This window comes from Pleurodeles waltl, chromosome 4_1 (genome assembly GCF_031143425.1).
Source record: "Pleurodeles waltl isolate 20211129_DDA chromosome 4_1, aPleWal1.hap1.20221129, whole genome shotgun sequence".
Lineage (NCBI taxonomy): Eukaryota > Metazoa > Chordata > Amphibia > Caudata > Salamandridae > Pleurodeles > Pleurodeles waltl.
This window is the reverse complement of record NC_090442.1, coordinates 124,402,529-124,474,617: the sequence shown is the minus strand read 5'-3', so window position 1 is coordinate 124,474,617 and position 72,089 is coordinate 124,402,529.

Here is a 72,089-nt window from a genome sequence, read left to right as displayed (position 1 = left end):
CAAAGGACTTGAGCTTCTCAAGCAACAGGAGGGCAAAAACCTGTCTGTTAGGTGGCAGCAGCTGGGGCTGCCTGGAAACCTCAGAAGGCTAAAATGGCAATACTGGGGGTACTCTAAGGAGCCCCCAGAGTGCCTGGAATCATACAACCAATGCTTACAAAAGCATGAGGGTATGTTTCCTACATGTTTGATACCAATCATGCCTCTATTTGGAGTTACCATATGTAGCTTGACATAGGTAGTGACCTATGTCCAGTAAACACACAAAATGTTGTCCCCGCTCTCACAAAGTCTGGGAAAATAGTCCGGGAGGTCATGGGGGCACCTCTGTTAGTGCAGGGGTGCCCTCACACACAGGTACTTTGCACTCTGACCTCAGGGCTGGAGATCCTGCTATAGGGGTGACTTATAAGTGACCTGGTGCAGTGTAAATGACAGTGAAAGGGTGCTTGCACCTTTTCATGCAGGCTGCAATGGTAGTCCTGCAGAAGCCGTTGCATGGGCTCCCCATGGGTGGCAAAATATATGCTGCAGACCTTAGGGATCCCCTGGAACCACAATGCCCTGGGTACCTAGGTACCATATACTAGGGACTTATAAGAGGGTGCCAGTATGCCAGTTGTGGATGAAATACTGTGTTAACAGTATCCAACAACCATTTTGAAGGGAGAGAGCATAACGACTGGGGTCCTGATTGGCAGGATCCCAGTAGACACAAACACTCTGACAAACAGGCCAAAAGTGGGGGTAACCAAGCAAGAAAGAGGCTACTTTCCTACAGCATGTGTGAGTGGGAGATGACTCATGGACCTACATGAGTGTATTGTGAGCTGTGTGAATACAAGATAATGTATCCCTAGATATTCTAAGTAATTCACCTTCTCCCTGGTAGTTAGCAAGTGGGGATTCAGGTGTCATTTGCACTATGTTTATCAAAGCTTATCTTGCAACAAAAAGCCAGACTTTTAGACATGTAGAAATTTACTTTTCTAGAGACGGACAAGTTATTTCACACCAGATGGTGAGCTCTGGCATTGGAAAAATTCATTCACAAGATGAAGTGTAGATATTTATTATAAGTGCAGGTAGAAAGTAGAAATCTCAATCAAAAGACTGCTTTGTACAAAATGACCATGGGGGTCATTCTGACCTCGGCGGTAAAAGCCGCTTACCGCCGGTCAGAAGGCCGCCACAATACCGCCGCGGCCGCGGTCAGCCGCCACCGACATTCTGACCCACAACTGCAAAACCTCCAAAAATCCGCCCTCCACTGCAGTCCGCCACATCAGCGGCCAGCGGTAAACTGGAGAAGACCAAACCTCCACCGCCACGCCAACAGAAATACGCCCATCCCATTATGACCCGCAAATCCACGCGGCGGCCATTCAACCGCGGTATTCCATTGGCGGTACACACCGCCGCGGTCAAAATACACACACCTTTACAAACCCCTACCACATTGGACAATTTGAAAGGCACACACCTGAAACACATACACACACCACACCCACACATCCAATACCATATAAAACACACACCCACATCACCCACAAACCCCTACCAACAAAAACCAGAGACGAAGGAGAGAGAGACACATCAGAGAATAGATAGCCCGACACACAGAGGCACACCACAACATCACACACACCACATAGAAGCACAAAGCACCACACACCAACACACACATCATCACATACACCACCCCACACCTCATACACACCACCCCATGGCACCACAAAGGCACCCACGCTTTTCGGACCAAGAACTCCGGGTCATGGTGGAGGAGATCATAAGAGTGGAACCCCAGCTCTTCGGCTCACAGGTTCAGCACACCACCATAGCAAGGAAGGCGGAGCTCTGGCAGCGGATCGTGGACAGGGTCAATGCGGTGGGACAGCATCCCAGAAATCGAGAGGACATCCGCAAACGATGGAACGACCTACGGGGGAAGGTGCGCTCGATGGTCTCGCGACACAACATCGCAGTGCAGAAGACTGGCGGGGGACCCCCACCCACTCCACCCGAATTCACAACATGGGAGCAAGAGGTACTAAACATCCTGCATCCTGATGGCCTCGCTGGAGTACACGGAGGAATGGACTTTGGTAAGTACAAGGCCAACCACTTCCCCCCCCCCACCAGCATGCTAACCCCCACCCTCACCCCCAACCCCCCAGCACACATCCTCCCTGAGAATGTCTCTCCAGCACAACCCACCCAACACCAACCCCTGCATGCCATCCCCAAACTATGGACACCCATCACCTAAGCATGACCACTGCACATACCCATCCCCCCCCACAAAACACCCTCACAACACCTCCCCCAAGGGAATGCCAGCACTGGGGGACAAGGGCACCCATAAAACGCAAGCTAATGCACACACAGAAACAATAACCATACCCTCTTACCCCATGCAGGACCCGAACGACAACACACCGGTCAGGAGGGACCAGAAATGTCCATCCCACCTCCGGAACAGGCCCCTAGTGATGACAGCAGCTCTGTCGACCTGGAACCTGACGACCAGCCCGGACCATCGGGGACCTCTGGGCAGTCGGTTCCCCTCACCCAGACACAGGCCACTGCAGACCCAACCCCCTCTGGGAACAACAGCACAGCTCCCACCCAGCGGGCCCATGCCTCTGTCTCTAGGACAGGTCAAGCAGCGGTGTGTCTACCACTACAGGGCCCCCAGGGTAACCCACCAACCCAACAACAACAGGGACCTGGGGGCAGTGGGAGTGGGCACACCATCCAGGGGACAGAGGCCCAGGGAAACAGGGCAACTCGGAGGGCTGCTGTGCGACAGGGGGGGGAGGGGAGGCCCAGGGAACCCACTCTCCAAGAGGCCCTCACCACCATCATGGCAGCCTACCACCACTCACAAGAGACGATGGCGACGGTACTGGCCAGGTTCCAGGAGATCCAGGCACAGCAGGAGCAACGCTACATGGGGTTCAGCGACCAACTCACCAACATCTCAACCGCTATGGGGAGCATAGTCCAGGCCCTGAACCATATAGAGGACACGTTTCGGGACCATGTGGCATCACACAGGGCCCCTGTCACTAGCCAGGAACAGGAACAGCCTACCACCTCCGCCGGCGCTAGTGGACAGGAGGCCCCACCACAAGACAGCCCACCAGAACCCCACCTCCTGCTGAACAACAACCGCCCCGCAAAAGGAGCCTGAGATCAAAAAAACCGACAGAGTAGGATGTCAAGACCCCCGCCAGCATCACATACCCCCTGAAGTCCTCCCACTGTTCCACATTGCCACCCTGTCAAACCTTGAACGGCCCCTGCTCCATCCTGCCACAGGCATATGGACAATGCACCTGTGAGACTGAGAACTGGACTCCGCCATGGACATTACTCCACCCCCACCCATCACTGTTTCACTATCATGTACCAATATCTATGCACTAATAATAAATCACACATTGCACTGAAATCAATCAGGACTCAGCCTGTCTTATTTACAAATGTATGACACATTACATATCAATTACGTATTATTAACATTGTGAATTACACATACCGAGGTAACTTAGCATTAGTCCATGGGCCAACCAAGCCGAGGTCACGCAGTGGCTCATACAGCACAGAAAAGGGAAGGGAAAATCAAACATCATGTTTATAGTTCTGGGGGGAAATCGACAAAGTTGAGATGCAGGAGGCTTTTAGGAAATGTAAAATGGCATGGGTGATTATTACCTGTGTGCTACTGGAAATACTGTTCTATTACTCTGTCCCTGTTGTCTGTGTCGTCCTCTGAGTCTTCCTCCTCTTCACTCTCCGCAGGCTCCACAGCTGCTTCAACACCACCATCTGCACCATCCTCCTGCAGGAAAGGAACCTGACGTCGCAATGCCAGATTGTGAAGCATACAGCAGGCCACGATGATGTGGCACACCTTCTTTGGTGAGTACATCAGAGATCCCCCAGTCATATGCAGGCACCTAAACCTGGCCTTCAGGAGGCCAAAGGTCCTTTCGATGATCCTCCTAGTTCGCCCATGGGCCTCATTGTACCGTTCCTCTGCCCTGGTCCGGGGATTCCTCACTGGGGTCAGTAGCCAAGGCAGGTTGGGGTAACCAGAGTCACCTATTAGCCACACACGTTGTCTCTGTAGCTGCTCCATCACATGGGGGATGCTGCTATTTCGCATCACATACGCGTCATGCACTGACCCTGGGAACTTGGCATTTACATGGGAGATGTACTGGTCAGCCAAACAGACCACCTGGACATTCATCGAATGATAACTTTTTCTGTTTCTGTACACCTGCTCATCGTCTTTTGGGGGTACCAAAGCCACATGGGTCCCATCAATGGCACCAATGATGTTGGGGATATGTCCAAGGGCATAGAAATCACCCTTCACTGTAGGCAAGTCACCCTCCTCTGGGAAAATGATTTAGCTCCGCATGAGTTTCATCAGGGCAGACAACACTCTGCTCAAAATCTTTGAAAACATAGGCTGAGACATTCCAGATGACATGGCCACTGTTGTCTGGAATGACCCAGTTGCCAAAAAATGGAGGACTGACAAAACCTGCACCAGAGGGGGAATCCCTGTGGGTTGGCGGATGGGGGACATCAGGGCTGGCTCCAGCTGGGCACACAGTTCATGGATAGTGGCACGGTCAAGTCTGTATCGAAGTATTATATGGCGTTCTTCCATTGTCGACAGGTCCACCAACGGTCGGTACACGCGAGAATTCGTCCTTCTCCTCGCAAGTCCCAGCGGACGGTGCCTAGGAAGGACAACATGGAGCACAGAGTCAGGCAAACCACAGGTACGTACAGACAGCTTGCACAGTTAAAGAATGGCAATGGGTTGAAAGGCGTGTATGTGTGGCAATGCAAGGCCTAGGTGTTGGAAAATGGGTTATTGGTAGGGCAGGTAGGTACCTACACCTAGCAACAAGCCACCAACCTCCACATAGGTACAGTTAGGTCTCAGTAAATTAATCCCAGCTCAACCCTTGGTAGCTTGACAACGAGCGTCAAGGCTTAACTTAGGAGACAAAGTGTAAAGCATTCAAATATCACAAAACAGTATTTAAATAAACCACAGGAAACAGTTTAAAAATCCAAAACCAATTTATAAAAATAGTTTATATTTTTATCTTTAAAATGACACAAAAATGATTAAAATCGGTTCAGGGGAACCGGAGATATGAATTTTTAAAGAATTATTACTTTTCTAGCGCTTAGAAACAAAAAGCGCCAATCGGGTCATCTGGTTGCACCTCGACCGGGGCAAAGTCAAACTTTCAGGCCGACCGCGATGGAGCCCTGCTCGGCTACAGGTCGCGGGAGGCCTCGGTTAAAAAGTTACCTTCTGACTTAGTCTTTATTTTGAAGTTTTTCTTCACCGGGACGAACCTGCCAGTTGAATCTGACCTCCTGGAGCCCTTGTCCGGATACGCGATGTGGGTTTCCTCGGTGGAGACTTTTACCTTCGGACTTAGTCGTTTTTTCGAGATGAAAATCCTTCAACCGGGGTAAACCTGGATCTTGATCTGACGTCCCTGGAGCCCTTCTCGGATACGATGGCTGGGAGGTCCCGGTCAACTTTTTACGTTCGGACTTAGTCTCTTTTTTGGATGTTTTTCTTTACCGGGACGAACCACGAAGTCAGGCCGGGTCGCGGTTGAGGCAAGCCGGCTAGAATTTCCGCGGCGGGTCGGTCCCTCTCTGGAGCTTTTTTACAAAATTTGTCAAATCTTCTCCAAACTTCTGGGGCTTCACCCAGATGTTCTTTTTAGGTTCTTTTGGGGTCCACAGCTCACCCCAAGGGTCCAGAAGTTCTGTGATGGTCCTTGGGGGGTGCGGACTTCAACTCCCAGAATGCACCTGGCGCAAACTCCTTTTTGGCCACTGGACAGTGGTCAGCTGGTCACTTTTTCAGGAGTTGGTGTAGGGGACTCTGGATAGCAATTTTTCACCTGTAGCAAACAGGGAGTCCCTCCTTGAACCAGTTGAAGCCAGGCAAAGTCCTTCTTGTGGTGAAGCCCAAGTGTGCAGCTGGTGCAGTCCTTCTGAGTGCAGGTTCCAGGTGCAGGCCAGGGGTCCAGCAGGGCAGTCCTTCTTCTCCTTAAGTTCTTTCTTCTTGAAATTTGGTGGGGATGTGAGGTGTGGGTGCAGGTCTGCCAGTTTTATCCTTGCTCCTGGGTGAAAAGCAGGGGGGCCCTGGTTCTCCAATCAGGGACAGGGTCGTCCCCCTGTGATGACCACTTCCTGGGAAGTGTGGCAAAAATCCATCCCAGAAGGCAACAGTCTCTAAAAATCCAACATGGATGAATCTGATTTTTGGAGGTTACATCTGGCTGAGCCCACCCACTGGTGTGGCTAAAAATCATAAACACACCCCTCTCCTGACCTCTCCTAATCTAATCAAGGGGGCACCTAATTGTCTGGGGTTGCAGGATGTGGGGGTGTTCCTGGTTGCTCCAAATGTCCTTCTCTGCCTTTGAAGACCAGTTTGGCAGCCCTCCCCCTTCCTGCCTCACCATCTGCTGAGGGGAGATTCTCTCCCCCAAGCACATTCCTTTGTGTGAAGCCTGGCCACTTCACACCTCATCAAGGCAGCCTGGCAGAAGCTGCTGCAGGCTGGCCAATCAGAGCACAGCAGCAAAAACAATGCAGAGCTGAAATTGGCAACTTTTTAGGTAAAGTCTAAACTTTTTACCTGGACAAGTTATATTAAATCCAACAACTGGAAGTTGTGGGATTTATTACAACAATAAATTTGATACCAAATTCTTGGTATGTAACATTTAAGGAGACTTTAAAATTTAAAATAAAGTCTGCCCATTCTAGCCTATGAAGGCCATTTACTTCAATGAGGGAAAAACGAATTTGGCTGTCTTTACCTCACCAGGGCTTATAAATCTATTTTTATAAAGTCCCTGCTTATAGTTACATGGCACCCAGCCCTAGGGGCACATAGGGCACACCTTAGGGGTGACTTATATGTAAAAATAAGGTAGTTTAAGACTTTGGAAGTACCTTTAATTCCAAAGTCGAATTTGCATATAACTTTAATTTAAAAGCAGCCAGCAAGGCAGGCTTGCTTTTAAAATGACACTGGGCACCTCAGCAGTGCACCTAGGTGTGCACCACCTATGCTGTGGTCCCTAAACCTACATGCCCTACCATATACTAGGGACTTATAGGTAGGTTAACTTAGCCAATTATAATTAGCCTAATTTGCATATCCATTTTACACAGAGCACAGGCCCTGGGACTGGTTAGCAGTACCCAGGGCACCATCAAAATCAGGAAAACACCAGCAAAAAGAGGAAAATGGGGGCAAAAAGTTATAGGGCCTCTGCAATCAGCCCTGTTTTCTCACACAACCCCCCCCCAGCCCACACGCCCAGGAGACTCAGCCCAACCCTGGGAGAGTCTTCCTGGCTTGTTAGGCGAGGAAGACAGTGAAGAAAACTGGCTGTCCCTTTGCAGGCCTACTCTGCCTTATATCCTCCTGTCAGGGTCACTCCCTATGGGTAGTGAAGCCATCCCAACAGTAAATGGACCCAACTCAAACTGAAACTTCCCTCTAGGGGGGTCTTCCTCCTTTCTCTCTGCCAACTTGGGTAGTGAGGTGCCCACCTCCCCTACTCCAAACTTTGCTAGGGCAACACCTAGCTTACCCAAAGAGGTCACCCAACACTTGAGCAACCCCACCATGACCAATAGGGTCAGGGGGCCTACTTTGTTATTGGCCCTGGGGTCTGCCTCCCAGGCCAGGTACAGTGCTGCCAGGAAGGCTAGCACCCAGCAGAGGCTACTGACAGCTGTCAGTACCCAGAACCACACCCTAAGCTCTCCACTGACAGGTGGCTGAGCTGCTTTAGGGGCAACTTTGGGGTCCTGGCACCCCTCTTGCTGTCTAGAGTGGGGGGCTACCACCTCCTGTGGCAGACACCCTCCTTCCACTCTCCCTTCTGTCAGTGCAGGGGCAACACCCTGCATCTGGACAGCTGCCTGACTACTCAGGACTTCCTTAGGGTCAGGTGAGGCCTCACCAGTGCCAACTCGGGGCTCCCCCCCTACTGGGGCAGAAGGCCTTTGGCTCCCTGGAACTCTCTTTAAGAGTGGCCTACCCTTCCTTTTCTTCTTTCCTTTTCTTGGGGACCCCTGTCTCCTAACTGTAGGGACTGACTCCCCAGGACTTTGGGTTGGGGGGGCGCCCTGGGCGATCACCCCATCTGTGACCAGACTCACCTCTGGGAGGTCATTGCCCAGGATACAATCTAGGGGAAGGTCAGCACTGACTACCACCCTAATCCAGTCAAGGATACCCTCCCTCTCTAGGGGCACTATGGCTACAGGTTTGGAGGTGACCTCCCCTGTGGCTATCCTGACTTTCTTTGTCTTTCCTGGGACATACATGTCTGGGGTCACTAACCGGTCACTCACTATAGTGTGACTGGCACAGGTGTCTCTCAGGCCAGTGGTAGGGATCCCATTCACTTGAATGTGGTGGAAGTGCCTACTCCCACCCTCAGGGATCACCAGCTTACCATCTGGTCCTGTCTCCCAGCACAATGCTAGGAGAACTTCATCATCTGAGGAATCCTCCTCTATGGCTACACTGGACAGCCCAGTGCTAACCACCTTCTTTGGACAGGCTGCATCTCCTCTGAAGTGACCTGTCTGCTGACAGTCAAAGCAAGCCCTACTGTCCAAGAGCTTTTTTAACCCTGGGTCTAACTGTCTCTGCTGGACAGAGTGGGATTTACTCTCCTCCTTCTTAGGGTTCTGGTGTACAGAGGGAGTCTCTGTGGTGGGCTTACCACCTCCCTCCTTAGGTTTTTGGGGACCTGTCCCCCCCTTCTTGGAGTCTCCCCCCTGGGACTTGACAACCACCCTGGTTCTCAACCACTCATCAGCTGCCTCCCCTAGCTCTCTAGGGTTGGTCTGCTTAGAGTCCACTAGATGCTGGCGTAACCTTTCTTGGATACAATTGGTCAAGATGTGCTCTCTCATGATCAGATTGTATAACCCCTCATAAGTATCTACTTTGTTACCAATAATCCAGCCCTCTAGTGCCTTTAGTGAAATGTCCACAAAGTCAACCCAAGACTGGGTACTGACCTTCTGGGTGTCCCTGAACTTCATTCTATATTGTTCTGGGGTCAGACCAAACTTCTTGGCTAAGCACCTCTTCATACTAGGGTATGAATCTGCCTCCTCCCCCCTTAAGGTCAGAAGCCTATCCCTCCCTGAGTTGGGGACCAACTCCCACAAAAGGGAACCCCAGTATTGAGGCCTAACCCTTCTCATTTGGAGTGCCCTCTCAAAGGCCCCCAGCCACTTATCTATGTCATCCCCCTCTACATAAGCAGGAACTACCCCCTTGGGTAATCTGGGGCAAACTCCCCCACCCATGGACACCTCAGCTTCTTTATCGCTGCTTCCATCTCTTTTCTCTTTGTATGCCCACTTTTTCTTTTCTAGGGCCAGCTTCTCTGCTTCCAAAGCTATGTATGCTAGCTGGGCTTCCAGCTCTCTTTCTCTGATGGATGGGTTCTCTCCTCCTGAAAGGACCCCCTTCCCACCACTAGCTTTGGATCTGCCCCTAGTGACTGTATTTACTGAGGACCGTTCTTCCTCGTCCTCACTTAGGGTCAGATGCCTTCCCTCCCCTGAGTGGTTAGAGCTTGCATCCTCCCTTCTTTCTCCCTCCTCTGGAGCTTCTTCTGACTCTACCTCTTGGGCCACAGCCCATGCTGTCAGGGATGTGATCAGGATTTGCTTCCTGGGATCAGTGGTTGCAGGCAACCCTCTTTCAATACACAACCCCCTAAGCTGGACTACTGTCAGTGTGGGTAGGCTAGCCAGATCAAGCTCCATGGTTCCCTAGTTTTGTGTCAACAAAAACTTTTTGCAAAAATTGGAAACAAGAATTTAGAAAAATTACAAAAATTCAATAATTGAAATTAATCCAAATTAAAAATTAAAAACAATTTTTGCACTAGGACAATTTAAAGGATTTAAAATTTAATTTACCTAAAACTGTAACGTGATATTGAACACAAGTACAGGATCCCGTCGCTGCTTTCAATTATGTTGGAAAATGGGTTATTGGTAGGGCAGGTAGGTACCTACACCTAGCAACAAGCCACCAACCTCCACATAGGTACAGTTAGGTCTCAGTAAATTAATCCCAGCTCAACCCTTGGTAGCTTGGCAACGAGCGTCAAGGCTTAACTTAGGAGACAAAGTGTAAAGCATTCAAATATCACAAAACAGTATTTAAATAAAACACAGGAAACAGTTTAAAAATCCAAAACCAATTTATAAAAATAGTTTATATTTTTATCTTTAAAATGACACAAAAACGATTAAAATCGGTTCAGGGGAACCGGAGATATGAATTTTTAAAGAATTATTACTTTTCTAGCGCTTAGAAACAAAAAGCGCCAATCGGGTCATCTGGTTGCACCTCGACCGGGGCAAAGTCAAACTTTCAGGCCGACCGCGATGGAGCCCTGCTCGGCTACAGGTCGCGGGAGGCCTCGGTTAAAAAGTTACCTTCTGACTTAGTCTTTATTTTGAAGTTTTTCTTCACCGGGACGAACCTGCCAGTTGAATCCGACCTCCTGGAGCCCTTGTCCGGATACGCGATGTGGGTTTCCTCGGTGGAGACTTTTACCTTCGGACTTAGTCGTTTTTTCGAGATGAAAATCCTTCGACCGGGGTAAACCTGGATCTTGATCCGACGTCCATAGAGCCCTTCTCGGATACGATGGCTGGGAGGTCCCGGTCAACTTTTTACGTTCGGACTTAGTCTCTTTTTTGGATGTTTTTCTTTACCGGGACGAACCACGAAGTCAGGCCGGGTCGCGGTTGAGGCAAGCCGGCTAGAATTTCCGCGGCGGGTCGGTCCCTCTCTGGAGCTTTTTTACAAAATTTCTCAAATCTTCTCCAAACTTCTGGGGCTTCACCCAGATGTTCTTTTTAGGTTCTTTTGGGGTCCACAGCTCACCCCAAGGGTCCAGAAGTTCTGTGATGGTCCTTGGGGAGTGCGGACTTCAACTCCCAGAATGCACCTGGCGCAAACTCCTTTTTGGCCACTGGACAGTGGTCAGCTGGTCACTTTTTCAGGAGTTGGTGCAGGGGACTCTGGATAGCAATTTTTCACCTGTAGCAAACAGGGAGTCCCTCCTTGAACCAGTTGAAGCCAGGCAAAGTCCTTCTTGTGGTGAAGCCCAAGTGTGCAGCTGGTGCAGTCCTTCTGAGTGCAGGTTCCAGGTGCAGGCCAGGGGTCCAGCAGGGCAGTCCTTCTTCTCCTTAAGTTCTTTCTTCTTGAAATTTGGTGGGGATGTGAGGTGTGGGTGCAGGTCTGCCAGTTTTATCCTTGCTCCTGGGTGAAAAGCAGGGGGGCCCTGGTTCTCCAATCAGGGACAGGGTCGTCCCCCTGTGATGACCACTTCCTGGGAAGTGTGGCAAAAATCCATCCCAGAAGGCAACAGTCTCTAAAAATCCAACATGGATGAATCTGATTTTTGGAGGTTACATCTGGCTGAGCCCACCCACTGGTGTGGCTAAAAATCATAAACACACCCCTCTCCTGCCCTCTCCTAATCTAATCAAGGGGGCACCTAATTGTCTGGGGTTGCAGGATGTGGGGGTGTTGCTGGGTGCTCCAAATGTCCTTCTCTGCCTTTGAAGACCAGTTTGGCAGCCCTCCCCCTTCCTGCCTCACCATCTGCTGAGGGGAGATTCTCTCCCCCAAGCACATTCCTTTGTGTGAAGCCTGGCCACTTCACACCTCATCAAGGCAGCCTGGCAGAAGCTGCTGCAGGCTGGCCAATCAGAGCACAGCAGCAAAAACAATGCAGAGCTGAAATTGGCAACTTTTTAGGTAAAGTCTAAACTTTTTACCTGGACAAGTTATATTAAATCCAACAACTGGAAGTTGTGGGATTTATTACAACAATCAATTTGATACCAAATTCTTGGTATGTAATATTTAAGGAGACTTAACAATTTAAAATAAAGTCTGCCCATTCTAGCCTATGAAGGCCATTTACTTCAATGAGGGAAAAACGAATTTGGCTGTTTTTACCTCACCAGGGCTTATAAATCTATTTTTTTAAAGTCCCTGCTTATAGTTACATGGCACCCAGCCCTAGGGGCACATAAGGCACACCTTAGGGGTGACTTATATGTAAAAATAAGGTAGTTTAAGACTTTGGAAATACCTTTAATTCCAAAGTCGAATTTGCATATAACTTTAATTTAAAAGCAGCCAGCAAGGCAGGCTTGCTTTTAAAATGACACTGGGCACCTCAGCAGGTGTGCACCACCTATGCTGTGGTCCCTAAACCTACATGCCCTACCATATACTAGGGACTTATAGGTAGGTTAACGTAGCCAATTATAATTAGCCTAATTTGCATATCCATTTTACACAGAGCACAGGCCCTGGGACTGGTTAGCAGTACCCAGGGCACCATCAAAGTCAGGAAAACACCAGCAAAAAGAGGAAAATGGGGGCAAAAAGTTATGGGGCCTCTGCAATCAGCCCTGTTTTCTCACACTAGGCCTGTGTGTCGCAGTCAAAATTAAGCCATGTAGGCCCTTGAAATGGCGGCTGCCTGACCTGTGAAGTGGGACAATGGGATGTGAGGTCAATGCGCTGGCGGGGCACACCGTGGCGGTAGGCGGTGGAAGACCGCGGCGCAAAGCCGCATTGGTTAACATTGAACCCTATGGGTTTCAGGAGCCAATGACGATGTGCGCCGGCGGTCGCGGTACGCACCGCCGCAGGCGTGACCGCCATTTCCTAGCTGATTGATCACTCGAGACCTGATCATCCACAGGAGAGGACCTATACTGCAAGTGCTGCTGTGACCTCGGTCTGGAAGTGACAATGGCTGCTGCGACTGGGGAAAGGGCCCCTGCCTTCACGTCTGAAGAGTTGGAGAAGCTCGTGGATGGGGTCCTCCCCCAGTATGCGCTACTCTACGGTCCTCCAGACCAATAAGTGAGTACACCGGGTGCACATGGAATGGGCTATGCCTGTGTGGATTGGGGTGGATGTAAGTTGGTGGGGTGGGGGGCGAATGAGGAGTGCAACGCACGACAGATGAGAGCATGTGCCATATGGCAAAGTTGGTGGGGGGGGCCAATCACATCTAACATGCAGGTCATTGATGATTTCCTCCTTTCCACCCTGTACATGTCAAATAGATCAGCGCCCATCAGAAGATCGAGATTTGGCGTGCCACCGCCAAGGAAGTCCGGAACTTGGGGGTCCACAACAGACGGGGCACCCACTGCCGCAAGAGGTGGGAGGACATCCGCCGCGGAACAAGGAAGACCGCAGAAACACTGCTGGGGATGGCCTCCCAACCTAGGAGGGGTGCCAGTCGCACCATGACCCCCCTGATGTCCCGGATCCTGGCGGTGGCCTACCCTGAATTGGATGGGCGCTTTAAGACATCACAGCAGACACAAGGGGGTTAGTATCAGCACATTCTCCTATCTTTCTGCGCAGTGGAGGCATCTGGGTGGGGGAGGAGGGCTGTGGGTGACATTAGGCCAGGGCGCTTTCTGTAGTGTAGTCCTCTCCCTTAGGCATGGCCCTGTGCCCCCGGCCACCACCTCTGTAGGGTGACAAGTACAGCCATTGAAGGTCCAGCATCACCCATGTGCGCGTTTGACGTCTCTTGGCCTGTTGTCCTAATCAGTAGTACTGAGTAGTGCACCCCGAATGCGCGGCTTAGTGCATGAGGCTCCTGTGTCTGTCCTCTCCGCCAATGGTGTTGACATTGCATGCACTCAACCTGGTCTTCTTTTTTCTCCCCCCACCCTTTCTCTTCATCTTCTTGTGCATGTGTGCATTAGCATCATCAGGCGGAGGAGATTTGGCATCGGAGCACGAGGGAGCTGCAGGACACAAGGCCCCGGTGGGCCCAGGAACAGACACCGAGGGCACCAGTGATCCGGGGGGCGAGGGGAGCACCATGACGGGGACCGCTGGTGAGAGCAGCGACAGCGACACGTCCTCGGATGGGAGCTCCCTAGCGGTGGAGGCAACATCCGGGCCCCCCGCCTCTACAGGTACAGCCGCCACCCAGCGCACCAGCACCGCCCTCCCAGCAGCCCCTCAGCCTACACTCCGTGCACGCTCGCCCAGGAAGGCGCGCGTCTCCTTCGCCCCAGGCACCTCAGCCCCTGCCCCTGTTGCCCCTGCTGCCCTCAGTGCGGAGCTCATTGACCTGGTGAGGACGCTCATTGTTGGGCAGACGACCCTTTTGAATGCCATCCAGGGTGTGCAAAGGGAGGTGCAACAGAGCAATGCGTACCTGGAGGGCATTCATTCGGGTCAGGCTGCCCATCAACGAGCGTTCACTGCTCTGGCCTCAGCACTGACGGCAGCCATTGTCCCTGTTTCCAGCCTCCCTCTTCTTACTGCCTCCAGCCTGTCTCTGTCTCCTGTTCCTCAGCCTATCCCATCCACACCATCAGACCAGCCTGCACACACCTCAACACCCAAGAGCAGCTCATCCAGACACAAGCACCACAGATCCCACAAACACTCACCCAAGCAACACCCAGATGAAGACATTCCAACAGTCACAACCACCTCTGTGTCCCCCTCCTCCTCGTCTCCCTCCTCCCTCCCTGTGATGTCTACACTCACACCTGCATGCACCCCAACATCAGCCAGTGCTTCCATCACCACCTCACCCTCCAGTACAGTCCACACTCGTGCAGTCACCACCCCCACTGCCATGTACACGTCCCCTGTGTCCTCTCCCACTGTGTCTGTCACCCCCTCTTCCAAGACACACAAACGCAGGCAGCCACCCACCCAACAGACATCCACCTCACGACAGCCTACAGCACCAGCACCTTCACCCAATGACAGCACACCTGACTCTCCTACAACCACATCCTCTTCCTCCACTCCCATCACCACTTCTCCTACCCTTTACCTTGGACCTAAAAAGCTTTTCATGGCTAATCTTGACCTCTTTCCCTCCGATGAGCTCCCCCCTCCATCTGCAAAGAGTCCCAAGAGCACCACAGCCACCACCAGCCCAGCTTCGAGTGTCACTGTTGTGCATGGGATCTGGAGTCCACCCTTTGCCAGCAGTGACACATCGATCAGCAGCAAGGACACGTCCAGCCCCCCCCCCCGGCAAGAGGACCCGCAAAAACAAGGGCCGCCGTGCGAGGACTGACAGGGCTGCCCCCAAGGAGCAATGTGCGGCCACTTCACGAGCCACACCATCTAGGGGAGGCAAGGGCCCGAGAGCCCCATCAAAGGAGCGGAAGGGCAGCAGAAGCGCGGAGAAGGTGGACCCCACATGTCACATCCCAGCTGGGAAGGAGGACACTAAGGAGGCCAGGAGTCCATCCCCGAAGGGTCCAGAAACGTCACAGTCCGAGTGCGACTGAGCAGGGAGTCCAGGCCAGGTCTGGCTCCCTTGACCTGCTGGATGAGCACCGCTGAACAGGGCCCGCCGTGGAGAAGAGCACCGTTGAACAGGGCCCGCGGTGCTGAAGAGCACCGCTGAACAGGGCCCGCGGTGCAGAAGAGCACCGCTGAACAGGGCCCGCCGTGGAGAGGAGCACCGCTGAACAGGCCCCCGCCGTGCAGAAGAGCACCGCTGAACAGGGCCCGCCGTGGAGAGGAGCACCGCTGAACAGGGCCCCGCCGTGCAGAAGAGCACAGCTGAACAGGGCCCGCCGTGGAGAGGAGCACCGCTGAACAGGGCCCGCCGTGGAGAAGAGCACCGCTGAACAGGGCCCGCCGTGGAGAAGAGCACCGCTGAACAGGGCCCCGCCGTGAAGATAGGCACCGCTGAACAGGGCCCGCCGTGGAGAAGAGCACCGCTGAACAGGGCCCGCCATGGAGAAGAGCACCGCTGAACAGGGCCCGCGGTGCTGAAGAGCACCGCTGAACAGGGCCCGCGGTGCAGAAGAGCACCGCTGAACAGGGCCCGCCGTGGAGAGGAGCACCGCTGAACAGGGCCCCGCCGTGCAGAAGAGCACCGCTGAACAGGGCCCGCCGTGGAGGGGAGCACCGCTGAACAGGGCCCGCCGTGGAGAAGAGCACCGCTGAACAGGGCCCGCCGTGGAGAAGAGCACCGCTGAACAAGGCCCCGCCGTGAAGATAGGCACCGCTGAACAGGGCCCGCCGTGGAGAAGAGCACCGCTGAACAGGCCCGCGGTGCAGAAGAGCACCGCTGAACAGGGCCCCGCCGTGAAGATAGGCACCGCTGAAGAGGGCCCCGCCATCTCAAGCACCGCTCCGCTGGGCCCTTCATCTCAAGCACCGCTCCGCTGGGCCCTTCATCTCAAGCACCGCTCCGCTGGGCCCTTCTTCTCAAGCACCGCTCCGCTGGGCCCCGCCGTCTCAAGCACCGCTCTGCTGGGCCCTTCTTCTCAAGCACCGCTCCGCTGGGCCCCGCTGTTTCAAGCACCGCTCCGCTGGGCCCCGCCGTCTCAAGCACCGCTCCGCTGGGCCCTTCATCTCAAGCACCGCTCCGCTGGGCCCTTCATCTCAAGCACCGCTCCGCTGGGCCCTTCTTCTCAAGCACCGCTCCGCTGGGCCCCGCCGTCTCAAGCACCGCTCCGCTGGGCCCTTCATCTCAAGCACCGCTCCGCTGGGCCTTTAATCTCAAGCACCGCTCCGCTGGGCCCCGCCGTCTCAATCACCGCTCCACTGGGCCCTTCATCTCAAGCACCGCTCCGCTGGGCCCTTCATCTCAACCACCGCTCCGCTGGGCCCTTCTTGTCAAGCACCGCTCCGCTGGGCCCCGCCGTCTCAAGCACCGCTCCGCTGGGCCCTTCATCTCAAGCACCGCTCCGCTGGGCCCCGCCGTCTCAAGCACCGCTCCGCTGGGCCCTTCATCTCAAGCACCGCTCCACTGGGCCCTTCATCTCAAGCACCGCTCCGCTGGGCCCCGCCTTCTCAAGCACCGCTCTGCTGGGCCCTTCATCTCAAGCACCGCTCCGCTGGGCACCGCCGTCTCAAGCACTGTTTATGGTTCACTGTGCCCACCATGCCTCCTCCTTGACCAGTGGAGACTGCCATCCACCTGATGGACTGTGGCTTTGCACTCCCCAGGATGGGACAGTGGGCAGCCCACCCACTGTAGAGACATTGAGAGACTGTGGCTTTGCACTCCCCAGGATGGTACAGTGGGCAGCCCACCCACTGTAGAGACATTGAGAGACTGTGGCTTTGCACTCCCCAGGATGGTACAGTGGGCAGCCCACCCACTGTAGAGACATTGAGAGACTGTGGCTTTGCACTCCCCAGGATGGTACAGTGGGCATGGTGGCTCCTCGTGGATCTGGCGTCGTGGACTCATGTGGCTGTGGTGCCCCCCCCTTCCCTTCCCCCTGAGGTGCCTGTAGTTTTTACATCTGATGCCCCTGCAGTGTTCTCTCCAAAGGACTCAGGTCTCCTGTGTGGGCTTTGCCCTTGTTTCTCAAAACTTTGCCCCACGGACATGATGAATTCGTAGGATGTGCAGGACTTGTTACTTCAGTTATACACTGATGTGTATATCATTTGTTTTCTTGTAAATATCTTTCATGGTTGTACGATAATTTTCAGGAGCTTTTTGGTACATAAATATTTATTCCAAATTTGATTATGTCATAGCATTTTTCAGGGGTGTTTGGGTGGTGTCACTGTGACTTGTTGCTCTGCATTGGTGTGTACATAGTTGGGGGGGGGGGTCGCATATGTGTGTGCCCGTAACCTTTCGTCCTCCCCCCTCCCGTGTGTCGTAGGTGCAGTACTCACCGTTGTCGTCTGCGCCGGACTTCGTACTCGTGGTAGATGAGAAGGTAGACGAGAGCAGGTAGGATGTTTAATTCGGGTTCCATGCTGTCCTCCTTCCTCCTGGAGTGCGTAGTGGTGTGCGTTTTCCCGTTCGTAGTCTGTTTCCGCCGTGTTTTTATCAGCGGTGCTCCCGCCCCGGAAAAGGTGGCGGATTGGTGAGTTGTGATAGTGTGGGCGGTACATTGTCTGCCGCCTGGCTGTTGGCGGTGACCGCCGCGCTGTTTGTTTGTACCGCCGTGGCGGTCGGAGTGTTAAAGTGGCTGTCTGTGTTGGCGGTTCCCGCCAGGGTCAGAATTCCATTGTTTTGACCGCCAGCCTGTTGGCGGGTTGGCCGCCGCTTTAACACCGACCGCCAGGGTTAGAATCACCCCCCATGTGTCTAGAGCAGCCAGATGGTGATAAATGGTCAAAGTTACAATAGAATGTTCGGGGTACAGACCGGGTTTATTCGCTCCACAAATACTTGAGGCTTATCATGGCCATCATTTGCCTATACTATTTGACTTCTCCCAAGGACTCATGACTACCAGCAGCTTGATCTATGTACCTTTTTTGTTTACATTTAATGTTTTATATACATCTGAAGCCTTGACAAAGTCTTGAAGACGAACCATGTGTTGGCTGTTTTGCTGTATGGACTCTGTTAGAAATGGGGTTTCTGGTTGGCCAGGGTATGCACCTCAGCCAGGCAGAACTTACCCACTCTAGTCAGGGCAACGGAGTTACACGTCCAAGATAACCCCTGCTCACCCCCTTGGTAGCTTGGCACGAGCAGTCAGGCTTAACCCGGAGGCAATGCGTAAAGCGTTTGCACAACACACACATACATGTGACGCAATATCCCCACCACAAAGGAAACACAACACCAGATTATATGAAAATATACTGTATTGTACACAACGTAATTATCAGACCAACATCACATAATAGTACTATCCTGCTACCTTAGCAGTTGTCACAACGTTACACATTAGTTACTCTGCAAACTAGCAGTAGTCACACATAACACACAGGTTACTCAGTATTCTGCAACATAAGCAGTAGTCAGGAAACACGTAATCACATTAGAACACTTGTCATAAGAATATCATAAAACGCCCATAGTAGGAACATTAGAAAACCTATGGCAAGTTAGGGAAACATATTAGCAAGTGACGCCCATAAAAGGAACATGTGCACACATATGTAAAAGCATCATAGAACAGGTAGGCAATATATCATAATAGCAAAGTCTGTAGAAAGAACTTTAGATTAGGAACATATTGGTCCATTTAAAAGTACCTGTCTTGATGGGGAGGCACTTCCAGTGCCTAAAACAACTAATGGGGCCCCCGGAACTCCTCTGCGCAAAAACGGGGGCCTCCCTCAACATGGCAGACCGAGAGGGGCGGCACGCACCCTCTCTGAATTTTTGACGGGCCCCTTCTGGGACCTGTGATCACTGGGGGGCCCCCCGGGCCTCCACCGGCCCTCTCCAAGGGGGGGCCCAAGTCAGGGAAATCCTTTAAAGGGGGAGGGGGGTGCCTCACGCTCCCTCCTGGCAAAGATGTAAAAGATCGTTGCAGGGGTCAGGGGCCACAGCACCCTGCCCCTGGGAACAACTAAACAAGAAGGCGCACAGGGCTGGTGGCCCCAGCTACAGGCCAGCACAAGGGGTGCAGATGGTGGCAGTTCCTCCTAGTGACCAGGCAGGTCACAGGTCAGCACAGCAGCAGCAGTCCATGGCGGTTTCCTGGTGAGTCCATTCATCAGCGTTCTGTGTCCAGTTTCAAGTTCCAAGAATGTTCAAATTGTGGGGAAAATTCCCCTGTACTTATAGTCAGTTCTTACAGTGTTTTACAATGGTAGGGAGAGGAGGTTCCAGCCAGTTACAACTGGTTCTGGGAGTGCCCCCTCTCTCCTTTCAGCACAGGCTCCAAACATCAGTGGGGGGTTAACGACCCTATTGTGTGAGGCCAGGGCACAGTCTTTACAAATGCAGGTGTGCCCCGCCTCTCCCTTCTCTCAGCCCAGGAAGACTATTCAGTATGCAGATGCACCTCGGTGACACCTCCACCCTTCCTGTGTACAGGCTGTCTGAAAAGTATGCACAAAGCCCCAGCTGTCACTCTGCCCAGACATGGATTGGAGTCAAGCTGCAAAACACCAGAATTATAAGCACAGATAAATGCGCACTTTCTAGAAGTGGCATTTCTGTGATAGTAATAAAAAATACACCCACACCAGTAAGCAGTATTTATTATCCCCATCACAACCATACCAAACACGCCTACGCTACCCCTCTTAAATCAGACAATACCCCTTACACATAAGGCAGGGCATTTCTAATGCAATCCTATGAGAAAGCAGCACTCACAGCAGTGAGACACCAAGTTAGGCTGTTTGTCACTACTAGGACAGGCCATGCAATATGGCACCTGTCCTGCCTTTCTACATACATGGCACCCTGCCCATAGGGCTAGCTAGGGCGTACTTTAGGGGTGACTTACATGTAGTAAAAGGGGAGTTCTGGGCCTGGCAAATAAATTTAGATGCCAGGTCCCTGTGGCAGAAAACTGCGCACACAGGCCCTGCGCTAGCAGGCCTGAGACAGGTTTGAAAGTCTACTTCAGTGGGTGGCGCAAGCAGCGCTGCAGGCCCACTAGTAGTATTTAATTTACAGGCCCTGGGTATAGAGATACCACTTGTACAAGGGACTTATAGGTAAATTAAATATGCCAATTAGGTATAAGCCAATCATACCAACTTTAGATGAGAGAGCACCTGCACTTTAGCACTGGTCAGCAGTGATAAAGTGCTCAGAGTCCTAGAGCCAACAGCGAGAGGTCAGAAAAACCAGGAGGAAGGAGGCAAAAAGACTAGGGATGACCATGCGTATGGCCAAAAGTCCAACAGACTCATTGTTACATTCGAACATCCTATTGTAACTTTGACCATTTATCACCATCTGGCTGCTCTAGACACATGGTCATTTTGTACAACGCAGTCTTTTGATTGAGATTTCTACTTTCTACCTGCACTTATAATAAATATCTACACATCATCTTCCAAGAACGAACTTTCTACTTATTCTTGAACATTATCAGGATCAGGATTCATGCTATTGGTGTGCCCTGGCCACTCTTCTTTCAATATTTAGGCAACCACCCACTCTTCAGTGTGTGGCCCTCCGACACGTGTGGCGGCAGGTGTTAGGGCTAGACTGGCACCCAACACCATATTGATAAATTTTATGACTTCGCTTGGATTTCACTATTGACATACGCTTTGCAGATGTGCAAGCACTCTCTGGCATCCGCCACCTTCTTCGCCTGATTATTAAGACACACAAAGGCACTTTGTGTGACTTATTGTGGTTCAGTAAATACAAATTAATGGAATGCTGCACATAGCACTTTCTTGTGTTATTTTGTGTTGAGTAGGAGCTACATAAGTGGAGGATGGGCAAACCCAGATTTACAAAGTCTTGTAAACTTAGATTTGCATCAAAATGTTACTTCCACCAACAGATTCATATGAGTAGAAATATCTTTATTTCTCCTCTTTACTGCCTTTTTCCATGTGTGCTGCATTCTGTACCACACATAGAAAGAGGAATATACCTCTAAAGATTGTTTTTGTGTGGGAAGCTATCCCATCCTTCTCAAAAGCATTCCTGCCTGTATCTCAGCCAGCCTTGAACCATGGTGCTACAGGGTGTGCGTTGGCCGTAGGCAGCTTCAAAATTACTAGCATATGTAGAGAGCTAAAGAGGATCATATTTTAGTAGATATGGCACTTTTCAGCTCTCCCCCGTTCATGCACCACATAATAGCAACTTGTCTTGCTGCACTTTGTTGTGTGTTTACTGCCCCTGAGCGTTTTAGTTTCAACACACTGTTCCCACCTCTAGGGTTCCCTGGGATCTGGTCAATCCCCAAATACCTTAAATCTTGCCATCGACCAATATCTGCTTCCGTAAAATGTCTTGCTGCACACCACCTTAATGTGTTCAAGTATTCTCTTTTCCACAGTAAAAGTAGCGTTCCCAACCTTTTGAGATACGGACGTTCAATCACATAAATGGTACAATTGGTTTGATTATTTAAGCTCTCCTGGTGTTTTTTTTTATATTACGGGTACTTCAAATTATTGAATACTGGTGCAATATTTGCATGCTTTGCAACTTCTACACTGACACCAGGTTTAATTTCTATCCAAGTGGGACGTTTTGGCTGGTATATAACTCCTTACCAATTTGTCTTTAAGGAAGGATATTTTTTATTTGTCATTGTGGATCTAGTCTCAACTATATATTTTATAGTATCATCATTGTGTAACACATCCCTGTGTTCACTAAGTATTTTCCTGATTTCCTGTGCATTTGTGCTGAATGTTGCTGTACACCTGATGCACTGATGGCTTCCTTCATCTGTCCTCTTTGTGGTTTATTTTAGTATTTAAAGGTAAATGGTCTTTTCTCTGAACATCAGCTCTGTGTAGGACCTTTTCAATACTGTTTATTGATATATCCTTCCTTTAAAACGTCTCATCATATCATTCTTTTTCCTGTCATACTGTGCTACTGCACTTCAGCATGTAAAATTGCCTTCCCAATAGAGAGGTTTCCAGGTGCTGATTTTACCTCAATCACAAATAATTTATAGTAAATTGATTGATCAGCCCTCTTTGCTGCAAAATGTGAAGTTGATCTTCCAACTAAAGTGAGAGAGGAGAGGGGCCTGTTAGAATGATAGGCATAGTCCCTTTCTTTACTCTCTAGGACTAACTAGTCTGATAGCCTTCACCAAACCACCTGAGTGTTTTTGATTGAGGGGGAACTAAATCAGTTTTTCAGGTTGTACAGGGGAGGTTGAGGAATAGAAGAAAGGTGGGCATGTCTCAATTGTCCTTTGCTTCTACCCCTGCATTGCTGAGGAAAGTATGGCCTGCTTGACATACAGGAGGGCAGTGGCTACTTGAAGGGAGTCCCTTCAAGTAGCCCCAAAACCTTTGATATTGTCTCTGGAAGAGCTGTGCTGGACATTCTAGTTCCACTGACAGTGAGGTTGTTGTGACCAAAATAAATCTCCGTAGGCTGGTCCTGCTTTATCTCTGAATATGAGAGAACCATCTAACAGCATACCCATTTACATCTCCATAGAAGCCTGCAGATCTCATCCATATCTGGCTCCTTTTTTCTGAAGATAATCCTATGGCCACGGCCAGTCAGGTTGTAGTGTGGTCAGTTTTACGTATCCTTTGCGCATTAGCTTCAGGCTTTAGGCTTTTGTGCATTTTGCCCTGGATGTATTTTATTCCTTTGCTCGCAGCTTAGAGCCTCTGTGCACTTTGCTCTAAATGCTGTTATTCAGCTTCGTACTGTTATTTTTCAAATAGCCAGTTCTACGGTCTTGTTTTATTTTTTATATCACACTGTTTAGCCTAATTCAGCACTAGAGTTCTCCATAACACATTCCTGTTCACTCTGTGCTTCAGTCAAGGATACAGTCTGGTACATTGCCGATAGACGTGGTAGGAGTTTAGCCTTTGGCATTCCTGCGTAGGAACATTTTGTGATCACGCTGACATGTTAGCTATAAAAACACTTCCTTGTCCCAATACAAGCAAGAGGGAGATTCCGACCAGGGAACCACAACTAGACACTGACTGCCTCGTTGCAGATGCTGAACCAGATCACAGGCCTTTGCTCAGGTATGAGGGCTGATGTCTCCCCAGGGATTCAGAAAGGCAAGTTAGAAGCTTAACATGCTGTGCTCGAAATAGAACTAGCTGAGAGAGAGTAGAAATTGGTAAACACCATGATAGTGTTGTTCTTATGTTTCACTCTCCTCGTGACTATTTCAATCTTACTGTGTTGTATGGTTCTGGTTATTGCGGCTCACGCCTTAATATCTAAAATGCAGTCTTTTTATTAAAACATTATAAAACTTACACTGCTTCTGTCATTTGTATATGAGATCATATTGTAAATAAGAGAGTTGGTTTGGATCTGAGTGACCACGACTTCCCTGAGAAGTTCCAAAGATGTCATGCGCTCGGCTGCCCAATCATCTCTTCACTTTTGGGGAAATGAGGCACTGCTAGTTAGCCGGAGCAAAACCGGGTTTAGGGTGACAGAGGTCCTTCCACGTGAGTCCGACTCCGTCCCCCACACTGCGAACGATCCTACTGCCTAGAAATCCAGTAGTCTCATTTAGGATAATGAGAGCCCACGCGACAAGGTCACTGTACACAGGACTGCTCTGACAATTTGCTTTGCGGCATCCTGGGCATTCCACACCATTTCACAATGTGTTGTTTCAATTGGTACATCAGGCCATGTACTGCCATGTTTGCAATGTCACACAAAGCATAGGATTACCTGTCAGCCACATAACTGGCATTCATTGAGCGTACGGCTAAATTGCTTCCAGAGGAAATGGTTTGACCCACTACCTCCAATGTTTTGGATGGTCTGGGAGAGAAGTGGAATTCTGTTAGATGCAAGATGAGACATGAAGCACCAAGCATTCTTCTGAGGGATCCGTTGATAGAAAAGGTGGGTAGCCTAGCACCGAACTGTCCCAGTGGGCAATTAGAATGTAAATGAATGGGGCAGAACTGGTCTTGTTCAAAGCCAACTTGATTCAGTCAATAGAGGGTTTATTAAATGGGAGCAGTGGTTCTGAAATTGCTAAACAAGGATGTAGCACCTAAGTCAGTATGTTGGACCTAACCTCCAATGTTGGTACAGGATGCTCCAACATGCCCGCTGCCTTCCTCATGACTGCATGGAAGGGGGTAGTTGTCCTGATGAACATTCTCCATTTCCTGTGATGTATTAAGTCCACCAGAATTTTGTAGCACTGCCTTATCTAAGAATGCAGGAGGTAGCAAGTTGACCACCTCTCTGGTATCATTATTGTTGTGTGATATCCCCTCCATAATTTGGATATGGTCTGAATGTGAATCAAAAATATCATCCATGGTTTACCAGTAGTGTTGGTAAGGTGTGGCTCTGGGTTGGGATTACAATCTGTACCCTGCTTCTTACGCCATTCTTTGAGCCTCCCTCTGAAATCGCACCATTATGGCCTTGGTATTTGTTAGCATTGGTAATAGTGCTGGTGTTGGTGTGGTGGCACCGGAACTTCGTACTTCAGCCCCATGCACCATATGCAGAAATAATACAGTTTAAAGATGGATGCTTTTTCATGACAGGAGCAGTGAGGCTTGAACACTGACTTCTTGGAGGAGACATCTCTGCACACTAAACAGAATTTCTTTGAGAGCATCATTGTTACAAATTCTGAAAAATCATAGAGAGTAGCTTGAGATTCATGCCAAAGAGTGTGGTAAAAGGGACCTTATGTCAGGGTTCTGGGGTGGCAGTATATGGCACAGATTAAATTGCACTTGTTCTGCTTCTGGCACCAAAATGGAGACAGTGCCACCTACTGGCATAGAAGAGCTATTGCAAAACATCAGGATCCTGTCTGACACCTGGGGACCTACAAAAGGAATGTACTGGTAGAAATATCCATAAGGAATTCATATATTCATTGCATGCTCTTTTGATTAAAACATCTATATGTTAACCTGCCAATGTGCCAAATGGTATAAAGGTAGCACCACATTTCCTGCTAGAAAGAGACTATTACAACACCTACATGACACCGAAAAGATGGATACAAACTAACAAGTAGCCAGACATCTTCTGGAACAACACAACAGTAAAAGTGTCCACTAGTTTGATATTGATCGGCAGTTGAGAAATCCTAGGATTGGAGATTAAGGGGGTCAGTATGACCCCGGTAGTCGGTGGAAATGTGGCGGTAGTACCGCCAACAGGCTGGCCGTACATGCCTCCACAGTATGACATTGGCGCGTTGGCTGAGGTCAACCCGCCAATGTACCACACCGACCGCCATGGCGGTAACAATCTCCAACCTGGTGGCCGTTGCTGTCCCACCGGTGGCATTGTGACCCTGCCTACCGTCATGGTCTAGGCCCTACCAGTGACAGGGAATTCCTTTGCTGTCACTGGTAGGAGGCCCCCCCCCAACACTCCCTCTTCCAATGCTCCCCACATACACGCAGACTCGCAGGCACACACCATGCATACACACACTCACTCACACAGGCATACATGCATTCATACACACATGCATCCATTCATTCACGAACACATCCGTACACACATCCAAACTTACATGGAGACATGCATTCACATTTGCGTTCATACATGCACACACACACATGCAAGCAACACTAAACACATTTGCATGCATGCACACACTCACACATTCATGCACACACACACCCCCACACACACACATAACACCCCCCCACTCCTCCCCTCGTCGGAAACCAGACTTACATAAATACAGTGGATCTTCCGGCAGGGGACGGAACAGGGCGCTACTACTGCCAGCAGCGCCTGCCAGGAGAACACCACCAGGCCGTATTATTTCTCATAATCCGCCTGGCGGCGGTCTACTGGCATGGCACTGCTGGTTGTAGCAGCGCCACCTCAACACCGTCCTCCAGCATGGCCACAAACGGATTTCCGCCCTTCTTGTGGCGGAAATCCGGCTGTGGTCATATTATGGCGGAGCGGCAGCGCGACGACGGTCTTTTGGCGGCCGTCGCCGTGGCAGTAGGCGGTGCTTACCGCCATAGTTATAATGTGGGCCTAAGTGTAATTGAGAAGCCTGGAATCCATATACATTACAGACTTATAGACTACGTTTTCTGACAGTCTCAGCTTGGAGTAACAATTAGTATTTATGATGATTACCTTCCGTATAGAATAATCGGAATAGGCTTTGTTGCCTCTTTCAAATGCCATGTACTTGTGGTGTATATATTCGATCCTAAATGATGGTTATCACTATTGCATTACTGGGATGCACAATATTAATATTGATTAAGAATACACAAAAAACACATATTTTTTCAGATGATAACTAGGAAACTTGTTTTTAATTTTCCCAATGGTTGCATATAACAGAAGGTTTAACAAATTACCTCTTGTGTATAATTCAATACACTAATGAAAATTTACAACATTTGGCAGTGTTGATTGGCATCAGGAATGATGGAATTTATAGTGCAGTTTTGCCTGTTTGCCTATTAGAGGCTATTAATTTGGAATAACAGCCCATGAATACGTAATATTTTTCATTCGCTAGACCGCCACATCAAATCATTTATATATTACATAAGTTTACCCACTTGGACTTGATTGATTGTTTAATTTTCACACAATTCATTGAAATAATTTTGAAAAATGGATTTGAAATGAATTTCCTATGTTGATTTGTAATTGCAAACAAAATGGTTTTAACATTGGTTAGCACTAGCACTTTTGGACAAACCATGGTCGTGATTTACAAAGGTAAACTCACACTTTGGCACAAATTTACATTTTTTGATATTCACAAAGTACATGTTAATAGTAAGTTTACCACTGTTGAGTCTGCACAGTCACACAGTGCACAAGGGTACTGTCTTGCGTGGGGATGCAAGCCCTTACATCCACCATAGTTGAGAAGTTGGATGTCTGGACCATCAGGACCACTTCAGTCCACCACCCGGGTTGCTGGATCCATGCACTTCTTCAGGAGAGTGGACCCAAACCACTGCTCGTTGCTGCATAGGGGTGCCTGCTGAGGTAAGGAAGTGGCTCCTTCACTTCAAGGTAGATTCCTTCATTCTTCTGGTGCAGGCTGAAGACAGGCAGTCCTCTGAGGATGCAAGACCTGGAAACAGTTGCAGTTGCTGGCAGGAGCTGAAGATACAATGTTGCAGAAGTCATCTTTGTTTCTTTGTATCAGTTTGTAGAGTTCCTGGAGGGTCCAGATGCAGTTCTGTTGGTAAGAAAGGGCCAGATGTAGGTAGAAACCAGTCCTTCCGACTCGCAATTTGCAACTCGCAAATTGGTATGCAGAAAGGTGTCTCAGACACCTTCTGCGACTCGCTATGGGGTCGCAAAGACCCACCTCATAAATATTTATGAGGTGGGTCACCGTTTGCGACCCCATAGCGAGTCTAGGCACTCACGGGGATGGTGGCCTCCTGGAGACAGTAGACCACCATGTCGTGACTGCTTTTAAATAAAGCAGTTTTTTTTTTTCTTTGCAGCCCGTTTTCCTTAAAGGAAAATGAGCTGCAAATAGAAAAAAATACTGAAACCTTTTTGTTTCGTTTTTTTTCAGAAAAAATATTATTGGGAGCATTCACAAAGGGGAAGCGAATGAGTTACCATCCACTTCAAGTGGATGGTAACTGCGGGTTGATTGGCGACCGCTTTCGCGGTCACAAATCAACCCTACATCGCGGTGCGACTCGCAAATAGGTAGGGAACGCCCCTTCCTATTTGCAAGTCTGAAACACATTTTGCGATTCGGTACCGACTCGCAATATGTGTTTCAGCATCGCGTGCGGGCATTAGCGCCTCGCAAACGGCATTTTTCGCTGTTTGCGAGGCGCTAATGCCTTCCTACATCTGGCCCAAAGTGAAGTAAAGGATGCAGAGGATCCCTGCTGGAATCTTGCAATCCGAATATGAAGAACCACCCTAGAGAGAGACCCTAAATAGCCCTGAAAGGGGGATTGGTCTGCTACACAAGTAAGCACCTATCAGGAAAGGGCTCTGTCGTCACCTGCTGGCACTGGCCACTCAGGAACTCCCAGAGTGCCCCACCACCTTGAAATCCAAGACAGCAAAACCCAGGGACACTCTGGAGGAGCTCTGGGTACCACCCCTGGGGTGGTAATGGACAGGGGAGTGGTCCAATTTCGCACCAGAGCAGGGAAGTCCCTAAACCGGTGTAGACTGGATTATGCAAGCAGGGTACCATCTGTGCCCTTCAAAGCATTTCCAGAGGGTCTGGGAGGCTACCCCTCCCATGCCTGTAACTTCTATTTCCAAAGGGAGACGGTGTAGCCTCCCTCTCGCAAAGGAAATCCTTTGTTCTGCCTTCCTGGGCTTGAGCTGCTCAAGCAACAGGAGGACAGACACCTGTCTGTGAGGTGGCAGCAGCTGGAGCTGCCTGGAAAACCTCAGAAGGCTGTAATGGCAGTACTGGGGGTCCTCCAATGAGTCCCCAGAGTGCATGGAATACAACCAATACTTGCAAAAGCGTTGGGGTGTGTTTCCAACATGTTTGATACCAAACATGGCCATATTTGGAGTTACCATTGTGAAGTATAGATAGGTAGTGAACTATGTATAGTGTATGCGTAAAATGTCTTCCCTGCATTCATGAAGTCTGTGAAAATGGTCCTGGATGATGTGGGGGCATCTCTGCTAGTGCAGGGGTGCCCTCACACACAGGTAGTTTGCACCTAGGCTTCAGGGTTGGGAGGCCTGGTATATGGGTGACTTATAAGTGACCTGGTGCGGTATAAGTGGCAGTGAAAAGGGTGCCAATTTGGGATGAAATACTGGGTTACCAGTATGCAGTGACACAACTTAGAGGAGATAGGGCAGAAGCACTGGGGTCCTGGTTAGCAGGATGCAAGTGACACAGTCAACCACACTGACATCAGGCAGAAATTGTAGGTAACATGTCAAAAAGAGGGTATTTTCCTACAGTAAGCCACACCAATATTTGCTCTGTCCATGCCTCCTAGTTATGCTTCTTTGACCTTACCCTCTTTAGAGACACCCCAACCACTTTATCCTTCTTGAAGCCATGACACCTCCACAACTTATTTAACTTGGTGCTGACCTCTTTACCCAGCTCACTGTGAATTCTCCAGACTGTAATTTTTGTATCTTTCATCTGAGGTTAAGCGACAATAAATAGACCACTATACCATCTTGTTCATGTGGCATGCACTATAATGTGCTTAACCTTAATGAATCACTGTCATAATATTGGTGCATTCTGTATTGAAACATCAAAATATCAGAAAATTAAATAACAATAACAAAAATATTGACTTCTAATACTTAACCATAAAACCCAAAAATTTCAAGAAAACAAATATCATTGTTACAATATCAATTTGTATCTATATTGAAAAAGCTAAAATAACAGAAACAAAAATATTGTTAATGCTAAATAAACATATAATTAATCAAAAATATTGATTAACACAATATTGACTACAATAGTATCACCAAGATAATGAAATACTAACGAGAAAAAATACTTTTTATATTTAACAATAACTTAAAAAAACTAAATGTGTTATACACATATTTAAATTAAATAAAAATATATTACATCAACAAAATATTTGCCTTTCTCCCCAAAAATATATATAACAAAAATAAGAACAATCCAATCCCCCAAAATCTAGCGTTAACTAAAAACATTAAACACCAACCTAAATATTAATAAATTTAGCTATAAACAAATGTATTCCCAAAAGTATCAAGCTATGTATCCTATATCACAAATAAAACCTAAATTGGTGTTTACCATAGGAAGACTCAACTGAAAACAAATTCAAACTAAACTAAACCAGTAAATGAAATACAATTATAAACAACTTTAACCAATAAAATTAAACAAGCAATTAAATCACCAGTATAATAGGCACACTAATTTAAACAACTACATTTTTTGAAGCACAAGGAAACTTGAACAGATTCTCTCATCTGACCATTAAAGAACAAATAAATACACCTCAACAACTATTTAACTTTAACCAACTAAAAGGTAACTCTTATTAAAAAACAAATATGTAAAATAGCAAATAAATATTAACACACTCTACAACTTCTATCTCTTTATATAGATTTCCTAAAAGAAAAAATCTACATCTTGAAAATAGATAAACTGCCGGAAAATAACAGCTATCACAAACCAGCAAAAAGATGAAAAAGTATATATAAATTATCAAAATGTATAAACTCACCCAAATAGCAAGCAAAGATAAACCTAACGACCTCAGCCTCTACAAACTACCAACAAATTAACACTTAATGAAACATGTTTCTTTCTTGCAACAGGAAACAAAGTACCTTCATTAGAATACTCACAGCACACAAATAGCAAGGAAAAAGAGAGCTAATGACCTCAGCCTCTACAAACTGCTAACAAATTAACATTTAATGAAGCTTACGTTTTTTTCTTTACAACAGAAAGTAAAGGACTTGCTTTTCATTCGAACATCCACCCAGCAGAAAAGCCACAAAATTGTGTGAAACACCTAAACAGAACATACATGTAAGCATTCAAAATAAAAGTAGTTGCATTTTTTTACATTAAAAACAAACGTGCAAACATTCAAGTATAATATATATTTATACTTTGGAACTTTTTTCATAGACAATGACAGAGGCCATCAAATGTATCACTTAACAGAGAGGAAAGCAGTTACTAAATCAGATGGGCTACACCTACAACCATGAAAATGCAACTTCATAAAATAGAAACTGTAAATGTAATAAATATTGTTCTAATGCATGCTTAGGGAGGGCAACTACAAACGATTATGTTGTAATTCACGTATGAGACCACAGCCACCCCAAACATGACAAAAATAGAAGTAAGGGAGATATTGCAGGATAGAGGGAAGCATCGGCTCCCAGGAACACTTAAGCAAAATCTTCAAATATGTACTGCCTAAATTCCCAAACACATAACGGGCCAACTACTACCTATACCCACTTTAAAACATTTAATTGCACAAACTAAAAAAGCCATTAATGCTAGCTCACCTGCCCCTAGAAGATACCAAGACACCAAGACTTAGACATACGTGAACATTTAACCATGAAACATAACAAGGAACCTTTCCTTTTATACGACAACCTAAATAATGAGAAGCAAATTCAAATATTCTCTACAGCAGACAACTTAAAAAAAACTTAGACAATGTCAAACCTGGATGATAGATCGAAAATTCAAAATGTTTTCTAATTCACTCACTCAGATATACATCATACATTGTGAATATCATAGTACAAATATACCTTTTACATATGCCCTACTACCAAAGAAACAAAACAACACTTAGGGGGTCATTCTGACCGCGGCGGACGGCGGTCGCCGCCCGCCACGCGGTTCCCGCCGAAAGACCGCGGCGGTCATTCTGGCTTTCCCACTGGGCTGGCGGGCGACCGCTGAAAGTCCGCCCGCCAGCCCAGCGGGAAACACCCTTCCCACGAGGACGCCGGCTCAGAATTGAGCCGGCGGAGTGGGAAGGTGCGACGGGTGCAGTTGCACCCGTCGCAAATTTCAGTGTCTGCTAGGCAGACACTGAAATTCTTTTTGGGGCCCTCTTACGGGGGCCCCTGCAGTGCCCATGCCATTGGCATGGGCACTGCAGGGGCCCCCAGGGGCCCCGCGGCACCCCCTACCGCCATCCTGTTCCCGCCGGGAGAACCGCCAGGAACTGGATGGCGGTAGGGGGTGTCAGAATCCCCATGGCGGCGGAGCGCGCTCCACCGCCATGGAGGATTCTCAAGGGCAGCGGAAAGTCGGCGGGACACCGCCGACTTTCCGTTTCTGGCCGCGGCTGAACCGCCGCGGTCAGAATGCCCAGCGGTGCACCGCCAGCCTGTTGGCGGTGCTACCGCCGACCTCCGCCATGGCGGTAATTACCGCCAGGGTCAGAATGACCCCCTTAGTATGGCCTCTTAATGTAAAACATAAAACAAATAGCTACTACCCCCAAAACATAATCATGGACTTTGAGTAAGCCATAATTCAACCCACTTTAAAAATCTACCCCCCAAAGCCATTCAATGCTGTTACTTTCATTTCAGTCAAAGTATAGGGAGATACCTCCAAACAGCCAATATGTCTTTGAAAATAAAAAACAAATGATAGCACTAGCATGTATCCCTGTCACTAAAGTAGCCAAACAAAATAAATCACGAAAGGGGTGATATTTACTCTTCCCACTCAAATCTAACCATATTGGGGGAAGACACTAAAGAGGTAATATTTACTATTCCAACTCCATTCTAAAGCATTTTAACAAAGGTGCTGGATAGTAAAAAGGGTGACATTTACTATTCCCAATCCAATCTAATCATATGAGGCGAAGATGTGGGGTACTGGGAAACTTATTATTCTTCCTCCAATCTAAACCAATTTTGGGAAGGCGTTGAACACTAAAGGGTTGCAGATGGAGGAGGGAGACTGGTCCTCTAGAACCTGCACCAACAACCAAATGTGCGCTGACCCTGTGACCGATTTGCTTTGAAATTCATTCCATTGCTTCATCACCTCTTGAATGGCCTCGAAGTTGCTCTTGACCTGTTTCCAGAACCTGTGCATCTACTTGCAGAGGGCCAGCATGTAACTGACCACATCCTCGGGGGTTTCCTGGGAGTTTTCTCTCACCCCTCTTTCACTATGCTTAGGGGTCCCCTGACAAGGTGCTCATAGAGAAGTTCAAAGGGGCTGAACCCCACCCCTTTCTGGGGCACCTCTCTATAAGCAAAGAGAAGGCATGGCAAGAGGACGTCCCACTTATGCCTCATGGCCTCAGGTAGGCCTGTGATTATGCCTTTTAGGGTCTTGTTGAACCGTTCCACAAGCCCATTGGATTAAAGATGGTAAGGGGTGGTCACCTCACACGCATCCCACATGGACTTCTTGCACACAGACATGACGTTTTGTGCCTCTGTAAGACACAACCTCTTTTGGGAATCGCACCTGGGTAAATATCCCCATAAGAGCTCTGGTCACCACCAGTGCAGTCACAGTCCTTTGAGGGATCGCCTCTGGATAGCTGATGTCATGGTCCACCAAAACCAGGATAAACCTGTTGCCTAGGGCAGTTTGGGAATCCAAGGGACCAATAAAGTTGATGTCCACCCTTTGAAAGGGGGTCCTAACAATGAGGAGTGGGATCAAGGGGGCCTTGAGCCTTTTCCCTGTCTTCCCACTAGCCTGGCAGGTTGGTCAGGACCTACAGAAAGCATCTGAGGCCACCCGCATTTGGGGCCAATAAAAGTGGGTGACAATCCCGGCGAAGGTCTTGTCTTGCCTCAAATGTCCTGCCAGGGGGATGTTGTGAGCCAAACCTAGCAGGAAGGCCTGGTAGCACTGGGGGACCACCAGCACACGTGCTGCCCCAGCTTCTGGCAGCTTAGGCTCACTGCAAAGGAGATCATTCTCCCAATAGATATAGTGATCACCAGAGCCTTCACCTGCCGCCTGGGCTGCAGCCTGTCGCCTCAAATTCTTAAGAGTGGTGAGCTTCGCAGAATTCCTCCCTGGTTGAGCCACCCTCAACTTGCCAGGTTGCAAGCTCAGGAAGGTTACCCAGGGTGGCAATGTCCTCCCCAGTTGGCTCAGGGGCGAATTCTGGAACGCAGGCTTGAATCCTCTCTGCGAAGAGCGGTCTTTTGTCACCCAGGGATGATGCATGGAAATCCTGGGCACACAGGACAAAGTCAAAGGTGCTGTGTCGATCTGGTGGGCGATGCGTTGGAGTTTCTGTCGCATGGCAGGAGCTGTGTCGATACCTCCCACAGGAAGTTGGGCTGCGTTGTTCTGACTCGGAGATACGTCGATCCAGTGGGCTGGGTTTCGAAGTTCTAGTTGCAATGCTGGCGCTGCATTGATCTCCACTCAGGGAGCCAGGCTGTGTCATTCTGGGTCATCGATGTGGTGATTCTTTCACCACTGGGCAGGCTGTGCGTCAATTCCGGCAGGCTGTGCTTCGATTTTCACCAGACAAGTAGTTTCCTTGCAGTCTTTTTGTCCCTGAGACTTCAAAGTCCTTGGAGAGCACTTCTCAGCAGAGCCAGAGGCCAGCAAGGCAGCAGGGCAACAGCAAGGCAGCAGTTCTTCACAGCAAAGCAGTCCAGGTGAGTCCTTTGAGCAGCCAGGCAGCTACCTTGGTAGGTTGCACGATCTGGTTCAAAGTGTCTGTCCAAGGAAGTGTCTGAGTTTGTGGGGTCAGGCACCCAGTTTATATACCCAAACATGCCTTTGAAGTGGGGGAGACTTCAAAGAGTGGTTTTGAAGTGCACAAGGTCCCCTTTCAGTACAACCCTGTCTGCCAGGGTCCCAGTAGTGGGTTTGGCAGTCCATGCCCTCTACGCAGGAACCACTGGCAAACTTCAGAAGATGCTGCAATGCATCCAGAACACCTCAGCAAGCCGCATCCTGGACATTCCCCACCACTGCCACATCACAGACCACCTGAGAAGCCTGCACTGGCTCCCAGTCAACAAGAAAATCACCTTCAAACTCCTCACCCATGATCACAAAGCACTGCACAACACCGGACCAGAATACCTAAACAGACGGCTCTCCTTCTACACCCCCACCTGGTATCTCCACTCCGCCGACCTCGCAACCATCCCACGCGTCCACAGAACTACAAATGGCGGTGGATCGTTCTCGCACCTTGCCGCCAAAACGTGGAATACTCTTCACACCCACCTGCACCAGAGCAAAGATCTTCTTACCTTTAGGAAACTTCTCAAGACCTGGCTGTTCAAGCAGTAGCAGCACCTCCCTCCCCCCTCCACCCCCCAGCACCTTGAGACCCTAACGGTTGAGTAGTGCGCTTTACAGATTCCTGATTGATTGATTGATTGTGTGAGGGCAGGCTACTGTCCTTTGAAATGTAAGTGTCAGGCATTCTTTCCCTCCAGCCCAGAAAGACCCATTAGGTATGCAGATGTGTTCAGGTTTGACTGAGCATCCTGTGTTTGTGGTTGTCTGGGTGAAATGAACAGGGGAGCTGTCATTCAGCCCAGCCCAGACATGGATTAGAGACAAGCTGTAAGGCCCAGAAGGATTTTAAGTGGAGCGAAATGCTCACTTTCTAAAAGTAGCATTTCTAAAATAGTAATCTAAAACCCAACTTCACTAGTAAGCAAGATTTGGTATTACCATTCTGACCATCCGAAACATGATTTGTTTATCTCTTTCTGATCAGAATCTACCACTCAAACAGTATATGAGGGTAGCCCTAATGTTAGCTTATGAAAGGAGCAGGCCCCTCACAGCAGTGGAAAATTAATTTAGGAGTTTTCCCCTACCAGGACATATAAAACACACAGAGATAGGTCCTGCCTTTTACCTACACAGCGCCTTGCCCTTGGGGTTACCCAAGGCCTACCTTAGGGATGACTGATATGTGGGTGGCACATCAGTGCTTCAGGCCCACTAGAAGCATTTCATTTACAGGCCCTGGGCTCATGTAATGCACTGTACTAGGGACTTACAAGTAACTTAAATATGCCAATTGGGTATGAGACAATGTTATCATGCTTTAAGGGAGAGAGCATATGCACTTTAGCACTGATTAGCAGTGGCAAAGTGCACAGAGTCCTAAAACCCAGCAACAACAGAGTCAAAAAGTTAAGGGAGGTAGGCAAAAAGTTGGTGGTGACCACCCTAAGGCTGTGTGGTCTAACAATATCTCTGGAGGTAACTATCAGTAGGTGCTCGGTAAGTAGAAATATGGTTAGTGTTCTTTTTATTTTAAAATGTGGAAGCCTCCTTCCTCCCTCACATTGTATTGTCAAGTCTGTTGTATCCACACTTATGACTTTCCTGCATCAGTTTTACATTCTTCCAATCATTAGCTCCTTTTAAAGGCATTTCCCATACTCTTTATGGGTGGGCTTGGGCTTCTCAGATATGCACTCTTCCAGGATAGAATACTCTTTGTAATGTGGCTCAGTGACTACGGAGAAGTGGGTTGGTATTGGATGAAGAGCATCATTTACAAAACTATCTTTTTTACCATACTGAAGATCCCTCCAGCTCTAGGAAGAGAAAAGGCTTTCTCCACTTGCAGCTCACATCTAGTAGTGGTCCTCGCCTTCTTTAGCACATCGATTACCACATACTCCATACCAAAGGCAGGAAACTCTGTCAGCCTAGCAAAGTCTCTTATCTATTGTATACCACAGCTACTCCAATGCTTAACCAAATAACCTACACTCTGAGAAACAAAGCCATCAGAGAGGTCTTGAGAAGTGGCCTAAGGAGGAACATATGATTGCTTTGCATCTACAAAACACCCAAAATGTTGACATACTTGCCACATTTGTTTGTTGTACTAGCTGAATTTGAGAGTGAAGCATTGATGTATTAGTAAAATCTGTTAAACTCTGCAATAAATGTGTATGTTTTTGCACATTGTCTGGCACACTGGACATTTATGTAATTCATCAATAATTATTAATAATTGTTACAAAACCTTATTTAAAGTAACTCAAAATGTATTATGTCTGCTACTATATAGGGAACCCCTTCTGCTAGTGTCAAAGCTGCTTTTGAGGAGTTGGTAAAATGTGTACTGCATGTTCTGAATATGGTGTGGGGTGAGGGAGGAAGGTAGAAGAAGTAGAACACGAAAGAGGAAACATATTTATTGCATGTTCCCCCTGTTAGAACACACATGGCAATGAGACTTGGCTAATACTGGAAGCGAGTAATGAAACCTTTTTACTACTAGACAAAAGCTTGCCTGACTACCAAGGGTGGTTCCTGCTTTAGGGCACTGGGTGTTGCTGCACTCATATTTTGGCACCCTCAGTCCCACTATTACATGTGAATATTCACTGAATAAATAAAGGATTCAAAACATTTTAAATGAATATTTTATTCTGCACGTGCCTGTGGCAGTCAGCCTTCAGCTGCAAGCAATTGTTGGCAGCTCTGAATGGGTGAGGCTTCAATTTGATAAACACTAACACACACACTTACATAGAGTGGCCGCGACTGCATGACACCTGGGTCTACAAAGTGTGCATGACGGGTTGGATGCCTGACTTTCTCTGACCAGCCTGAAATGCACACTAGAGGCTTCTCTCCAGCTACACATTACTGAGTGGGGGTTGACCAAAGCTTCAACCCCGATCTCCTAATGAGTGGGGAGCCTGCCTGCTCAAGCCAATCCCGGTGATGCTCTTATGCTCTGTGACAGCATGGGAGCAGCATCTGAATTGGCTGAGAGATGCGATGCAGTGACGCAATGCAGCGATTGGCTATTTCTGCCTCCCCGGCCAGCGAGATGGACAGCATACCTGTCCTCATTCCTTGACTAGGAGTTGAGATGCCAAGTGGAGTCAAGTCAAGTGGACATCTAGCTGGCCACTTTTAACCCTCCATGAGAAGCAAAAAGGGAGGTCACACACTGCAACTGGGGAAAGATAAGGAAGGGGAAGCGAAGGTGAGTGTTTAGTGGTATGTGGAGTGTTGAGAAGTGGGATTTGAGAGGGATTATTCATGAAGAAGAGAGAGGTGTGCTTGGGCTCGTTCCCAAGGGACCACTGGCATTCCTCCAGGCTCCACATCTGTACCCAGAGCAGGACTAAGGCACAGAAACTGCTACCACAAATTCCTAACTTATCAGTCACATATTCTATGTCTCAACCTTATTGATAAAGTTGCTGAAAACAGGAAAACCTCAGTCCCAGAGAGGAAATGCCCCAGTCACCCACAGTAAAAAACCGCCACCTGCCTGCCTAAATACAGGGGGTGAGATGTCATACAGGTCCTCTGGAGCATAACAAAACCTAGAAGGGCCCCCCCTGCACAGAACATGGAGGGGGCCCCCTGTTGACTCACTCAGGCCATGTGCTGTGCTGAGGGGGCCTGGAGCTCGGGGCCTCCGCACTGAGGAGGCTGCAGGGCCTTTGTTACACCCCTGCAGGTGCTAGGTTGAAGAAAGACTACACAAGTTTCTTCTCTATTTTGTAGTTAATTTTGCAGAGAACTTGAGTTATTTGTGTTTTTTACTTGGGATGGTGATTCAGGGCCTGGTTGGTGTGGCATGATGTACCCATGTTTATGAAGGACATGGGACACCCTGTGATTTAATCTCTACACCCATCCACTAACCTGTACCTAGAAGATATTTCGGGTTATCTGTCCAGTTTAATCCTGAAACTATTTAGGGGAGGAGTAGAAGTAGAAATGTATTTCACCTCTTGCAGCTCATCTGTCTTTCTGGTGGCATCTGGGCTGTTAAATCTTTCAAAAGTTGCTGCAATTTACTGCATATTATATATACTTTTAGAAGTCTAATATGGCTTCCATCCTGTACAAGCAATGCATACTGCTGAGTGATGTTTTTTGAGATGGCTTTGGTCGTCTACTACTACTATAGAACTTAAATGGCAACCTATGTGTGTGTTGTGCTGGAGTACACCCAATACACTGACCATTTCAGGCAGTTTTGATTTGATACTAACCACACTGTTTTAATATGTGAATTCAAATGACACAAGATTGTGCAATTGGTCACTTAGCATGTTCACTAACTGAAACTTAAATGATGCTGGGGGCATAAGTTATGCTACTGTATACCTAACATGGCAGCCACTCATAGTCGATAGCTACCATAGTATGGTTTTACAAAGAAACCATGTTACAACTGCTGTGAGGAGAGACCAATGACTAGTGTTGATATACACAGTTGCATATTACATGGAGATTACTGAGATTTGCTCTCTGCTTCAGTAGATTTAATAAGCCTTTGATGAACAAACATGATGTGTGATGGGCTTAGATAAAATTGTGCCCATATCCTATATCGGAATAAATCTAATATGGTAGCTTTTAATAGAATGTTAGCCAAATTTAATTGTACCATCCAAATTTGCAAAACTTCAATATCGTATTACAGCTTAAACCTGTTCTTACAGAAAACGGACAATTTGGTGGCACACTGTCTGATGGGGAACTCCTGGCCCCAAAGAGTGGGGCACAGATGAGGTACAGATTTGCCTTTCTGGGACTGGTGCTAGTCAAGTGACGTGTAGAAATCCACTGGGCACAATACGGCCCACCATCAATCCAATAATGGATGGCAGTGAATGTGGCAGAGGAGAAATTATATGAGCAGTGTGCACTGATGAGATTGCTACCCAGGACTTGGAGTTGTTGAGTGAGATTTTGCAGCAGGGTCCCCTGGAGGGTTTGTTTCCCATGGCTGCCAGGGATTTGGGGGGGTGCAGAACCAGTTGCAGATGCGTAGAGGGATTCCTCCCATGGGAAGTCCCCGGAAGTCTACACACATGCGTGTGGGGGTGGATTGTCAGGTCTCACTGTTAGGAGGATTGTGATTGGTGATTGTTGCTTCACTTGCCCTCCCATATCACCCTTTTGTCCTCTATTACCCCATTTATTTGATCCAACTTTCACCTGCTGTACTAGAGACCTGCTGCTTAGTTATTTTGTTTTAGATTTACAATTTGTTTACTGTAAAAATATGTGCATCCTGGGACATAGGATACGCCTGACTGTTGTTGCAATGTCTCTTCCTTAGTGATTGATGCTAATAAGATGTCGATTGTGGTGAAGATAGGATGATCTATGGCACCTTTTTTACAGAGTGATTACCGTCTTCTACTTCTACATGTTCCACAATCAGAATGTGATATATTGCCATGTTTTGTGCTATACTTTTATTTAATAAAAACATGTCCAAAAAAACATGTTTTTATAGCAGTAAGTTGAGACAATTGACTTAGCTTGGCACAAATATTTCAAATTTGTATTTTAATCAATATAGAAATGTTCATGATTCTGAAATATATTCTCTGGTTTAGCATAACCAATATGTGAACTTGACTTGTCAAGACGGGGTGGACCATTGTAATATGTTGACTTGCAGCTTATCTCACAACATGATCATATGATAAGGGATTAATGGATATGTATAGCATTTGTAATTCCTCATTTTACACACATTATTGTTGTGCATTACTGACTGTAAATGCATAGATAAACAAGAACATTTCACAATCCAACATAGCAGTAATAAACATGAACATTTGTTTCATGTGCGATTATGCTATTAAGGGCATCCGTTCAATGCAAAAACCAGAATCTGTCACTAAGTTAATATAAAACTATGCAGCAAATATGCTGACACTATTGTAGCTCAGATACCTACTAGGAATTACATAATGGCCACCAACTACTAGTTACTCTCATCAGTATGCTATAGTATATATCTTTGTCTATGATAGTGGAATAAAACGTACGCAGAGTAAAACCAATGTATATTATTCCTAGGAATTGATATAAAATGCCTGATTTATCTATAGGTAGAATTGTTTGACACATAGGCCCGTATTTATACTTTTTGACGGTAAACTGCGCTAACGCAGTTTAGCGTAAAAAAAATTTGCGCCGGCTAACGCCATTCTGAAGCACCATGCGGGCACCGTATTTATTGAATGGCGTTAGCCGGCGCAAGCAGACCGGCGCTGCCTGGTGTGCGTGGAAAAAAACCACGTACACCAGGCAGCGCCGGCGTTGGGAAAAATGGCGTTAGGGCGTCTTAAAATGGCGCAAGTCAGGTTGACGCTAAAAAATCGTCTTAAGCCGATTTGCGCCATTTTAAACGACGCCCAGACGCCATTTACATGACTCCTGTCTTAGCAAAGACAGGAGTCATGCCCCCTTGCCCAATGGCCATGCCCAGGGGACTTATGTCCCCTGGGCATGGTCATTGGGCATTGTGGCATGTAGGGGGGCACAAATCAGGCCCCCCTATGCCAAAAAAATAAATAAAAAATGTATACTTACCTGAACTTACCTGAATGTCCCTGGGGTGGGTCCCTCCATCCTTGGGTGTCCTCCTGGGGTGGGCAAGGGTGGCAGGGGGGGTCCCTGGGGGCATGGGAGGGCACCTGTGGGCTCATTTTGAGCCCACAGGCCCCTTAACGCCTACCCTGACCCAGGCGTTAAAAAGTGGCGCAAATGCAGGTTTTTTTGACCCGACCACGCCCGGGCGTGATTTTTGCCCGGGAGTATAAATACGACGCATTTGCGTCGCCGTCATTTTTTTAGACGGGAACGCCTTCCTTGCATCTCATTAACGCAAGGAAGGCGTTCACGCAAAAAAATGACGCTATTTGCCCATACTTTGGCGCTAGACGCGTCTAACGCCAAAGTATAAATATGGCGTTAGTTTTGCGCCGAATTTGCGTCGAAAAAAACGACGCTAATTCGGCGCAAACGGACTATAAATATGCCCCATAGATTATTAAGATTCTCCTTACTGATGAGAAGACTTCCTTTTTATTATTTTTAGTTCTTTCATTATGGATTGTGTCATGGCTATCATGCCATAATTAACACATCACCATCTACACACCTTTGATCATAAACATAAGTTTTCAATTTACCACCCGTTTCCTGTATATAATTATTTGAATTATAATAATTTGGTTACACCATTTAGATAGAAGTTCTAGTAAAGAATGTATGGATGAAATAATCAACATTGAATATCATCTTGCAGTTTCTGTAAAAGAAGCTATACGTATATTGGTAAGAATGTGTTACAATGCTGTTTATAAGAAGAGGTCGCTATTGCCCTTAGTTATATTATATCATGTTTTCATTTTAACACTCTTGTAACTCCTACAGATGAATAGTGATATTTCCACTGTTCAATGTTATGTGTCTAGGCAAACTTTAATTACCCTGCTAGCTCCTATCATACCAGTAACAAGTGTGATTATCATTGTGAATGTGTCAGGGGCTGAGGAGTATAAATCACAAAAATTGGATGTCTTGAAATTAGTCATATTTTTGGAATATTAGATTGTAGATATAGACTGATATATTGGTTGTCATTGTGATCCATGTTGCATTTCCATTTGTAGAATTGTATTTTATATATATTTTCACGTAGGTTTGTATTATTTACGACCTTGAGGAAGTTCCTTTTGGAAGAAAACATGTTGCCTGTGGATGTCCTTTTTTCATGAATGAATGAGAAAAATTCAGTTTTGAAACTAAAAACACGTCAAGATGCTTGAAAATGTTCATCTTTGTGGACTGTCTTCAGTCCAAAATGGTTTTAATGGTTATGGAACTACAGTGAGTACACTAACTGGCTGTACACTATGGTGGTCATTACAACCTCGGCGGTCTTTTTACAAGACCGCCGAGGGACCGCCGTGCGGAAGACCGCCAGTAGTGGGGTATGACTGTTGGCTGCTCTCCGTCCTTTTTCCGACAGAGAGCTGCCAACAGCCATACTGGCGGGCGGCGGGGAAGTGGAGGTTGCTCCACCTTCACCGCCACGGCAACAGAACACTGCCCACCGAATCACGTCCTGTGATTCGCCATGGCGGTGTTCTGTTGGGGGTGTGGTGTCGGCGGAGCAGCCCCCATGGCTCCCATCCCCTCCCAGAGGATCGACGGAACAGGTAAGTCGATCGTCCGTTAGGGGAGGGGGTGGGGGGTGTTGTGTGTTGTGTTGGTGCATGGGGGTGTGCGTCTGTGTATGTAGAGGGGGTGTGTGAATGCGTGTATGCTTGCGGGGTGTTGTGTGTTTTGGGAATGAGTGCGTGTATGTCTGTGGGTATGTCTGTGGGTATGTCTGTATGGATGTGTGCATGTATGTTTGTATGTGGGTGTGCGTGTCTGACTGTGTGTGTGGATGTAGGCATGTGTGTCGGTGTGTGTGCGTGTTGGTGGTGCCTGCGTGCGTGTCGTGTGTGTGTGAGTTCTGTGATGTTGGAGGTCGGGGTGGGGAGGGAGGCCCTGCCACCTTTGGGGGGTGGCAGGGGTGGTGGGGGGTGTAGGGGAGGGAGTTGGCGTGGGGTGGGGGGTGGGGGAGACCCCTATCAGTGCCAGGGAAGGAGTTCCCTGGCACTGATAGTGCTTACAGCCATAGATTTCATGGCGGTTCCAACCGCAGGAAATCCACAGCGGTAAGCCGGGTCAAAATACCGCCGGAGGTATAGTGACGGCCGCCGGGCTGGAGACCCAGGTCTCCAGCCCGGTGGGCAGAACGGAGAACCGGCGGATGACCATGGCGGTAACCGCCGCTTCTCCGCCTTCCGCCAGGGACGTAATGACCCCCTTTATGTATTCTGTCATATAGATAAGATTGTGTCCTGTGGTCGCTGGACCCACAGGGCTTCATTACGACTTTAGAAGTCTTTTCAGAAGACCGCTGCGGTGGTGGCAGCCAAAACACCGCCATGTTGGCGGCAATCTGACTACCGCATTATGACTTACACCATTAAGACTGCCAACAAACGGTCACTAATCTGAAACCGCCATAACAATGGAGGGTGGAAAAAAGGCAGTTCCACAACCAGTCCAGCCACACCAACACTATTCCACCCACCAGATTATGAGCCACAAATCAGCACATCGGTTCTTTCACGGTGGAAAAACATTGGCATGTGAATCCACCACTGTCAGAACACAACACCTCATTGGATAGTTTGAATATCCAACACCTGACACACGTACACACACCTGGCACACCTACTCATACCACTATATAACACACTCCCAAAAAACCAACAATCCTTTTCCACAAAATTGACTTACACATACAAAGAGAGCAGGCAAATACACACATATAGCACTGTTACACAATAAGCACAGATACACATCCCAGCCAGCACACAGAAACACAACTGCACCACCAACACAAAACACACATAACGACCACATGCACACCACAAGCCTCGAACACCCACTAAGCACCACCCATACCCCATCAATCACCCTATATTGCACCCTTACAGACACAAACCCCCCCACAACACAACCACCACCATGTCACCATAAAAGCATCCACGGTTCACAGATGACAAGTTGAGGGTCACAGTGGATGAAATCATCAGAGTAGAGCCACAACTGTTTGGAGCACAGGTCCAGCAAACCTTGATTGCCAGGAAAATGGAGTTGTGGCAGAGAATAGTCGACAGGATCAACTCAGTAGGCAGCCATTCACGCACAAGAGAGGACATCAGGGAGAGGTGGAACGACCTATGGGGGAAGGTATGTTCCATGGCTTCACAATACCAGATCACCGTGCACAAGACTGGCGGTGGGCCCCCGCCTCCTCCCCCACACTTTACATCTTGGGGGAAATACCTGGCGGATCCAAGGGCCTGACTGGAATACCTGGCGGATTGGACTCTGGTAAGTGCACACAAACTCCATATCACACAACTGTATAGTACTGCATGCTCCTCACCACCCTAATACTCCCCAATGTTCTGCCTGTCTCACTACACATACCACCTATTCACCAAATGCCCCTCACCTGCATGTCACACCTTCACCCAGCCCAAATGCCCACAGAGCCCTGGGCAAATGCACACCTAGCATGGCCTAAAATTAACACTACAACTCCCACAATGCACAAGCCCATCTATCTGAATACCTAGAATGTGCACAACACATCCCATCCCTTGCATGAATGCCTTTTGGACTAGCCATACTAACTAGATGTAATGACAGAGGACCACTACATGGCAATGACGGCAATGCAATGGAACAACACAATGCCAAACAAGGCTAAACACAGCTGCAGCACTGTGATCAATCCAATTGGCTACTATTCAGGATCCACAATGCAGAAAGTTAGCCACCATGGTATGGAATGCCGGATGGCAGACTCCATGCACATACACAGCAGGCACAGACAGCTGGTTTAACCTTGCATACTCCCATTCCCTTCACCCACTGGGACACCATGCAGCTATTTCCAGCCTTCTACCACTCACAACTACCAGGGCTGAATTGTCACTAGTTAACAGTGCAGAACAGTCATGTGAATTATCAGTCAGTACAAGTACCCATCCACACAGCCAGATGTACTAAACCTGATTGACACCTACCTAAAAGGAGTATGAAACACATGCCACACACCACTACCTAACACCAATGGAATATAGTGCAGCAACTGTCATTTTCATTGGTGGGAATCATGTCAAGTCACTGTATGCACATGAGAAGAGTGAACCTAACACATCTTCAATATGTAACTCCCACTCTCACTCCATCCACAGTACCCCTGCCAGTGCCACTATGAAGACTATACCAGAGACTGCCATCATATCACAGGATGAAGGCCCCAGTGAGGATTAAACCTGGATGTCTGGACACTGATGACCTACCTGGCTCATCTGGGACACCTGGTCAGTCTACCACTCCCTACCTCACCCTCACAAAAATCCCCCCAAACCCTGTGGCATAATCATCACAGCCTACCCATCGTCCCCAAACCTGGGTCCCAAAGAAAGATCAAACTATTGTGTGCCCCACAGTACAGGGACCTGAGTCAAGCCCTCACACCCAGACAATGAAGGTCTTGCGAAGACTGAGAGTGGGCACACAATGCCAGAGGCATGGGCACATGGGGTCAGGTGGTGTGGGAGGGAAGCTGTGGGTCAGAGGATGGGGCCCCCAAGGGACTCAACTGACCAGGCTACCATCTCCCAAGTCCTGGGAGTATACCAACAATCCTGGGACAGGATGGGCCCGATCATAACCATGTTGGGGGAAAACCAAAGGCTGAAGAGGGATTAATACCAGGAGGTTATGCAGCAGTGGCAGGCACACAATGCCACCATGGCCTCCATTGCAGGGGTGCTGAGGGATATCAACACCACCCTGCATGCTTCTCCACCCACCAGCAGGCCCCTTCTGCTAGCAACATATCATCACACCCATCAGCGGTAGCCAGCAGAATTGAAGCCCTGCACACTTTCATCCAACAGGCAGAATAATGGACCAGAGAGAGAGGCACCCTCAGCAGGTGACACATTACCAGAGATATGTTCCTGGATACATGTCAGACAGTCCACAATCCTGAGCCACATAAGAGTATAGTCAGCATGCAAACCTGGAATAAGACAATTACAGAGAGTACCATCAGGATGGAAGGCATAGAGCCACACAAAGCACAAATGCAGCATATAGAGGTCCTCCCCAGTGTAGAGTACCACCTAACCAGGGTCTTCCAGAGATTACCTATAGAACGTCAGATACCGAATATTCATCATGCAGAAAAGTAGCTAGCATCTGCCATTTACAGCTCTCAGTTCTCTAATCATTTAGCAATGGTTAGTGACTATGAAAGCCCAAGCCAAAGGTAGCAGAGGTACGTGTATTCATAACACATTCAGTAGGTGGAATGACATGACTACAGGAGAATACTGCACTCATTGCTCATTACTGGTCCGTACATAGGAGATTAACATCATGGACATTTCAGTGGGTACACTTGTTAGCTATGAGAAACTGTGAACATCACTTACCAACAGTCTGCTTCCCCAACACACACATAGGGACAAGACCACATTAGACCACCACTGATGAGTCGGTTTTGGAGGACTACTGTCAGCATATCTTGTAGACATTCAACACTTGCCAAACTCAAATCAACATACCTGTATGTCACTGGAAGCACTGATTGATGAGGTCAGTCTCAGAGTCAGCTGCACCTTCCTTCTCTGCTGCCTCATCATTTGCCATGCCAGCATTACCAGCCACTGGATCAGCTGCCTCACCCTCATCAGCTAGCAATGGTATCTGGTGTCTCAAAGCTAGATTGGGGAGCTTGCAGCAGGCTACTACTATCTGGCATTGCTTTGGGGGGAGAAGAGGAGGGTACCTCCAGATAGGTCCAGACACCTGAATCTGGCTTTCAGGAGGCCAAATGCCCTTTCTATTACATGCCTTGTTCTCCCGTGGACCTAATTGAAACAGACTTCCCCATCCATGGTAGAGTAACTCACAGGTGTCAGAAACAAGCGAGGGTTAGGATAGCCAGAGTCACCTGTGCCATAAAAAGTATGACAATTGACACAACAGGTACAGCGACATGGAAGAATATGATGACAGAATGAACTACAGTGGAGCACATTTTTATGGAGCCAGACCCTCTCTGTTTGTTGTCGTGCCATCAGGTGTGGGACATTGCTGTTCCTCAAAATGAAGGAGTCATGTACAGATCCAGGAAACCTGGCTGTGACCTGAGAAATGTACTGGTCTGCCAGCCACACCAGCAGAATATTAAGGGAGTTGTAGTTCTTCCTGTTCCTATACATCTATTCCTTGGCACTTGGAGGTCATCAATAGCACCTATCACATCAATCAATCAATCAATCAGTGATTTGTTAAGCGCGCTACTCGCCCAGAAGGGTCTCAAGGCGCTGGGGGAGGGGTGCTACTGCTCGAAGAGGTAGGTCTTGGGGCTCTTCCTGAAGGTCAGGAGGTCCTGGGTCAGACGTGGGTTGACGGGGAGGGAGTTCCAGGTTTTGGCGGCAAGGTGGGAAAAGGATCTGCCGTCGGTTGTTGTACGGTGTATGTGGGGGACAGTTGCGAGGTTGGCGGAGCGGAGCTGGCATGTTTGGATCTGGAAGTTGAGGCGCTCGTTGAGGTAGGCCAGTCTGGTGTCGTGGAGAGCTTTGTGAGCGTGGATCAGGAGCTTGAAGACGATCCTTTTGTTGACTGGGAGCCAGTGGAGGTCTCTGAGGTGGGCTGAGATGTGTTTGTGGTGAGGGAGGTTGAGGATGAGGCATTCTGAGGCATTCTGGATGCGCTGGAGTTTTCCGGAGCTTGGCCATTGTTCCCGCGTAGAGGGCGTTGCGTAGTCCAGTCTACTGCTGATGAGGGCGTGGGTGACCGTTCTTCTGGTTTCCAGGGGGATCCATCTGAAGGTCTTGCGGAGCATGCGAAGTCTGTTGAAGCATGAGGATCAGATGGCGTTGACTTGCTGGGTCATAGAGAGCGAAGAGTCCAGTTTGATGCTGAGGTTGCGTGCGTGGGTGGTGGGCATTGGAGCCAACCCCAGAGTGGCAGGCCACCAGGAGTCTTCCCATGCTGATCTGTTGGGGCCGAAGATGATGAGCTCGGTCTTCTCCGAGTTCAGCTTGAGGTGGCTTTCTTTCTTCCAGTTGGCAATGGCGTGAAGTCCGGTGTGGAGGTTGTTCTTAGCGGTTGCGGGGTCCTTCGTGAGAGAGAGGATGAGGGGAGTGTCGTCTGCATAGGAGACGATGTTGAGGTCGTGGGATCAGACAATGTTGGCAAGCGGAGCCATGCGGACATTGAAGAGGGTGGGGCTGAGTGAGGAACTCCACAAATGGTCTTGGTGGCCTTGGACAGGAACGGGCGGAGACGGACTCTTTGGGTTCTTCCAGAGAGTAAGGAAGTGAGTCAGTCCAGGGCTCTGTGGCGAATTCCGGTGTCCGAGATGCGTGTGGGAAGGGTGTGGTGACAGACGGTGTCGAAGGCTGTAGAAAAGGTCAAGGAGGATAAGGGCAATGAGGGATGTGTCCCATATCATAAAAGTCTGCCTTCACATAGGCCAAATCCGCACATTGGGGGAACCTGACATAGCTTTCCAGGTGTTTCAACAATACACACAGTATATCCTTCAAAACCAGACTGAACACTGGCTCTGACATCCTTGCTGCCAAACCCACTGTATTCTGAAAGAAGCCTGTGGCAAGAAAGTGCAGAACTGACATGACTTGTACTATGGAAGGGATCGAATAGAGATTGCGTATAGCTGGTAACAGATCAGGCTCCAATTGTGTAAATAGATCCATGATGCTTTGACAATTCAGACAATAGGTTTGTATGATATGTCTGTCCTCCAGGATTACTGGGTCAACTAGTGGATGGTACACTGGTGGTTGTCTCATTCTCCTCGTGGCATCAAATCTAGTTAGAGAGGAGAGAATGTTCTTTGAGAAAAAGATTGTAAACATGTAGGCTGTACATTTTAAAATTAGCACACACCTAACACTTTCGGACATGCATAGCACTGCAGACATATACAAAAATGAGCAAGCTGATGCGCTTTGGACACCAGTCTTGCAGCAAAATGCTGAACGTGTAAGTACTTTTGGACTCATGCAAAATGTGTCAGCACTACTATGATGACACGATATGGGGTTATTCCCCAATTTGTCCCAGTATGTATATGGCGCACACAAATTTGCACATCAATGCAGGAGATGTACTCAAAATGGCAGCCGCCTGTCCTGCAGCACTGGCCAGATGGAAGTGACCTAACTCTGCCAGCATATGTCCTCATTGCGGTAGGCAGCCGCTACCTCCATGCAAATTGTTAACATTGCTGCCTATGGGGGATTGAGGCCAATGGCGCTGACAACCAGCAGTGACGGCCCTGTACCGGATGGCTGTGATTGCCATTTTCTGAACCCTTGCTCACTTGACTCCTGGCACTGTTGCCAGCAAGACCTCCATGACCTGAGCTGCAGTGTACTGTCTCTGGAAGCCATCATGCCACATTCTGCTGGTGATAGTGCCCCAGCTTTCACACCAGAAGAGCGGGAGAAGCTTGTCGAAGGGGTCCTACCCCTGTATGGACAGCTATATGGAGGAACAGGTGAGCTTAATGCCATAGTCATGTGTGATAGGGCGCATGTGTCTGTGAATGGAGTAAGTGTACCAGTGAGGGAGTATAAATGTCTGTAGAGGGCATGAAGTGAAGGATGATGTGTGGGCTCTTGGTGAGTCTGAAGTGTATAGGCCTCTCCTGTTAGTATGGTACCAATGTACATGACTTTCTCCTTTTGTTTGTTTCATTTATGCAGGTGGACACCCATCAGAAGAAAGGGATCTGGCATGTCATAGCCAAAGAAGTGAGGACCCAAGGGGTCCATAGCTGGCGAAGCACCCATTGTGGCAAGCAGTGGGAGCTGACACGCTGGGCCCGGAAGACTGCAGAGGCCCAGTTGGGTTTATCCTCCCAACGAGGGAGGGGTGCCCATCGGACCGTGACCCCCCTAATGGACCACATATTGACAGTGGCCTACCCTGAGATGTGTGGGCGTTTGAGAGCTGCACAGCAGCCACATGGGGGTGAGTACTGACTGTAACCTGGGACTTGCATAGAGTTTGTGGGTTCAGCTGCCTTACTGTAGCTATAGTAAAAATGTGATTAATGCTACATGAAAATAGACTAGGGGGTAATGGGTAGTAACCACCCAGCCTGAGCATTAGTTGCAGATGTGTCTTGATGGTTTGCTGTCAGTGGATGTACTTCTCCCATATCCAGTATTCTGCATGCCTGCATTGTGGAGATGGTCTGATCAGATTGGCACATATGTGACTCCATCCTGCCTTTACTATGGGTCTGAGCTTGTGTAACACACTAGTGTTAGAAATGGGGTAGTTGGTTGGCAGTCATGTTACACCCTGTCCAAGGAAGGACCCTCACTCTAGTCAGGGTAAGTCACACATAATTCAAATTATCCTATGCCCACTCTCTGGTGGTTTGGCACTGAGCAGGCAGGCTTAGCTTAAAAGGCAATGTGTAAAGTATTTGTGCAATAAATCATGCAATAACACAGTAGAACACCACAAAAATACACCATACAACCTCAGAAAAACATAGAATATTTCTCTGGTTAAAATAAAGTCAAAATGATAAGGATTTGATCAGTACAAGTTGAAATATCACTTTGAAATGATCAATAAAGTCTTTAATTCTTGAAAAGCAATAAGTGTCTCTTGCAAGCACAAAATACCTGGTTTGCGTCTAAATTCTCTGCAGAGGAGGAAATGCGTGGAAAATGGGGAGGTGTGCATTGGTTTCTCTGGGTGCACACAGACTGTGTGTTGATGTTGTTCTACGCAGCAAGGACTTTGCGTCGATTTCCGGCACACAGGCTTGGATCCTCTTCAGGTTGCTGTTTATTTTGATGCCTCTGGACGATGCTGAGAAATCCTGGGTGTCACAGGAGCTACGTCGATCCGGTGGGCGATGTGGGGAAATTTCTGTCGCACAGTAGGAGCTGTGCCGATTCTTCTCACAGGAAGTCGGACTGCGTCATTCCGAGATGGCGATACGTCAATCCAGTGGGCTATGTGTCGAAGTTCCTTATGCAACGCTGATGCTGCGTTGATCTCGACTCAAGGAGCCGGGCTGCGTTGTTCTGGTTCGGCGTGCAGTGATTTTCTCACTGCAGGGCAAGCTGCGCGTCGATTCTGGCAGGCTGTGCGTCGATTTTCACAGCACAAGGAGTTATTTTGCAGAGGTAAAGCCTTTTTGGCCCTGAGACTTCAGGGAACAGGAGGCAAGCTCAATCTAAGCCCTTGGAGAACACTTCTCAGCAGAGCCAGAGGGCAGCAAGGCAGCAGGGCAACAGCAAGGCAGCAGTCCTTTTCAGCAAAGCAGTCAGCTGAGTCCTTTGGGCAGCCAGGCAGCTTCTCTTAGCAGGTTGCAGGTTCTGGTTCATAGTTCATTTCCCAGTAGGTATCTTGTCAAGAAGTCTCTGAATTGGTAGGGTCAGAGGCCCTGTTTAAATTCTCAAATGTGCCTCTGAAGTGGGGGAGACTTTAAAGAGTGGCTTAGAAGTGCACAAGATCCCGTTTCAGTTCCATCCTGTCTGCTAGGGTCCCATTAGGGGGTTTGGCAAGCCATTGTGTGGGGGCAGGTTACTGTCCTTTGACATGTAAGTGTCAGGCCCTCTGCCCTCCCTGCTCAGGAAGACCCATTCAGTATGCAGATGTTTGCAGGTGTGACTGAGCATCCTGTGTTTGGGGTTGCCTGAGTGAAATTAACAAGGGAGCTATCAATTAACCCAGCCAGACATGAATTGTAAGGCACAGAAGGATGTAAGTGTAGAGAAATGCTCACTTTCTAAAAGTAGAATATCTAGAATAGTAATATCAAATCCAACTTCACCAATGAGCAGGATTTTCTATTATCATTCTGGCCATACTAAATATGACCTGGTTACTCCTTTCAGATCAGAAGCTTCCACTTGAACAGTATATGAGGGTAGCCCTAATGCTATCCTATGAAAGGAGCAGGCCTCACTGCAGTGTAAAATGAATTTAGGAGTTTTACACTACCAGGACATATAGAACACTTTTAAATGCCAAATTCGAAGTGGCAGTAAAACTGCACACCCAGGCCTTGCAGTGTCAGACGTGAGACATGGTTAAAGGCCACTTATGTGGGTGACACAACCAGTGCTGCAGGCCCACTAGCAGTATTTAAGTTACAGGCCCTGAGCACATGTAGTGCACTTTGTTAGGGACTTACAAGTAAATTAGCTATGCCAATTGGGTATGGGCCAATGTCACCATGTTTTAGTGAGAGAGCATCTTCACTTTAGCACTGATTAGCAGTGGCAAAGTGCGCAGAGTCCTAAAGCCAACAAAAATGAGGTCAGAAAAAGAGAAGGAGGAAGGCAAAAAGTGTGGGGGTGACCCTGTAGAAAGGCCATTTTCAACAACTACCCATTGAGTTTTAACTCCTCCATCCCTTGCCATGTGGCTATTTGTGGCTCTAAAATGTCAGTTCACTCCCATCTGTATGGCACAGCTCTATATGCAACAGTGTGACTGCTTTTCTCATTGAGACAATAGTGATCTGATAATGGTAATGGTGTAGACTCCATGTGAGTCAGAAATGACATTTCCACCACATATATGGCTTGTGTATGACTGGACTAATGGCTTGCCAGTTGTATCCCTATATATTGGTAACCTGCTATCTATTGGATATGTGAAGGTTTGTTATGGAGACTCATTTGTAATGTTGCTTTAAAATGGTCTGATTGCAAACATCATGCCTTTCTAAGTGCTAGACTTCTGGGGATGAAACCTTAAACAAAATGGGATCGTACTAGAGGTGGTGCATGCCTAGACAGACCCCTTCATTCACAATGTGTAATATAAATTCCATGTTTACCAATGCCCTAGCTGCTTAAGTGCTACATAACTTATCATCTCCCTACATCATGTCCCAATTGTTACTTGGGGGCACATCTGATGAAGTGTGAACATGTCAGCTAGCCTTGGCCTAGATGAAGTGGGTGATGAGGAAATGATTGGGTAATGTATTACTAATGATATGTTGATGATATGTTGATGTGATATGAATGTAGCATATTGACTGCTGAGACAGCCCTATGTAGTATTGTGATGTGTTGTCAGTGCCAACAATGTGTTGAGCATCAGTGATGTGTGTTGTCAGGACCTAGGTACATATTCACTATTTAGGAATGGTGTGATTGAGGGTGGTGTGTTGATGTTGTGATGTCCTACTGGTGATAATGCATGTATGGTGGATCTGTCCATGAACCATGATGTCACATGTGTGTTCCTGATGTTCATCAGTTGTGACACTGCACTCAGTGAATGGGTATAGCAGTGTTATATGTGCAATATGGGCCATTGTAGATGCACTTAGATATGAATCAATAGCGATAGATATGTATTTATTTTGAGTTTGGAGATATTAATCTGTGATTGGTTTAGACCAATCACATGTATGTACCCACTGCATGTAATGTACACATCATATGTCACCTGTATGGATTTTCAACTTGTAGTGGCTCAATCAGTCATTAGTGAGAAATAACCAATATTGTACAGTGTTATGTCAGCCATGTGATGTGATAGCCAGATGCTATATGGTGTGAGTGTGGTGGTATTCACTGTCATATCGACTGAGCAGCTGTTGTAACTGTACAGGTCTGATGTATTAGGTTAATTCAGCTTCAATTCAATAGGTGATAGGAGTATGGAGAGGTCTTATGTGAATTCAGGTATAAATTTGTACTTCACCCAGGTGTGTTAGACATGGCATCCTTGGGGGGGTCTCTCCTGTCTTTTTTGCCTCTGCTTCCCATGTTTTGACTGTGCGCTGGACTGTTTTTTCTGTTTTTGGTACTCTGGGCACTCTACCATTGCCGACCAGTGCTAAAATGCAAGTATTCCTGTGTAAAGGGTATGTGTAATTGTTTTTTCTATGATTGGCATATTTGATTTACTAGTAGGTCCCTAGTAAAGAGCACAAGATGTGCAAATGGCCTATAAATCAAACACTACTAGTGGACCTGCAGCACTGGTTGTGCCACCCACATTAGTAGCCCTGTAAACATGACTCAAACCTGCCACTGTAGTGTCTGTGTGTGCAGTTTTAAAATGCCAATTCGACTTGGCAAGTGTACCTTCTTGTCAGGCCCAAATCTTCTCTTTTTCTACATGTAAAGCACCCCTAAGGTTGGCCCTAGGTAGCCCCATGGCAGGGTGCAGTATATGTTAAAGGTGGCACATGTATTTATGTGTTTTACATGTCCTAACAGTGAAATACTGCCAAATCGGTTTTCTCCATGCAAGACCTGTCTGTCTCATAGGTTAACATGGGGGCTGCCTTTAAATATTTTTTAAGTATAGATTCCCTTTGAGAGCAGATTGAAATTGGAGTTTGGTGTCTATAAACTCTCAGTTTAAAAATACATCTTTTAGTGAAGTTGGTTTTTAGATTGTTAGTTTGAAAATGCCACTTTTAGAAAGGGATTTTTTTTGCTTTACCCATTCTGTGACTCTGCCTGTTTGTGGATTCCCTGTCTGGGTCAGACTGACAGTTGGACTGTTTGGGAATCTCCTCCAGACAGTGACTCAAAGGGAGCTGGGGTGTAGCCTGCATATCCTGATGATTCATTTGAGCTGGAGTGTAGGGAGGAGTAGCCACTTACACCTGAATGGGCTGTGCCTGCCCTCCAACAAAGCAGTCTCCAACCCCCTGGTGTGTGTCAGGGCTTGGCCTGGGCAAGTGAGGGTCTTGTGAACAACATAGACTTTCCTTTGAGGTTTGCCTACTTCAAAGGAAGAAAAGAATGGAACTAAAACCCCAGACTTTAGGGACGAGATGTAGGTACAAAAAGATTTGCGAGTCGGAAATAGCGACTCCTTGCGAATCGCTATTTCCGACTCGCAAAACGAGATGCACGTAAAAATCGCTATACCAAATAGTGATTCGGTGCAGAGTCGCACCGCAAGTTGCGACCTCGCAATTTGCGAGGTCGCAAATTGCACAAGGGTGTGGTCTGGAGTCGCAAATTGCAACTGACTCGCAAATTGCACGCAGGTGCAAATAAAATAGCGAAAAACCCACTTCCTGGTTCTGAGTGATGACATCAGAACCAGGAAGTACCAGATGGAACCAGGAGGAGCCTTCCCAGCCCAAACAGCAGAGTCACACCCAGTTGAGAGGAGCTACTTCAACAATGGCATCTCAGAACAAGGAGACACCCGGTGCTGGCAAGAAAAGAAAACTGACGTTTTCAGAGAAGGAGCTGGAGGTGCTAACAGAGGAGTGCTGCCTGCACCATTATGTATTGTTTGGAAAGGCAGCAATGAGTGTCCCTGACACCCAAAAGAAAAAAATCTGGCAGGACATCCTCACCAAGATTAATTCCATTGGAGTCAGCCACCGCACAATACATGAGGTCCGCAAAAGGTGGTACGACCTCCGGTCCAGGACCAAGGAAAGGGTGGCTGAGCGTATGAGGGAGATGCATGGCACTGGAGGAGGCCCATCTACAGTACCACCCCCTACAGCCATAGAGACCATGGTGGAGACCACTCTGGAGCGGGAGGCAGTACTAGGAATTGGAGACCTTGACAGTTAAGCTCCAGGAACATCCAAAAGTAAGTACCAAAATTAACTTATTTACACAACTCTATGCACCATGCACACAACCACAGAACACATAATCATGCACCTCCAGATTAGCTCCATTCCTGTGTTGCAAACTATAGAACAGTGCATTATGGGCAATGTAGTACAGTAGCCCAAATATTGAGAACTATTTATTCTGAGACATCAAACATATGTGAGGCAGTGACAGTGTATCACCTGTGTCCCACAGGTCTCTCACAAGGACCCACCAACAGTCCTACTGTGCAGGGAGATGAACCAGCCACACACACACAAGACGAAGCAGCCACGGAAACTGCAGGTGAGTGCATGACAACACCACCCGTCCTCCAGGAGACACTCACCAATGTCCAAGGGGCTTACCAACAATACCAGGACAAGATGGGCCAGATCCTTACCAACATGCAGGAGAACAAGCAGCTGCAGGAAGTACACCATCATGAGATCAGGGAGGATTTGCAGGCTCTCATCACCACCATGGTCTCCATAGCAGTGGTGCTGGCAGATATGGCCAACATCATGAGGGAAAGGACAGCACACCAGCAGGCCCCTACCATTAGCCAATCTACTGACCAGCCCACCACTTCCGCTACAGCTAATGGGCAGGAAGGCCAGCCACAGGACCCACAGACCACCAGCACCCCTCCCCCTGCCGAAGGTGAACCACCCCGCAAACGTTCCCTACAACCCAGACAGAAGCCAGAGACACTTGCCAAGACCAAGACCACCTCCAGGAAATGAGACCCTCCTGAATGTCCTCCTTGTGTCCCACCTTGTCCGTGTCCACTTTGAACTGCCTTTTCTCCCCGTCCTATGGCCCCTTGAACACTGAACCTGTGCTACAAACAGACTGGAACAATACCCTGGACTAACCTCTACCATCACCCCATTCCATTGCACTTTTCCGTTAATTATTTGTACTACAATAAACACCCTTGAACACAACCTAAGTGAAAGTGTTTTATGTGATGAAAATATGCATATATGGAAACAGTTACATCTTGTGCAAATGATCTGAACAGTGTGGTATAAGACATTTTAAGACCTGTATCTGTCTGTAGATATCACATCAATACACTGTTGTCACATAACCAACATTTGCAAAATGAGAAGCCATAGGTGACAGTAAGTAGAGATGCAAAGGAAGTTAATACCATCCTGCTACAGCCACACAGAACACATCAATAATCAGAGGAATGGTCAGTTCCACTGTTTCAGCTGTGTGTCATTGGAAGTATTGATGTATAACTGATGTTCTGTTGTCCACATCCTCATCCTCTGCCTCCTCATCCTCACTGTCCTCAGGGTCGACTGCTGCCACAGGGGCATTTCCAGTCTCCTCCTCCTGCAGATAAGGCACATGTCGTCTGAGGGCCAGATTGTGCAACATGCAGCATGCCACTACTATCTGGCAGACTTTCTTGGGTGAGTAGCACAGGGATCTACTGGTTAGATGGAGGCATCTGAACCTGCCCTTCAGGAGGCCAAAGGTCCTCTCAATAATTCTCCTGGTTCGCCCATGTGCATTATAATAACAATTCTCAACCCCTGTCCTGGCATTCCTCACAGGGGTCAGGAGCCACGATAGGTTTGGGTAGCCAGAGTTACCTACAAGTATTGAGGGACAAACATTAGCCTTACACAATGGTATGAGGTCAACACCAGAAGGCATACACTGACATACATTGGGTGGGGACTCAGCCTCACCAATTAACCACAGCCTGTGCCTCTGTAGTTGTGCCATCACATGTGAAATGCTTCCATTCCTCAAGACGAAGGCATCATGCACCAACCAAGGATGCTTGGCAGTGACGTGGGAGGTGTACTGTTCAGCCAGGCACACCATTTGGACACCAAGTGAGTGGAAACTCTTCCAAATCCTGAACACCTGTTCATTCTGGTGGGGGTACAAACACAACATGTGTACCATCAATCTCCCCAATAATGTTGGGTATATGTCCCATTTTATAGAATGCTGCCTTCACAGTTGCCAAATCTTCCATTTGGGGAAAAACAATGTAGCTGCACATATGTTTCACTAGGGCAGACACAACCTTTGCCAGCACAATTGACAACATTGGCTAAGACATTCCTGCTGCCAAGCCCACTGTCACTTGGAATGAACCAGTTGCCAGGAAATGGAGCACTGATAGAACCTGCACTAGAGAGGTGATCCCAGTGGGATGAAGGATAGCTGATATCAGATAATGCTCCAATTGAGCACATAGCTCGGTGATTGTGGCCCTGTCCAGTCTATAGGTGAGTATTATATGCCTCTCCTCCAGTGTAGCCAAATCCAGAAGGGGTCAGTACATGGGGGTTTGTCTCGTCCTCCAATTCCTCCGCAGTGGTAGGTATTTAAGGGGTACAAGAGTGAGTAGGCTGACACAATTTAAACAATGGATCCACCACCTCAGTGTACATAGAGCAGAAACTTGATGGGACATTGGGAATGCCTCTGTTGTATGTAGGTACAGGTGGAAGTGAGGTAACTCTGCCAGCGTTGCGCATCATGGCAGAAGGCAGTCTCACTCTATTCAGGGCAATGGAGTAACAAACTTAGATAACCCCTGCTTACCCCCTTGGTAGCTTGTCACAAGCAGTCAGGCTTATCTCAGAAGCAATGTGTAAAGTATTTGTACCAACACACACAGTAATACACTACAAAATGGATGCCACACCAGTTTAGAAAAATAGGTCATGTTTATTTAAAACAAACAAGACAAAAACAACAAAAATCCAACATACACACATCAAAATGTGAATTTTCAAAAGAATAAGAGTCTTACTCCATAGAAAACAATGGAAACATTGATTTTACACAAAGTACCAATTGCACTACATGGCGTTCCTTCCGTGAATTTCAGATCTTGTTCTTCCAACTTCACCTTTCAAGGGTCCAGGGACTGGATAGGGCATGACTTGGCAGGGCAGGAGTCTCAGCAGAGAGTCCAGGTGCTGGCAGGGGAAGTCTTTGATGGCCCTGAGACTTCAAACCAGGAGGCAAGCTCAGTTCAAGCCCTTGGAGATGCTTCACAAGCAGGAAAATACCACAAAGTCCAGTCTTTGTCCTCTTTCAGACAGAAATAGCAACTGCAGGCCAACCCAGCAAAGCTAAGTTACAGGCAAAGGGGCAGTACTCCTCCTCTCGCTCTTCAGCTCTTCTCCTTGGCAGAGGTTCCTCTTGGTTCCAGAAGTAATCTAAAAATCTGGGGTGGTCCACCATCTCCCTTTCTGCCTTTGAAGTAGGCAAACTTCAAAGGAATGCCACAAGATCCTGCCTTGCCCAGGCCTAGCTCCAGTCTCACTCCAGGGGGTTGGAGACTGCATTGTGGAAGGGCAGGCACAGTCCATTCACGTGTAAGTGACCACTCTTCCCTCCACTCTAGCCCAGATGTCCCATCAACGTCCTTTGTGTCATGGTCTAAAGGGGATTCACAAACAGCCCAACTATCAGTCTGACCGAGAGAGGGAATACACAAGCATGCAGAGTCACAGAATGGTTTAAGCAAGAAAATGCCCACTTTCTAAAAGTGGCATTTTGAATCTACAATCTAAAAAACAACTTTACCAAAAATTGTATTTTTAAAATTGTGAGTTCAGAGACACTAAACTCCAAATTTCTATCTGCTGCCAAAGGGAAACTGTACTTAAAAGATATTTAAAGACAGCCCCCATGTTAACCTAGGAGAGAGAATGGCCTTGTAACAATGAAAACTGAATTTGGCAGTATTTTACTGTCAGGACATGTAAAACACAACAGTACATGTCATACCTTTAACATACACCACACCCCACCCATGTGGTTACCTAGGGCCTAACTTAAGGGTGCCTTACATGCACAAAAAGGGAAGTTTTGGGCCTGGCAAGTGGGTACACTTGCCATGTCGAATTGGCAGTTTAAAAACTGCACTCACAGACACTGCAGTGGCAGGTCTGAGCCATGTCTACAGGGCTACTCATGTGCGTGACACAACCAGTGCTGCAGGCACACTAGTAGCAGTTGATATTACAGGCCCGGGGCACCTCTAGTGCACTTTGCTAGGGACTTGCTAGTAAATCAAATGTGCCAGTCATGGAAAAGCCAATTACACATACAATTTACACAGGGAGCATTTGCACTTTAGCTTTGGTCTGCAGTGGTAAAGTGCCCACAGTATCAAAAACAGCAAAAACATAGTCTAGCACACAGTCAAAACAATGGAAGCAAAGGCAACATAAAGACAGGGGAGACCACCCCAAGGATGCCAGATCTAACAGTGTGTGTGTAGTATGGGTGTTCGTGTGTGTATCTAGGTGTGTGTGTGGGTGCGTATGGGTGTGTGGTTACATGTGTTTGTTACCATCGCCTGCCGTCCCAGATGTGTATGTTGTGTGAGCGTGTGTACTTTGGATTTTCCCTACAGTGTCAGGTAGTTGTATATACTCATGGTTGTTATATTCATTGTTGGTTCTGGAGTCACTGTGCGAGCAGGAGCAGTGAGAGGACTCCCAGTTTGGGTTCCAGGGTGGTCCCAGTCCGGTATGTGTTCCTGAAGGTGTGTCTCCTTTTATATAGTTGGTTCCCACCAGGGTTTTCATGAAGGTTGGACCGCGGCGGAAACCTTGGCGGTGTGCAGCCTCGTAATGTGTCTGGCGGGAACATAGTCCCCTCTGGCCTGAAGTTATCTACCGATGTCCATGGCAGCATGACCGCACTGGCAGTACTGGCATTAGTTTGGCTGTCTTCTGTTGGGAATACCGCCATGCTCATAATTTGGTGACTTCCCCGCTGGCCTGTTGGTGGTACGACCACCGCCAACATGGCGGTCCTGGAACCGCCAAACTCGTAATAAGCCCCTTAGTGTTTGCACCAGTTGAACACTTGGAAGTACAGCTATGGGAATACATTTTAGTACTAGCTTCTTTGTAAATCTTTTGATGTCTTACTGTCTCACTTCAACTTTCTCTGCCAATCGATTTGCATGGCTCCCTTCTGAAACAGCATACAGATGATTCTCTGTGCTTTCATTGCATCGCAATACAGGCCTGCTGTCTTCATCTAATGGGCAAGAACCATTTTTGCTGCCTTTTGAATGCACCTGTTTCCTTGAGAAGCCATGCATAGTTTGAATGGTTAGACTTTCACAATGGTTCTGGCCCACTAGAGCAGCGTAGAGTGACTGAGAAGCTAGACTAGCTGCCCACCATGAACCAAGGACCTCCTTTTTCTTTTCCAGCCTCCATTTTCACCAGTGTGTTGATTTTTAGTTGGACATTGCCAATCTCTGTGCTACCGTGGCTCTTATTTTAATCATTTTCATTAGTTTTCCTAAAGTATAGAAGGAATTGAGCCTGGCATCTGATGTGAGTTAGAAGCAACCATGAACATAATCACAAAACAAATACACAATTAAAACTCATAAAATTCAGAGGCATAAGTAACAGATGTTCAAAAGTGAGATGTCACATATGCTTATCGAACCTAACATCATAATTACCAGGGCCATTAGGTAAACATTATACGAGGAATCACGTTGGAAATAGGGAGATGAGAGTGGAACATTGGCAGCCTTCTATAAAGTCATTCTGTGCATCATACCCAAAGTATGAAAATCTCCAGCTTCACAGTAAATTTACATTCAATTCACACAGTGATGGTATCTAATCACTTGTCTTGTATGCAGTTCTGTATTAGTAGGTCATATTCAAAATGCATATCATTCCAATACATTATTCCCCATGAACACAGCATTGTAACAAAGGCCTCTGCAGCCCCTGCGACATGGGTGGGGGCACGAGCATCAGGGGGTCCCCACATCACAGGACCCTGGCCTCAGAACTCCCGAGTGAGTACCGAGGGGAGCCCCTGCATGTACTTTGCATGCAGGCTCCTCAAGTTTCATTACACCACTGCATAAAAGGACTCCCTTTCTATTAAAAAATGTAATTGAATCTTGTACTCTTTACTCTGTGAGGCAGCTTGAAAAAAAAAAAATTATCCATTTGTACAAAAATGGGGTAATTAGATAATGGAGGTGACTACCCACCTTAATTAATAAACAAAGCCCTTGTCAGGGTGAACCACTGAAGTGATTAAGTTAATCAGAGCTCAGCCCCCTGGCAGCTATGTCATAGACCTGACAGGCTTAATCTAAGGGCAAACTGTAAAGCATTTATGCAGTGTTAAAACAGTAAAAAAGTCAAAATACAGCAGAAATAACATCCACAATTAATTTAGAAGGATAGACTATGTTTTAATACTTAATTGAAACTCTGTCTAGGCCTAGTTTTCACCAATATTTCTGATGTAACTGTTCAGTGAACTCCATCAATATGTCTCCTAGTACTCCTTAACATTCTTTTAGAGACAGGCTTGCGTCTTCAAACTTTCTCCAGTCTCCAAGTTCAGTAGAAGGGGGAAGTGGGTGAACTTTCCCCTTCCTGCAGATGAGAACATACCTACTGTAGCTCAAGCCCATAGTGAAGCAGGTAGCCCAAGTTGGGAGGAAAAGAGATTGTTCTCCTTCTTGCACCATAACTACATTGGTGACAAAAACACATCTGTGTGTTTGTTGTGTTTGTAGTGTTGGGGTTTAAGACTCTTTCACATACGTATCCCCCAGAGGTAAATGTTTCTCAGGCAGGGTTGTATGACTCATAATATTCTCAGTCTGGATTAGCCTAACTTTAGAAAAAGAAGAATGAGCGGCAACAGTCAGTTAACATTTTGTCGAAAAGGAGCCTAACACCCATTATTCCCTTAGGACTGATGGGATTCAACTGGATGTGCCCCCCTTTACATTGAGAGGCTGCAGAGCTACCAGATAAACCCTTTAAACAAAAATGTCAACCTCCTATACCATGATTCCTCTCACAAATGTACATTCAAAACAAGGCTCTACATGAATGGAGAAAAAAGTTCCAGAATATCTCTAGACATTTATTCCATCCACACAGTCACAAGCCATTAGAAAAGGCCAACCCCAGCCAAGCAAAAAAGGGATTGTTCTAGTAAACTTAGTTGAAATACTTTCTTCTCTATCATCCTTGAAACGCATATCACTCTTAAGAGCCTTCGGCATAACTGTTGATTGGCTGTAAAACAGGACAGTCACAACCTGCTATAAGCACTCAAGTCCTTCCACACTTTTCTGTTATCTCCTGGATAGATCTGACAATTTTGCCGGGAGTCAGGGACCGCAGTATTCATAGGAGCAAGAGCAATTTTGATGTGCTGCACCACAAATCAATGCTAATTTCACATGCTTTCAATGCCTCTCAATTGCCATACATACCAATGAACCTCACACAACAGGAAACAATAAAATCTTTGGAGAACAGCTGTTTGAAGTTATCACAAGTGACACTACAACATTTTTCTCTGGACTTTATTTTGCCCTGGGGTGACAAAAAATAACCCCCTACCTCCTTGTTACGTATGTGTTTGTATGTCACAGTAGTATCAACCAATTCTGCAGAAAATAAACCCCATACGTGCAACTGACAGTTAGTGCTGACACCAGAGAATTCCTTTTCTTACACCTAAGGACAGTGGTGATGTGGAATTGATTCTTCATCATCCCTCCCCACCCATCTGTGATCCTAGCATGCAGCGAGGCATGCTGAATTCAAACATTCCCACCAAAGGCAGAGAAGACAGCAGGTCAGTTATTTTTCTGCCATCTAGTGAGGTTTTGGGAGGCTGCAATGTCTTCCCAGGTGTCAGGGATGTTGGAAAGAGGAGAGATTTCCCTTTTCGACAATGCCTTCTTGGCATGTTTTCCTGGCTGTAGATTGTGGGGTTGCCTTGATCCAAAGCCAACAAACCACTAGACCACCAGTAGTCTGCATTTTGAGGGGTAGGACCTCGTGGTAAAGAATCAACTACCCAAGGCACAATAAAAAAAAAAAAATGTTATTGTCTCCCTGGGGTTGCAATTGTGCCCCCGGGGAATTGAAAACATGTTTTAAAAATTGAAATTGTCATGGTATGTCCCCTATTGGCTTATAGGCTGGCTTCCTGTGGCCCTAATTTTTTTTAACGAATTCTGTGTTTTCCCTCGGGCCGATCACAGCCCACCATTGAGATTCACTCATTTCCCCAAATAAAGAAGACAATTTATTTTTCATAAACACCTAGTCATAATTCTGTTCCTTATTTATGTATCTGCCTGCTATACTGGTGACAATGAGGGGAAAGCTTTCCCCAAGCAGTATTATCATATTTTGACCATATCAAATAAGTTAGGTAATACTGTCAAAAAAACAGCCACATTGTGCCGCATAATTTGCCCTTTGTTGTTGCATCAGTTGGTAAAACCTGTTTGCACAAGGAGGATGCCTACACAAAGTTGCAGGGGCTACTCTGTGAATGTGTGCTTCTGAGAAACAATGGTAGATTTTTGGTTTTAGGAAATTACTTTTATACTGACAATGGCTCAGCAGCTCTGCCAACAGTACTGTTTTGTATAAGCCAATGCAAAAACATGGTGTTCTTATTGGGTATATGGCAAGATGAAGTAATACTGTGGCTTTTTTGTCTTCTTTACTGTATTTGGAGAAGCTGCAGCTTTATCTAGAAATACAAGCTTTTTTGTTTATTTACTGTTTCAAACATCTCACAGACACACACAACCACCAACTGAGTTAGAACAATACTTTTGCCTTTTACATAGTACAATGTTTTAGAAGTAAGGTTTTAGCCAGTCAGCAGAGATGGTGTCTTGGTGGATGACTGCTGCCCAGGGCCTAACTCAGATTATTGAGGACAACTCTGCAGCAGGATGACAGACTGAGAAAGTAGATACTGAGATAGCATCTGATAGGAAGGAAATTGGAGCAGAATCTGGAAGTGATTTTTCAGTCAGAGCAGTTTCATTTGACAACTTGTCTTCCAGCGATTCTGAGAAACATGATGATGGCAGTCATGCTGTTCCCTTGCAAGCACAGTCTGTGTCCGAGCAACCATAGCAGGGTAGACCAATCAAAAATGCGGGTCACGCACAGACGGAGTGCTGTCTTGGCAGTCCCCCAATGTAGTTCTGCCCCAAATTTAGTCGTTCAGTGGCGACAATGATTATAAATTTCATACAGCAAAATTTTTGTCCATTGACTACATCTGTCTCTTTTTGGATGATGATTTCCTTGAGAAAATTGTGCAACACACAAACTTGTGTGCCAAACCATTTCTGATGGAGCATAGCAGCACTCTAGGGCCACATTCTAGGGCACACCAATAGACTCCCACTTCACTTGAGGAGTAAAAGATATTTTGGGGCCTTATGCTCAAAAAGAGGTTAGTGCCTAACCAAGACTGCAGTCCTTCTGGTCTACTCGCACAGTTTGGGTAACACCCATCTTCATACCGTACATGAACAGAGATTGTTTTTTGCTATTGCGTCGTATGCTGTATTTTAGTGACAATACTTCTGCCCGGGACGATCTAGACCATGACAAATGTTGCCTGTTGCGTAATATTTGTCTGCCAGGTTTCCATATATTTATACTTTGATATGAGCTCTTGATATGAGTTCTTGATCCTGTACAATGGGCAGCTGTTGTTCAAGCAGTACATTGCAAGCTAAAAAGCTCACTATGTCATCAAGTTGTGTGAGAGCTGTGCCAACTATGTGTATGGCTTGAGATGGAGCTGCTGTAAGGTAAACATTTTAATGGCTGCCCATGGATACTTGTTTTCCAGGGGCCACTACTTCAAGAGGCAAGCAGCATTGAATTTGTTTTCTTTTACTTTTCCTCCATGGTCTGTTTGATTTCTTTATCTGCCATCAGAGTGTGCTAATTTTTTCTTTTTTTGTTTTGCAAATTGACAAGTGCATCATAGTCCCTACAATACACAATGGTGGGTAAACAAAAGCCACGTTGTCACAGAGTACCCTGTGTGGAAAAATCGCAGTCTTGACAGCTTTTTGACGTGTTTTAGAAATGGGGTCCAAATAGGGACCACAACCCTAATCTGGGTAGGTCACACACAATCCAAATGATCCTGTGCCCACCCTCTGGTAGCTTGGCACTGAGCAGTCAGACTTAACTTAGAAGGCAATGTGTAAAGAATTTGTTCAATAAATCATACAGTAACGCTGTGAAAACATCACAAAAACTACACCACACAGGTATAAGGGAATATAAGATATTTATCTGATTAAATTAAGGTCAAAACAATAAAGATTCAATAAGCACAAGTTGAGATATCATTTTGTAAGATTAAAAAGAGTCTTAAATATTGGAAGTTAACAGTTTCCTCTTGTTTGAACAAAGTACCTGGTTTGCAACAAAAAGAACACACAAGGAAATCGCAGAGAAGATGCGTGGAAATTTAGTTTGTGCGTCAGAATTTCTGGTGCGGCAGAGATGGTGGTTTATGGTGTCCTGCGTATGTGTAGATCCAGCAGTAGGTATATTGCATTCTGGTGGTTTTATAATTAACCACATTCTTTTGTGTATAGGTATTTTTCGTACTTAATTTGACCTGTTTGGATGACCCAGCAAGCAAGGGTTCATATGATATTTACCAGGTGCAGTATGTATAGCATGAGGTAAATTTCACATATGGTATATGTCACGTGGAAAATTTCACATGCACTAAATATTACGAGATACTGTACTTATAATTACACGAAGCCACCCAGGCAACCAGCATTTTGCAATTCACGCCATGTTTCCATCATGCACTGCGTGTAATCTTAGTATCTATACAGTGTAATGAGCAGGAATTAAGAAGATACGAATTGTACAACATTCATCTGCTTCTGTAGCTGAATGTGTAAATATCTAATCCAAAGAGCTTTACCAAAATTCACGAGACTGTCAGTAGCAACATTTAATTAGATTTTTTAACACTCACTGACTGCCTGGACTTCCTCGGGGACCAGTGGCCTTTCAATTCAATTATAAGAAAGTGCTTTGTCTCCAGTGACTCACTGAGTAAGTAGAAGTAGCCAACTAAGTGATAGCAGCACTGGGAGCACCATAGGCGTCATTGTGCAACCTCTGTCCGCTTGGTGACTTGTCCCCTGAGTTCTCTAGAAGACATTTAAACCATCCTATCCTTGCCCTGCAACTGTCTTCTGCTTCACAATCAGGAAAGGATAAGCTTAGTGGAAATGTGCAGGTAAACGGCTTGTACCAACTACAATGCTTTCTGCTTAGTGAATGTTATTGCTTTGTAGCTTGAATAGCTGAGTTAATTTTAAAGTAACAATTCTTATTATGTTTATACTATTTCCCTTTGTATTTCCAGGGGTAGTTTCTTATAAATATATATGCAAACCCTTTGTCAGTATGAAGAGGTGACACTAGTGCTGATGTCCCACCTGTGGATTCACCTGGATGTTGATGGCAGGGCCTAGACGTGTGCAATAGACTGTCCTTACCACTAAACCCAGAGGGTCACCATGACTGTTAATTGAGACTTGTTTGCAAGAAATATGATGATTTTATGGCAAACTTTACATGCTGTGCCTAATTTATAGCTGAACTTCTTATCTTGAACACTAACATCACACGTTACTACTGAAAGTTTTGGTAAATGCAGATATTGACTGACCAATGATACTGTTAAGCGCTGGTCGCTGGTTCAACAAGGCTGCTGCGACCTCCTTATTACAAGCAGGCGGTCGAGCTCAGTTTGCAGGCTCTCCCTGAGCAGCACAACAGATACACGCTGGATGTCCCATATGTCACTGCTCAGCATTCAACTTAATCTATTGCCAACGGTGTCTGCATATATTGGCAACCGTGCTTCCACTATGCAATCACATACAGAGATGTAATGTGACTAAAAATAATTAACTGATTTAATTTGGTGTGATTTTATGAATTATCTCATGACGTATGCCCCTAAGAGAGGTTACACAGCACAAAGAAAAAGAACCACATTTTAGACCTCAATGGGTGATGAAAACCTTGAGCTGGCATTAAGGGGCATATTTATACTCAGTTTGCGCCGAATTAGCGTCGTTTTTTTCGACGCAAATTCGACGCAAAACTAACTCCATATTTATACTTTGGCGTTAGACGCGTCTAGCGCCAAAGTTCATGGAGTTAGCGTCATTTTTTTGCGTGAACACCTTCCTTGCGTTAATGATATGCAAGGTAGGCGTTCCCGTCTAAAAAAATTACTCCCAGGCATATGCGTGGTATTTATACTCCCGGGCAAAAATGACGCCCGGGAGTGGGCGGGGCAAAAAAACCCGCATTTGCGCCTCTTTTTAACGCCTGGGTCAGGGCAGGCGTTAAGGGACCTGTGGGATCAGAATGAGCCCAGAGGTGCCCCCCCCCTGCCCCCAGGGACACCCCCTGCCACCCTTGCCCACCCCAGGAGGACACCCAAGGATGGAGGGACCCACCCCAGGGACATTAAGGTAAGTTCAGGTAAGTATTTTTTTTTTTTTTTTTTGTGGCATAGGGGGGCCTGATTTGTGCATCCCACATGCCACTATGCCCAATGACCATGCCCAGGGGACATAAGTCCCCTGGGCATGGCCATTGGGCAAGGGGGCATGACTCCTGTCTTTGCTTAGACAGGAGTCATGTTAATGGGGGTTGGGCATCGTAAAAAAATGGTGCAAATCGGGTTAAGGCACTTTTTTTGACTCAGCCTGACTTGCCCCATTTTTGGACGGCCAAACGCCATTTTTCCCTACGCCGGCGCTGCCTGGTGTACGTCGGTTTTTTTCACGCACACCAGGCAGCGCCGGTCGGCTAACGCCGGCTAACGCCATTCAATAAATACGGCGCCCGCATGGCGCTTCAGAATGGCGTTAGACGGCGCAAAATTTTTGGACGCAAAACTGCGTTAGCGCAGTTTTGCGTCAAAAAGTATAAATATGGCCCTAAATGTTTTTTGAATCCTTGTGGAATTTGGCTCAAGGTGCAGTCTAACTAGCAATTCATACTGCTCCCTGAGTGAAGACAGTTTCTGATAGCCCTAAGGTCATGATTTAAGGAATGTGCGGCTGCAGTCAGTGCAGCTCCACTTTCCATGCACTCCTTAGTGTCCCCCCATAGTGCAGCGCAAAGAGTTACAAAGTGCATGCATTGCGCCACTTTGTAAATATAGCACAGCAATTTTGGCCTCGATTGGCCACATTAGCATAGAAAAAAATGCTAATGTGGCACAAGGAGGCGCCATGGGCTCTTAAATTATGTCCTAAATATCTAATGGTTCCTTAGGGACAGAGAGTTCCACTTGCTTCTGTACAATTTAAAGCATGCTGCGGGCGATGAAGCTTGAAAGTGTCCTTGTAAAGTAGAACATAAACTCCAGAAAGGATAATATGGAGGGATGCTGCTTTACAATTAATAACCTTGTCAACTGGCATTTAAAGGAGGGGCAAAACAATCCATGTTTCGGACATGAAGACGTGTGACTCCAACTAACAAAGATGTTCTCAGATTATGGACAGTACAGGGAAGACGAAGCCTATAACAGACTAGATATTTGTTTATCTGAACATCTCCCTCTCTATGATGAATAAAAGTGTAGCACATCATATGCTAGACACCGATTCTATTGGCTGGAAATAGCTGAAAAATAGAAAGAATAGAAACAGTAGCTTTCATTGGTATTAGCATAACTTACAACTTAAATTTTTGCCTTAGACAAAAAGCTCAAATAGCGAGGAAGGTGAGTGACCAATTTGCCAACTTTGTTCTGTTTATAGCCTTCCCTTGAAACATTCCAAAAATCAAAAAAATCTCATAATTGCAGGAAAGTGTATTCACCTTTGATTTAATGGCAGCTTCGCATTAGATAACTCTCACGCATGTTGATTCGGTCAATTACTTTTATCTGAAGTTCCAGAAGGAGTTACAAACTGAGGGCCAGATTCACTTTATTTGTGCATCTGAGATACGTAACGTTGGTGGCACAGACCTGATGCAAAATACTTTTTGGCATATATTAGGCCATGAAAAGCTACTTTGGTGGTTTAGTAAATAGAATGTAATGCAACGCAGTGCATAGATGGGTGGAGCATGGGCGCCTACAGGACGCAAAGCTAACGTTTGCGCCAAAATGGTGTACTTACACTGACAGAGGTGTAAAATGGAGAAATATATTAATTTCTCACCATTACATCCTCTTTCCATGTCGGCACACAAAAAAAAGAAGAATATACTGCCCGTTCCTGCAGAAAACCAATCTTTACTGTAATTCAGGCACACTTACAATATGAGTCAAAGGTGCCTGCATTGGCGATAGGCAGCACACACTGCGCCATCTCATGGACAGAGCAGGAATGCTCCATATCTTTGTACATATACAGCATTTCTGCTCTTTCCTTTTCACACACCACAGCACAGCCAGGTCTCTGGAAATAATAGTAAATGAGTCCCTTGGCTTTTTCATGTATCCCCCAGTACTTGTTTTGCTCTTTAGCTATCTGCAGGGCAACCGGGGCACTTTTGTGCATTACAGAGGCCATAGAACGTAGATTTGTGTTAGAGTATGTGCATTGTGCTGAAAAATTTGATCATATTTATTGTTAGGTGACAAGTAGAGCGTAGATATCTTTTCTAAGCATTAGTATTTTGGTAATAATTTAGATGTAAAACTCATTTTTTGTAAACTTATGAACAAACAATAACCAAACAATACAACTTTTCTAGTAAATGTATCAGTAAATGCATCTAACCCTGAGAATGAGAGATGGATACCCAGGGCCTCATTTACAAGGTTTTGGTGCAGCGCAGAGCCACAAGGGTTCTTGCAACATGCCGTGCGTCAAAAGAAAAGGGCAGGAATGTGCGGTATCTATGAGATACGGTGCATTCCTGTTCTTTTCCCCTGTCCTGGCGCACAATGGGCTGCCAACGCAGGCACCCTTGTACCATGGTGCAAAGGTGTCTTCATTTGAGGGATGATTGTTTTTCTGTAGGAAGGAACACCTTCCAGCACAAAAACAATCATAAGAGGCATTTTCCTCCTTCAATGTGTGCTGCAGAATGCATACATAGAAAATGGAAAAACAAGGAAACATTATTGTATTTCTCCTCCCTTACGCCACCTCTGGGGAGGCAGAGGCTTTTGATGCATTCCCAGGTTCACAAAATTTTGAACATCCAACACATCACCCATAGAATGCATCTGACACAAAAGCAAAGCAACGCAACGCAGGTCCTTGTCTACAAGACCAGGAAAAGCCATGTAAAGTGTCTTTGCGTTGCCTTGTAGATTTGGGCCTGCAATCTGCGCCGCAGTGCGTCAACAAAATTGATGCACTAGTGGTGCAAGCCACTTGTAAATGAGGCCCCTAGTTTGCTGTTGTGAGCAGTGGCAACAGCAGACTAATTCAAAAGAACCAAATAGACCTGCTTGTTTCTTAAGTTGAGCCATTGTCCACATGTCACTCCAGCACCAGAGACCACACAAAACCATTGCATGAAGCCGGATGCAGTAATAACCTATCTTAAGATTCGTATGCGTGAATGAGGGGCCTGGCAGGCATCTCTAAGTATGGCGGGCAGTCTTCAGCTGGAAAAACGGAGACGATGCCCACTCCCGACCTGTCACTTTAGCAGGTCACCCGCCATACTTGAATTCCACTTGAAGCGTTTGGGTAAAAACGTCCTTCTCGGCAAATAATTTTACAGAAGATTTTGAACAAAATCAGGACTTTGGGCTTGGTTATGCTATGAATTTAATAAGTCATGGCAGTGGAAGAGGGTGGAGAAGGATGCATGAAGACTTTGTAATTTGGTAAGTTAAACAATAAATCAATTTGTCTGGAGATGCCCGCATATGATAGACTTAAAAAAAAAACTTGTTCAAAGAATGATGTGCTAGCTAACTTTAGCCAGGCTGTTGGAGATGCTATTGAATTTTGTGACTCAGAAATAGAACTTGTAAATGGATTGTGCAACTCAGAAATCTGTCGCTTAAAAGAACTGAACGGCAAGCCCTTTGTAAATGTCGGTTTGTGTTATTAATTGTCATTAAATGTTTTTTAATTTCTGTTTCTAGGGCCTTTGCCTGCGTTACTTATGCATTTGTAAGGTAAGTATTTTTTAGCTAATTTTGAGATTTTGATAGACTGTTGAATTGCTATTTCATTAGCTCTCAATTTTATGTAATAACGTTACACTTTTATGGTTGGTTTTGTTTATTTAC